This window comes from Terrapene carolina, unplaced genomic scaffold (assembly GCF_002925995.2).
Source record: "Terrapene carolina triunguis isolate 2854851 unplaced genomic scaffold, T_m_triunguis-2.0 Scaffold69, whole genome shotgun sequence".
Lineage (NCBI taxonomy): Eukaryota > Metazoa > Chordata > Testudines > Emydidae > Terrapene > Terrapene triunguis.
The window spans coordinates 43962965-44035053 of NW_020664420.1; the positions used below are offsets into that span (position 1 = coordinate 43962965).

The 72089-nt window shown below is 43.5% G+C and overlaps 1 protein-coding gene across 1 annotated transcript; it reads left to right on the top strand.

Moving 5' to 3' along the window:
- Positions 1 to 4171: 4171 nt before the first annotated feature.
- On the top strand, positions 4172 to 30344 carry ATP6AP1L (ATPase H+ transporting accessory protein 1 like). The gene is made up of 7 exons (XM_024214373.1): positions 4172 to 4300; positions 20278 to 20318; positions 21201 to 21262; positions 23047 to 23279; positions 26491 to 26541; positions 28337 to 28580; positions 29928 to 30344. The coding sequence occupies exons 1-7, from the start codon at positions 4206 to 4208 to the stop codon at positions 30228 to 30230; spliced, it is 1029 nt and encodes a 342-aa protein (XP_024070141.1). The 5' UTR covers positions 4172 to 4205; the 3' UTR covers positions 30231 to 30344.
- The last annotated feature ends 41745 nt before the right edge of the window (positions 30345 to 72089 follow it).

Here is a 72089-nt window from a genome sequence, read left to right on the forward strand (position 1 = left end):
GTGGTTCCAGTGTGAAACATAGGTTGCCTTTGGTTTATTTCTGATTCAGAAATCAGCTCCTTCAATTTCTGCAAGCCTGACAGTCCCCGTCCTGCGGAGGCCTGGTAGGAAGGAACAGGGGCCAGTCTGTGTGGAGAATACTAAGGTTGGGCAGTGGTTATTGTGGGTGTTAGGGTGCTGGCAGAGGGAGGTCCATGGGTGGCTGAGCCGCTCCAAACAGCCCAAATGGCCCTGCCCATGCTCCGCCCTCAGGCCCTCTCCTGATTCCTAATGGCACTCTTCCCCTGTGGCCAGGCTGGGGCTAGCGGTGGCTGGCCTGTGGCCAGGGACTCTGGGTGGCTCCAGGGCTGGCAGTGCTGGGGGCTGCACTGCCTGCCCAGTGCTTGGGGCAGTACCACCTGCCTGCCGGGGTCTAAGTGTGTGGGAAACAGTCTGCTGAGGGAATGAAGCTGATTTGTGGAGCGATGAATTGACACAGAATCCCAGTTTATGGTGAGAGTGAGAGTTAGGCAGCATGTGGGTAGAATGGTTGGTCAAAATGAGCCTTTCCCTAGAATTTGTATTAATTTTTGCTACTGTATGTTGTGACCAGGTTCTTACATGCTCTTATGTAGCATTTCTGGAGCCGGTTCATTATGTGTGGCAAAACCAGACTTCCTTGGCCCAATACTTATTAATGGAATATAAATAAATTAAGAGCATGCACCTTTTACAGTAGTCTGTCGTCAACTTTGGTTGTAGCATCCTGTTTTATAAACTGTTCAGCTTCCAGTGACCTAGTCCCTGGTGTGCCATCTGAGCTGTGTGTCAGGTGATTAATCACTGCTAAAGTCTGCAGCCTCTACAGAGGCTAGACATTTGACAGTAATAGACTGATATGAATAGGGAGAATATGTTAAAGGCTGTTCTAATGAGGAAGGTGATCAATAGTTCTCCATGTCTACTGAAGGCAGGACAAGAAATAATGGGCTTAAATCTGCAGCAAAGGAGATTTAGGTTAGATATTAGGAAAATTTTTCTAACCATAAGGGTAGTTAAGCTCTGGAATACGCTACTCAAGGGGGTAGTGGAATCCCCATCATGAAGGTTTTTAAGAATGGGCTGGACAAACACCTGTCAGGGATGGTTTGTTTCCAGTGGAGTTCATCCCTCTCTGGTATTGTTCATTCAGTCCTTCCGGAAATTACTTATTACTGAAGCTCATAAAAATACTTCTGAGAGCATTTTTTTTCTTTGTGTGGATTGTGCAATTTGCATTGAATGCCAGATATTATCGAAAAATTTCCCAGAGGAGGAGGGAATGCCCAATATTTGTTCTAGAAGGTATTAATCATGACCCATACTTCAGATTAGTACAGCACAGTGTTAAAGGTATGTATCATCATACGTCTTAAGTGTATAGCCAGTGTAAAAGTCAGTACTGTATACTTTTCAGGAACAAAGTGAAGCTTATAATAAGCGAGGTGGAATTGCCTTTCTTCTTGCTTGTGGTTATGCAAAAGCATTTTTATCAAGCAAATGAGTATGTAGCCCTCTCTTTACAATCACATACACCCTTGTAACACAGGGTTCATCATATGCTAAGGCGGCCATTTTCTGTGGGAGTCTGGCTAAAATGTTGGCAGCATATGACTCAGGAAATATAAGGACTAGAAATGTAATTTTGGGGGAAAAAAATCTTTTGGAAACTAAATGGGCTAGAAGAGAAGTTACTGGTTCAGTGAGTACTGACTTAGCCCTGGCTTATCTACAGTTGTGTAGGAATCATTCTTCCACCAATTCCTTCTCCAAAGTCTTGTCTTTATACAAAAGAACAAACTGCTGTAATAGGATGCCCATCTAGTGATTTCTATCATACTGGTTTTCAGTTTAGCATTTTTCTTTCACAGCTCCCCCCTCCCCCAAGCCATATATTGAAGAGCAGTTAGAAAATAGCAGCCCATGTGTGAAATCTCCTCTGAAAGGTACAAGTGTGAAAGTGTCTTATTTTTTGCTTGAAATAGTTTTGTAAAGAAGGCAGGAGGTAGAATTTCATTTCCAGGAGATAGGGATTATGGGTCCTGGAAAGTCTGACGGGTCTGTAACTTTAACGGCTGTTCTTATTCATTTTTGAATACATATGTGGCCCCTCCTTGTTCCCTCGGTACAAGGGCCCTGCATTTCTTTGCTGCAATGTTTCTTTTATATTTGGGGGCCACAAAATCTGTGTGCTTCAAAGAAAACATATTGTTTTCAGCCAGGCCTTGCATAACAATTTATACCTGCTCTTCCTTCTTTTTTTTTTTTCTGTGCTGGGATTCTCACATAAGAAGTATCCAGGGTTCCCCTAATTGGTAGTAACAGTATTGAACACAAGCTGGTGAGAGATTTTAAGATTAGTGTATACCCTTTGTATCACTCTAGGAAAAATTAATTAAAGACAGTAAATCCTTGAGCTTAATGGTTGCAGATGCTAAAGCCCCAGGCATAATCTTATATCTAGAATGCACCAGACTGGAGCCTTTAATCAGTCAAGTAGGGCTTACTTCTGTGATCACATCAGCAGGTATCTGATATTAGCTGCCAAGTAATATGGGATACTATATATATTCAGCAGATTGGGGCCTCATCTGAGGTGGCTTGTGATTGGCCCCCAGTGTGAGTGTGTAAGTGGGGAGGGCCACAAAGTCTCTAACCTTTTGCTCTGTGCCCAGGGATGGATTGCAGTTTCTGTCTGGAACATGACAGATAGAGGAAGGGGGAACCTAACCTCCTCCCAGTGGCATCAGCTCCCTAAGTAGGAGAAGAGAGAGGCATAGGGGATTGAGCAAGGGGGAGCCTGGACTTCCGTCAGTCATCAGCAACAGTGGTAGCCTCTTTGGGATGAAAAGGGAGAAACTCTGAGGAGGGAAAGGAGAAGCCCTGTGAGGAGAAGAGAGTGGAGGCACTTTGCTGAGAGGGATTGGGGGGAGAGGTCAACTCAAAGGGGGGAAAAGGCAAAGATTTCTGGGGGAAAGGAGAGAGTGTCCCAAGGAGGTGGGATGGGGAGAGAAGAACAGAGAAAGGTGGGGGCTTCAGGGTCGGAGATGAAGAAATGGGGGAGTGGAGAGAGAATATTGAATAGAGAAGAGAGCAGAAAAGAAGGGGAGCAAGGAGGAAGAAACAACATTAAATGAGAAAGAGCAACAGGTGTGGAGAATAAGAACTGGAAAAAATATGAAAGTGATAAGGAATTAGGATCAGCCTTATGATTTGAGAGCTGCTAGACAAGAGTGGGACTCATAAATTCCTGGATAAAGAGGTTGAGAGAGGGACTATTGAGTTGCCTCTCTGTCTAGTACTGCAACTGTAAAGGGAGACAGGGTCATCCCATGCTTTACAGAAGTTGCATAGGATGCAGAGTGTGTAAAAGAGTGGCTTGCCAATTGACCACTTGCTTTGCTTGCCCCAGATCATCCCCCACATCATTCCAAAAGATGGCAAGGTTTGAATCCCTGTGGATAAGGCCACAGGTCCTGCTATCAACCCTGGCAAATCCCCAGGGGTCCAAAGGGACCCAGGCATCTCAAGTTGGCAATCGCCAAAATGAGGCACCTAAAAATCAATTGACACCTGAAAATTTTAAAGTTAATTATGATGATAAAACCTAGTAAGATAGAAAGTAAAGCAGCCACAAATTGATGCCATTTCCCCCCAAAAGAGGTCTTTATCCTCTCTGTATCTCACTTTCCACATCTGTAAATTTGAGATATTTAACTGCTTCTCAGGGGTGTTATGAGGCTTAATTAATTAAAATGTGACCTTCTCAGCTGAGTATGATTACAGAAGATAAAGTCACATTATTATTTGAAATCACAGTTTTCACTTTTCAAGGGAGAGGTCAACTACAATAATGAGTAACCTGTGGCGGGCTCCACTGAGCTTTGAGAGGATTTTTTTTTTTTAATTATTTATTTTCTTAAAAGACAGCTCACTTCCTAACTCACTAGGACCCAAGAACTCAGTTCTTTTCTAATCGTTCATTAACATGAATAATAGAGTATGTCAGTGAGAGTGGCTTAGAAAAGACTTTTTATGTTTACATAGTACATGCCAACTGATGCAGTAGCAAATGTTGCTTCCTATTGGCTGGAGGTGCTATCCATCACATGATCTGTGAGACTACAAGCTCTGATCTCTTTGCAAAAACAGATGTGCTTGGTCAGGAGAGGCAGATTCCTTTCTCAATGGAAAAAAACATTGCTTTTAGCTTTTTACTCCTCTTTTTATGTGTAGGATTTTCAGTCTCTGTGGATCAAATGTTTGTAAGAATGGATGGAAGGTCAGTAATTTGATACATTTCAACAAACTACTTTGGTGAAGCTGAATGCATGTTTTAAATGTTGTAGTTTTGTAATTTTACTTTGTGTCTTATTCAAATAGATTTGATCAAAGTCCAGCATGGCAGCAGAGGATTAGAATATTTTTAGTTTTAAAACATCTAGGACTCATGCAGAAATGAACCTTTTCAACTCTAAGATATGAAATGTTACTGTACCTCTTTCAAATTATTTTATACATAAGCCTACAGTGGTCTAAAAAGGCATATGCCCTAGTGATCTCTTTCTCATACTTGATTACATTGTAATGCTTTTCTCACTTTTTCATTCCCAACCAGTTCTTAAAACAGAACTATAAATAAAATAGCAGCAGAGGTGCCAAGAAACAAAGCTAAAATATTCCATTTCTGTAACGTGAATATTATTGAAATCTAGATTCAACATTGCAAGAAATATTAAACTGACAAAATTGTTCCTAATCCTAAGTATTTTTATTTGCCATTGTCTTTGAGTGCATTCTATTTTTTATATAGTATAAATAGAAGGCACAGAAAATGACAAGAAAGAGAGAGTGCTTTCTAAAGCCAAGCATTATAAAAGTGAAAATAGCCAAATTTAATTATTTGTATCATGTCTCACAGTCACTAATAACGTGCAGATCAAATATGCTGATGATCACAGCTGGCAATAAAGTCTGAATATTTTGGGCAACAGGGACATGTGGTGATTTGCTTAAGCTTGTATTAAGAGATCTGTGAGTCAGTTATAAATATTACAATATGTTTTCATTGAAATAGTTTATTTTCTGTTCTCATTTGGCAATTTCCAAATCAGTTAGTGCCTCCTAGCAGTTTCACTTTTCTTTGATCAGTAAGATGTTCTAACAGAATGGAACTAATTGAGTTTTCACACACACTTTATAAGAAAGATTAATGCATTAAGGCCCAATCCTGTTCCCACTGAAGTTAATGTAAGTTTTGTCTTTGACTGAAGCAGAATCATACCCTTCACGTGTTAAGTCACCAAGAGTAATACTGAACTCAGTTTCTTTTTTTAAAAAAACAAAGCTCTACAGTTTTGTTACTTCTTAGGTTCTGGTCTTAGAGACCTTATTCAGGCATAATCCATTAAAGAGTGGGAGTTTCGCCTAAGTTGGAACTGCAGAATCAAGTCCTTTAATTGTGAAATTTCAATTAAAATATAAAATTATTTAAATGTGGGTCTCTGAAAGGTATGTTTCCTCCTGTGAAATTACTATAAAAATAATAGTATAATTTGAAAGGCATGATAGCTTTACAGAGGGAAGCAAACTATCTTTGTAGGGATTTGTTTGTTAATGATAAGAAATAAAAAAAAACCTCTAATAAAATATTTTTCATTGGAGGATTCCATTAAAGAAACCTACATTTTGGGCCTGATTCTGATCTCACTTACACCGATTTCACACCAGTGTAAGTGAATTAACTTCAGTTAAGTTACTTGTGGTTGGTGTAACTAAGGTATGTCTACACTGCAAACAAAGGTGTGATTGTAGCGTGAATAGGCCAAGGACCCTTGGTACATACTTGGGTTGAAGTCCATCTTCACTACTATTTTTACCCATTCTAGCTGGATTAAAGCTGGGAAAGGTATGTCTACCACTCTACAATCACATCTTCTGGTGTATTTGTACCCTAAGGCCTGGTCTACACTACGAGGTTAGGTCGACTTTAGCCGCGTTAAATCGACTTAAGCCTGGACACGTTTACACTACGAAGCCCTTTCTTTTGACTTAAAGGGCCCTTTAAACCGGTTTCTTAACACCACCTCGACGAGGGGATTAGCGATAAAATCGGCCTTAGGGGGTCGGAATTGGGTTAATGTGGACGGAATTCGACATTATTGGCCTCCGGGAGCTACCCCACAGTGCTTCATTGTGACCGCTCTGGACAGCACTCTCATCTCAGATGCACTGGCCAGGTAGACAGGAAAAGCCCCGCGAACGTTTGAATTTCATTTCCTGTTTGCTCAGCGTGGAGAGCACAGGTGACCATGCAGAGCTCATCAGCACAGGTAACCGTGATGGAGTCCCAGTCCCAGGATCGCAGAAGAGCTCCAGCCTGGACCGAACGGGAGGTACGGGATCTGATCGCCATCTGGGGAGATGAATCAGTGCTCGCCGAACTCCGAAGCAGTAAAAGAAATGGCAAAACATTAGAAAAGATCTCCAAGGCCATGAAGGACAGAGGCCATAACAGGGACGCACAGCAGTGCCGCGTGAAAATTAAGGAGCTAAGGCAAGCCTACCACAAAGCCAGAGACGCAAACGGAAGGTCCGGGGCTGAGCCGCAAACATGCCGCTACTACGCAGAGCTGCATGCCATTCTAGGGGGTGCAGCCACCACTAGCCCAAGCGTGTGCTATGAGTCCCTCGCTGGAAACAGGGAAGCGGGTTCGGCGGACGAGGAAGATGAGGATGGAGAGAACATAGATAGCTCACAGCAGCAAGGAAGCGGAGAAACCAGTTACCCCAACAGCCAGGATATGTTTGTCACCCTGGACCTGGAACCAGTAACCCCCGAACTCACCCAAGACCCTGAGGGCACACAGGGGACCTCTGGTGAGTGTACCTTTGTAAATATTACACATGGTTTAAAAACAAGCGTGTTTAATGATTAATTTGCCCTGGCAATCGCGGCCAGTACAGCTACTGGAAAAGTCTGTTAACGTGTATGGGGATGGAGCGGAAATCCTCCAGGGACATCTCCAGAAAGCTCTCCTTCATGTACTCCCAAAGCCTTTGCAAAAGGTTTCTGGGGAGGGCTGCCTTATCCCGTCCGCCATAGTAGGACACTTTACCACGCCAGGCCAGTAGCACGTAGTCTGGAATCATTGCATAACAAAGCATGGCAGCGTATGGTCCCGGTGTTTGCTGGCATGCAGACAACATCCATTCCTTATCGCTCTTTGTTATCCTCAGGAGAGTGATATCATTCACGGTCACCTGGTTGAAATGGTGCAATTTTATTAAGGGGACATTCAGAGGTGCCCCTTCCTGCTCTGCTGAACAGAAATATTCCCCGCTGTTAACCACGCGGTGGGGGGAGGGGTGAAGTGACCATCCCAGAGAATTGGGTGTGTGGGGGAGGGGAGTTAGTTGGGTTTGTGCTGCATGTTAAACTTGAAACCGCAGCCCCTCCTTTTACATTGCAAACCCATTTTAAATGGCCAACCCAACGGGTGCTTGGTATGGTTAATGAGAGCAGTACTGTTTTAAAGCATCCCCACTTGTTAACAAGGTTAAAAAAGCCAAAAGACTGTGTCTTACCATGGCTGCCTGCAAGCTGAAATCTGTGGCCTGGCACTGCGTGAGTGATCTCTCACACCAAACCGGCAGGCCCTCAATATAAGAGGAAAAATGCGACCTTGTAACGAAAGCACATGTGCTGTGTGATGTGAACAGCAAAATCTAACGTGAAAGAGTGTACCCATTGTTCTCTAAAATGTATCTTTTTTAAACAACTCTCCCTTCTCCTCCACCAGCTGCAAATGTTGCACCTTCACAGAGGCTAGTGAATATTCGAAGAAGGAAGCGAAGGACGCGTGACGAAATGTTCACTGAACTACAGACTGCATCCCACGCTGACAGAGCACAGCAGAATGCGTGGAGGCAGTCAATGACTGATTTTAAAAAAGCCCAATATGAGCGAGAGGAGAGGTGGCGTGCTGAATCGTGGGCTGAAGAGGAGAAGTTGCGTGCTCAAGAGGAGAAGTTGCGTGCTGAAACGCGGGCTGAAGATGAGAGGTGGCGTCAACTTGTACTCAGAAAGCAAGAGTCGATGCTCCGGCTGCTGGAGCATCAAAGGGATATGCTCCTGCGTATGGTTGAGCTGCAGGAAAGGCAGCAGGAGCAGAGACCGCCGCTACAGCCCCTCTGTAACCAACAGCCCTCCTCCCCAAGTCCCATTGCCTCCTCACCCAGACGCCCAAGAACACGGTGGGGGGGCCTCTGGCCACCCAATCACTCCAGCCTAGATGATTTCCAGTGCAATAAGTTTTAAAGTTTTAAAGTGCACTGTGTCCTTTTCCTTCCCTCCTCCCCCACCCATCCAGGCCTACCTTTGCAATTATCCCCCTAGTTGTGTGCTGAATTAATAAAGAATGCATGAATGTGAAGTAACAATGACTTTATTGCCTCTGCAAGTGGTGCTCGAAGGGGGGGAGGGTAGTAGGGGAGGGTGGGGTTGTTGGTTTACAGGGAAGTATAGAGTTAACCGGGTGGGGGGGTGTAGGGGCGGAGGGTTCATCAAGGAGAAACAAACAGAAGTTTCACTCCGTAGCCTGGCCAGTCACAAAACTGGTTTTCAAGTTTTGATGCGCACCGCGCCCTGCTGTGCTCCTCTAACCGCCCTGGTGTCTGGCTGCGCGTAATCAGCGGCCAGGCGATTTGCCTCAACCTCCCACCCCGCCATAAATGTCTCCCCCTTACTTTCACAGATATTGTGGAGCGCACAGCAAGCAGCAATAACAATGGGGATATTCTTTTCGCTAAGGTCTGAGCGAGTCAGTAAGCTGCGCCAGCGTGCTTTTAAACGCCCAAATGCACATTCCACCACCATTCGGCACTTGCTCAGCCTGTAGTTGAACAGGTCCTGACTCCTGTCCAGGCTGCCTGTGTACGGCTTCATGAGCCATGGCATTAAGGGGTAGGCTGGGTCCCCAAGGATAACGATAGGCATTTCAACATCCCCAATGGTTATTTTCTGGTCCGGGAAGAAAGTCCCTTCCTCCAGCTTTCGAAACAGAAGAGACTGCCTGAAGACGCGAGCATCATGTACCCTTCCCGGCCAGCCCACGTTGATGTCGGTGAAACGTCCCTTGTGATCCACCAGGGCTTGCAGCAGCATTGAAAAGTACCCCTTGCGGTTTATGTACTCGGTGGCTTGGTGCGCCGGTGCCAAGATAGGGATATGGGTTCCGTCTATCGCCCCACCACAGTTTGGGAATCCCATTGCAGCAAAGCCATCCACTATGTCCTGCACGTTTCCCAGAGTCACTACCCTTGATATCACCAGGTCTCTCATTGCCCTGGCAACTTGGATCACAGCAGCCCCCACAGTAGATTTGCCCACTCCAAATTGATTCCCGACTGACCGGTAGCTGTCTGGCGTTGCAAGCTTCCACAGGGCTATCGCCACTCGCTTCTCAACTGTGAGGGCTGCTCTCATCCTGGTATTCTGGCGCTTCAGGGCAGGGGAAAGCAAGTCACAAAGTTCCATGAAAGTGCCCTTACGCATGCGAAAGTTTCGCAGCCACTGGGCATCGTCCCAGACCTGCAACACGATGCGGTCCCACCAGTCTGTGCTTGTTTCCCGGGCGCAGAATCGGCGGTCCACGGCATGAACCTGCCCCAGTAACACCATGATTTCCACATTGCTGGGGCCTGTGCCTTGTGAGAGGTCTAGGTCCATGTCCATTTCCTCATCACTCTCGTCGCCGCGCTGCAATCGCCTCCTCCTCAGCTGGTCCTGGTTTTGCTTTGGCATGTCCAGGAGGCTCTGCATATACTCCAGGACAATGCGCGTGGTGTTCATAGTGCTCATAATTGCCGCGGTGATCTGAGCGGGATCCATGATCCCAGTGATAGCTATGGCGTCTGGTCTGAAAAAAGGCGCGAAACTAGTATCTAAAGACCAGGGGAAGAAGGGAGGGAGGGAGGGAGGGGCGAGTGACGACATGGCGTACAGGTACAGGGAATTAAAATCAAGAAAGGTGGCTGTGCATCAGGGAGAAATACAAACAACTGTCACACAGAATGCCCCCCCCCAGAGATTGAACTCCTAAGCCTGGGTTTAGCAGGCCGTTGATTTGACGGAGGGAGGGGGGAAGGAAATGAATACAGAACAAATCTATTTTTTACATCTTAAGACGACAGTGCAGCATGACTGATAGCCCTCGGCATTGTCTGGGTGCTTGGTAGCAATGTAACCCTACGTGTGCCAGCCACATGTCTGCCAGCACCCAGATCGCCCTCGGCCTTTTCTGGGTGCTTAGCAGACAATACTTGGCAGAAAATAGTATACTACGACTGGTAGCCATCATCGTCCAACGAGGACGGTTAAAGGCAAGGGGTTGCTGCTGTGTAGCAATATATGCTGTACAGTAGCCAGAAGGATCGGTAAAGGTGCTCAGGCTACAATAATCTATGAGCATTTCAGGCAACATGTAAATTTGTCCGACGAGGACAGTTACCAGTCGTAATAAACCATCTACTGCCAAAAGGCAAGGGGCTGGTGCAATGCAGCCCTACGGCTGCCAGCCCCACAGCTACCAGCATCCCGATCGCCAATGAAGGCTACCAGTCATGCTGCACCGTCTACCGCCAAAAGGCAGTAAGCTGCTGCTGCTGTTTAGCAATGCAGTCCCACGTTTGCCGGCACCCGGAAGACATATGGTGACGGTGAGCTGAGCTGAGCGGGCTCAATGCTTTGCGTGGTATGTTGTCTGCACAGGTAACCCAGGTAAAAAGGCGCGAATCTATTGTCTGCCGTTGCTGTGACGGCGGGGGAGGGGCCTGACGCAATGTACCCAGAACCCCCCGCGGCACTGCTTTGCATCATTCGGGCATTGCGATCTCAACCCATAATTCCAATGGGCGCCGGAGACTCCGGGAACTGTGGGATAGGTACCCATAGTGCAATGCGCCGGAAGTCGACGCTAGCCTCGGTACTGTGGACGCGGTCCGCCGACTTCATGCACTTAGAGCATTTTATGTGGGGACACACACAATCGACTGCATACAACCGGTTTCTATGAAACCGGCTTCTATAAATCCGACTTAATTTTGTAGTGTAGACATAGCCTAAGATTAGAATCAGGTACGTAGCTATATGGTCCACTAGCAAACTGTTTGTTTTTTTCTTTTATGCATTATGTTTGATTTACCTGTGGCTCAAATGTTATTTTCTAGTAAAATATAGTATAAATAATTGAAACTAGTGCACTAGGTGAGCAATAGTCAGACAGTTTGAAGTTGGATAACATTAGTGGGCTGCACTGCTTTTTGATATGTTTTTAAGGAGTAATGAAGATATTACAGGAGTCTATTTTATTTTGAACATTGTGTTATCCGATATAATCTGCACTTCAAAGTGATAGTATTCAGTAATAATACTATAGATTGTATTTTGTGTTATTAATGTAGTTCCCTTTAACTGCCTTATCTGCTGAAATGAAAACTACACCTGGCAAACTCTTCCTCACTTGATCATTCCTAACTCCCCCTGCAATCAATAAGCTTGCATGTGTGAATAAGGGCCACTCACATAAAGGTTTTCAGAAGTAGGCCCTATACTTTTACATGAGCTTTTTCAGATGGAAAAAAGACTTCATTACCTTATAGACTGATAATGTCATCTGATAAGTAGGAATTTGCACTTCTTTATACATATAATCTTATTTAGTTGGGTTTTACATAGTGATTAGTCATTCCAGTGCTTTGTATTAGGGCTAAGCCAATTTCAATTGGGCTCCTGACAAACTTAGAATGGTAATTTCAGCATGCAATACAGACACAGACATATACCATGGACATGGAGCAGTTATTTTCAGATTTGTAATTCTAAAGAAAGGCCAATGCTTTTAACACATTACACTGAAGTTGAAGTTTTTAGTTTAAAATAGGTGGAAAAGTGACCATAAATTCAGGAGTTATTTCATTATATTTTTAAAAATTGCTCCAAATGTGTTGCAGGTCTAGTCACTCTTTGTTGAGTGTGTTATAGTTTAATTTCTAGCTCATGTGATCCTTTTAGCCAATAGTAGACGTCTAGCAGTAATAGTCTCGGCTAGTTTCTCTCGTCATATTCACATTTACAATGTTATTACTCAGAATGTTGTTATGCATAAGTCTAGGGTGAGCCCTGAGAATGATTAAAGGCATTTTCATTTGTGTTTTCACACTGTCTTCCCATGATATTTCTGACCTACAGTTTTGCCAGCAAATTTAAAAAGCAGCAGAAGAGCCATGAAATGTGCTCCAAATGGTCCATCATGGCCAAAATCCTCCACACATTGAGATCTACCCATCAGTATTATGAGGATAGCCTTGCTCCAGCAGATCTCCTTCGAGTTCCCCAACTTGTCCTTTGAATTTGAATGCTGCCGATCTGATGGTGGTAGGGTTTTGGAGAGCCACACATTCCCCGCTCAGAGACAGCATTCAGATAGGGCCCATCCCAAGCTGTGAGCGCCTTACAAAATATTCATTTACAATAACCAGTAGAATTGCTTATATCCCTTTACATTTACAGTCAGAGAAAATCCTACCATAAACTTAATCCTGCTATAAACCAATCAACAACCCCTCCCAACCTGATTCCTCCCTGCTCCCTCCTCAGATGTCTATAAAAAAAGATGAGCTTTGGAAGGTTAACAAACTGGGCTCTCGGAGACCACCGGGAAGCCTACCAGCAGCTCCCTTTCTTTTACATTGAGGTGGCTCGAAATCTGCCTCTTCCATTGATCAGAAGGACAGTAGTGCAGCATGAGGAGAGATCTGAGGTAACTCAAGCCCAAACCATTCAGGACTCAGCAAGGCAAAAACAGCACTTTGAACTCTACCTAGAAGCCACAGGCAGCCGGTGCAGTCCACAAGCGCAGATACATTCTCTCAATGTGAAACTGTGCGGAATAATCTTTTAAAACTAGTTTCTGCTTCTGAATGATCTCTCCAGCCTATGAATGTCAGCCTTGTCCAGATTGAGTCTCACACCAGCTAGCCTACATCCAAGTCCCAATCTGCTGCAGACACGGGGTTGTTCTGTTCTAGTGGATGTGATATAATGGAGATATCCAGCTGGGTATCATCAATGTATTGCAAACACTGTAGACCAGGGGTCTCAAACTCAAATGACCATGAGGGCCACATGAGGGCCACTTTGGCCCGAGGGCCACATCACTGACACCACCCCCCCTCGCTGCCCCTGGCCCCGCCCCCACTCCACCCCTTCCATGAGGCCCCGTCCCTGCCCCATCTCTTCTCCACCTCCTCCTCCAAGCGGTTTTAATAAAATATATACACTCATTAAAGCCCCCCCCCCACTTCACTGGGCTGCACCACCACTCCACCCCTGCTCTGCCTCTTCCAGGGGTGTCAGGTTTGTAGAAATTTTGGTGGTGCCCAGAACCTGCCCCCCCAAACTCCACCCCCACCTGCCTAAGGTTCTGGGAGGGAGTTTGGATGGGGGAGGGGGTCTGGGGTGCAGACTCTGGGAGGGAATTTGGGTGCTGGGTGCAGGCTCCGGGCTGGGGCAGGGGGTGGGGGTGCAGGCTCTGGGATGGAGTTTGGGGATAGGAGGGGGTGCAGGGGTGAGGGCTGTGGGGCTGGGGATGAGGGGTTTGGGGCATTGGAGAGGCTCAGGACTAGGGCAGAAGGGCAGGGGAAGGGCAGTTACCTGGCCTTAGTGGAGAGGGGCACTAGGACCCTGCGGCAGCAGGTGATGCTGGAAGCCGGCAGAGCGGAGGGGAGTCAGCATGAGCTGCAGGCTCCGGGTGGTGAGGGGGCAGCAAGTGAGGCCAGGGGACACTCGGGGGAGGTGTGTGGGGGCGGCAGGTGGGGCCGGGGGAGAGACCCAGCCCCAAACATTGGGGAGCAGCGCCCGGGGAGCTTAGCTGCCACATTGGGGGGGGGTGAGGGGAGTTTGGCGGCGACAGGAAGTAACGGGGGGGCGTGGGGAGCTTGGCGGGCTGCAGGGAAGAGCTTGCGGGCCGCGTGTTTGAGATCCCTGCTGTAGACCATGTCTATTTACTAATTCTCCCAGAAGCCTCATCACGTACACCGAGCAAGAGGACAGACAGAGCAGAATCCTGTGGTGTCCTGTACGAGAGAGTCCGTGGGGTGGAGGAATAATTGCCCATAATTACCTTCTGTATAAGAAGTGGCAATGCCACTTCCAAGTGGTTCCACACCCTCCTGGCAGGGCCCTCACACATGCCAACGACACCTCATGATCAACTGCATTAAAGGCAGCTGACAGATCTAATAAAATCAGCATAAACGTGCTGGGAGGAGATCATCAACCAATGTCCTCAATGCACTTTCTGTCCCATACACAGGCCTAAAACCAGACTGACCAGGGTCAAAGGAAACGGAAGACTGCATAGCTTCTTAACTACTATCTTCTCAAGTATGTTTCTCAGAAAAAGAGAGAAATTTACATAGCACTTTCCCACATGTAAGCAGTAATGAGCAGCAATAGATAATGAAGAAATCTCAGACTCCTAGTTGCTATGGTGACTGGCACTCTATAAATGCCTAAGATGCACACACCTTAATACATACCAAAGGTCACTTCACTGACATGCCTGTCACGTTGTCACCTACCTCCCAAATGGAAACGGTCATGTGGCTGATGGTATTTGTCATAGTATGGTATTCAGCAGTGTCTCACATCACTCTCTCCAATGAATTCCTCACTGGGGTATGACTGTTTCATTGGCTGTGCACATTCATCTATTTTTGAGTGTCTTTCTGCTGAGAGAAGAATCTTGACGTGTCTGCATGAGCAGCTTTGGTACATTTTCGCATGAGACATATGGGTGTTAAATTGTACTTGTCACAAGCTTCCAACATGAAATCATGGGCCTTGAGGAGTTCAATTTCAGACTGTTCTGCTAGGGACATAACATATGCATGGCTCCACATGTGAGTATGCCCCTTATCCTGCCTGTTTTCTGACATGGGGTTGGTGTTGAATATTATGATAGCAGTTTTCAGGTATCTAAAAGGGTGTCATAAGGAGGAGGGAGAAAACTTGTTCACCTTAGCCTCTGAGGATAGAACAAGAAGCAATGGGCTTAAACTGCAGCAAGGGAGGTCTAGGTTGGACATTAGGAAAAAGTTCCTAACTGTCAGGGTGGTTAAACACGGGAATAAATTGCCTAGGGAGGTTGTGGAATCTCCATCTCTGGAGATATTTAAGAGTAGGTTAGATAAATGTCTATCAGGGATGGTCTAGACAGTATTTGGTCCTGCCATGCGGGCAGGGGACTGGACTCGATGACCTCTCGAGGTCCCTTCCAGTCCTAGAATCTATGAATCTATGAATTCCTGCCAGTAAACTCATTGGCTGGAATATTTTTAGAAAGTAAACACAAGAAGGGCATGAGCACAGCCAGTGGGGTTACCATTAGGAATTCTAATGGAGGTTCATGGAGACTTTTTTTTTGCAGTATTCTAGTGCAAAGGCATTTGGGAAAATGCATGGTTAGGGAAAACAATGAATCCAGTTGCCTTTGTTTATGAATTAAAGAGTCTGCTTACTCAGCAAATTCAAGTGCTGGCTTTTCTATAGTGATATTGGCTTCCTGATCTAGAATTCCAACCAGTCAGTGTTGACGGTTGCTATGACGCTAAGGTACACCTGACTACTTCCAGCATATTTTATATTTTCCCTAGCCACTGGCTTAGGGGATGTATTGGGGCAGAAGGGGGCCTGGCTGAAAGAGTCAAAGATGACAGGTCAGATTGAGAGAGAGACAGATTGATATGACAAAGATCAAAGATGAACAGCATTTTGAATGGTTCCATAATGTTGTTTCCTTCAGCGGTGGTATAGGTTTTGCCTGTGATTTGCCCAGAAGGCATCAGTGCAAGATGATTTACAGCCTACCTTGCAAATCCTACCACCTAGATATGTAGTGCATACTCCAGCAAGTAATCCTTTCTCACACAAGGCCTGCTGAATGCAGTGATGCTATTCCCATGCATCAGGGCTGCAAAACCAGGCGTGTGTGTAGTACTTTACGTCACGTTGGGAGGTTGTGGAATCTCCATCTCGGGAGATATTTAAGAGTATGTTAGATAAATGTCTATCAGGGATGGTCTAGACATTATCTGGTCCTGCCATGAGGGCAGGGGACTGGACTCGATGACCTCTCGAGGTCCCTTCCAGTCCTAGAATCTATGAATCTATGAATCTATGAATTGTTAGTCTTCCTCAGAGATGTATTCATTTTTTACTTGACACAGTCTTCATTTTAGCCCTATTTGGGATGGGAGACTTCTGGGGAAGTGGAGGGGCAGATGATATTTTACTAGTCCATTAAAAAAATGCTCCCACTATATGATGGAATGAATTGAATTTTGCAACCTTGCATTAAAGTGTTTAGTCTGAATAGAAACTGAGCCTAGAACTTTTAATTTTATGTTCAGTAAAATAACTATATGTTAAGTCATTTGCCTTTAAGTTTTTGGCATGCCTATTTTTGGGTTTTCTCCCCTCCCCTCATTTTTATATACATTACCATGAAAAATGTCAATAACCCTTGCATTGCTGTTGCTACAAGATACAATGTTCTATGTTAGAATGCTAGAAAATAAAAATATGTCAAATCCTTAAGTCCATGTTCCGACTCCTTTATTGACTTGAGTGGGAGTTTTACCTTAGTAACCACTGACTAAAAAGAGAGGAAACAATCCGGGATTTGGCCCACCCCAGTCTTTTCTCATGACAAACCAACAATGTGTGAGATTTAGGGCTATTTTCTTTCATCAAACCGAACTTTTAGAAAAGTTGGAGCCTGATGGTCTGGCCCTACTGCATTTATCAGTCAGACATATCACCAGCCTGTGTGTAGGCCAATGTAAGAAATTCCCCCTATCCTTATGTAGCTCTGCAAGAGTCTCCCACAATAGCAGTCTCTGCACTCTGGAGAGTACAGTAAAACGCTTGCTCCTGCTCCTCTGTGGACCAAGATGCCAAAAGAGGGGGAAGAGTGAGGTCATGCACAGTGCCCAGTACTTTCAAGGGATCTAACCAACCTTTGGTTAATTATAGGACAAGAATAATTTCACCACCTACTGAAATACGCTCACCTCTGGTGTGAAACATGGACATTAGGTTAATGTTGTTGAGCACTATTAAACAGAGTGTAGAATAGCAAGTGAAGAATAGTGGGCCAAATTGTGCTCTTTCTTGAAAGTGTGCAACCATACTGAAGTCAGTGGGATTGGACGTGTGACTAAGAGCAGAATTTGGCTCATGGTATCTAATTAAAACTACACCTCTACCTCGATATAACGCTGTCCTCAGGAGCCAAAAAATCTTACCGCATTATAGGTGAAACTGTGTTCTATTGAACTTGTTTTGATCCACCGGAGTGTGCAGCCCCGCCCCCTGGGAGCACTGCTTTACCACGTTCTATCCGAATTCATGTTATATCGGGTTGCGTTATATCGAGGTAGCGGTGTATCTAGGGTGAATTTTAAGAAGGAGCATGGTACTTATCTACATTGAACTGGATTGGAATGTAGAACCTTTTAAGGTTCTCCCAGCCCTAATTAGAGTCTCAGTCTTGGAGCAGGAGAAGCTTAACTGGCTTTTCTACTTGGTTTATTACAGTTTCTGAGAAGAATGGCTGCTGTTTTGTTGCTGCCTCCTGTTGCAGCAGAGCGTAGTCTGCACAGTGGTTGGAGCAAAGCTCGTCACCAGTCCTTGTAGTTAGGGACAAAGCTGGAATACAGAATCCACTCTAGTTTGTTCAGTTTTGCTTTCTGGGTTTGAGGATTTTGGAAATGAATACAATGTTTTTATTCCATGTTGCACAGAGTATGCCTGAAAATACACACACTCATTGGGGAGGAACAGGTATAAAGACAAAGCCTCCTTAACAAACATTAAGGATGAAAAATCCTGGCTCCACTGAGGTGCATAGTTAGGCACCCTAGAAGTTTTACCATCGGGAATGTAGCTGGATTTTCTGATCTGCCTGAGCTGGGCTTGGCACAAGAGCAGGAGGGGAGGTGCTGCAAAGGTGGCTTTAAGACACCTTTATGCTCCTCCAAACCTGGAGGTGGCCCTCAGCATAAGTTAGAATATATTGTTTTAGTTCAGGCCTTGCTGCCATTCGCCCCAAGTGATTGTTCTGGCAGCCAGGGAACGCCAGGGCATAGGGATACCCTAGACATGCCTCCTTTTCCTTGGGAACACCCCTGCTCTGGGTGGGGATAAGGGGTGACCTACAGTTGCTATGCCCAGGGAATCCCCCCTTATACAGGAGGAATCCTCAAAGGCTGGATCCACCAGCTGGCCAGCCATTGTGCAGCTAAGACACTGACCTACCATGCTTATTTTAATACCATTCAAGAAACTGGCCTGTAGAAATGTCTTATTCGTAACTGGCTTGCACGGTGGATTTAAATCTAATAAACATGAGGGGAAAAAACCAACCCATGGATGCATGCTCTCAGATGAAGTGGCTAAGGGGCAACTCTTTTGCTCTGCCCCTCCCCTGTCACATGTGGGTGAATTGAGGTGGTTTCACATCACAGGAAACCAGGAGGACAGGCTGTGGAAAGCCGGTGCGAGGGGATCATCACCCCCTGCATGCAGTGGGCCTCAGGCGAAACGGGCACATAGCCAGAGGATCAGCATCTAAGCAGATCGACCAATCAATCCACCACAGGGAGGCACAATTCCTGAGGAGTTCCACAGTCAACTTGTGGAACTCCTTACCTGAGGAGGTTGTGAAGGCTAGGACTATAACAGCGTTTAAAAGAGAACTAGATAAATTCATGGCGGTTAAGTCCATTAATGGCTATTAACCAGGATGGGTAAGGAATGGTGTCCCTAGCCTCTGTTTGTCAGAGGATGGAGATGGATGGCAGGAGAGAGATCACTTGATCATTGCCTGTTAGGTCCACTCCCGCTGGGGCACCTAGCATTGGCCACTGTCGGTAGACAGGATACTGGGCTAGATGGACCTTTGGTCTGACCCGGTACGGCCGTTCTTATGCTCTTATGAGGAGGCTACCAGAGCACTGAGAGTGTAGGAGTGTCTACACTTGTGTCCATGGGATTGAGAGGGATGATTCCACTCCATACACTATGAAGCAAACCTGCACAAAGCCTGTTTGCTTGGGCTTTGGCCATTGTAAAAGATTTGATCCTACAGGCCAAATCATCAGCTGGTATAAATTGACACAGATCCACTGACCACAATAAAGCTGCACCAGTTGAAACCCACTCAGTCAGGAGCAGCGCCAGGGTTTTTGGCGCCCTAGGCGGGGGTCCTTCTGTGCTCCCGGTCGTCGTCAACAATTCTGCGGCGGGGGGTCCTTCCGCGCTCCCGGTCTTTGGGGCACTTCAGCGGCGGGTCCTGGAGCGAGTGAAGGACCCACCGCAGAATTGCCGCCGAAGACCTGGAGTGCGGAAGGACCCCCCGCCACTGAATTGCCGCCCCCCCAAATTCTGGTGCTAGGCGGTCGCCTCCTGCACTCAGTGTCTGGGCCTAAATGTTGTAAGAGGCTAATCACAGGTTGTAAATTTCAGGACACTGACAATAGTTTTAGGCAGGCATTCACTCAATGTTTTCTTGAGCTTTTCTTAACAAGCACCTTGCCTATTGACTTCAGTGGGAATTGAGGATGTTTGGCACCTTGAATGATTGTTCCTTTGAACAGCCGTATATCTGGGGGATTATGTCTGCTCTTTCCTGAAGTAGGAAAAAGTATTTTAGGGATTGTATATTTTCCTAAATGTGCTGATGCCGATCTTTACCTGCAGCTCAGGAGTGCACAGCGCTGGCTTTGTTCCCCCTTGCTCTTGGGCTGGCTGTGAACTGGTCAGTCCCCCACTGTAATTTGGAGGAATCTGAAGATTGGTCTAAATTAAAATAGCTGACAGTATCCCCTATGTGCCGATACAGAAAGCTAGGGTCATTGGGGAGGATGGGGGGGAACCCTAACCTTTCCCTTGGCCACAGCTTCTGTTCTGTCAGTAGGGATGGGATGGCTATTAGGAGCTTGCTCTACATCAAAAGAGCCTCCGATATTGGGATGACTGTCATTCCTGGGTACACTGGCTTTTGGCTGTTTTGCATGTGAATGCACAACTGTTGAACGAAACATTACAAAGTGGAACTCTCCTCAGCAAGCTTGGTTTAAATGTTAAATACACAATTGTACAATACAGATTTTTCTCTGTCTCCTCTGTTTCAGTTCACATGCATTTTCATACCAAGAGCTGCCCCAAAGAAATGGTAAGTCTTTTAAATGAATCTGAATGCACTGATATTGTCTCGGTGAGCCGCAAAGTATGCCCTTGAATCCCACACACAATTTCCATTGAAGTCATTGAGAGCTCTGCCAAGGAATGAGAGTATTATACACCCTCCATAGTGCAATCCTCCTTAAATATTCTAAATTAAACAATTAGCCCTGTTAAAATAAAAACTGTATGGATTTCCCCAGAGCAATGGGTGTAAACTTGATAAAAACAAAGTGAAATAAAATATTACATTTTTGGCATCAATTGAAAACATACAGGGCCAAATATTCAAAGGATGCTGCAATGGGAGTGTACACACAGACTAACATCATTGTGTTTTCCCCACAAAACCTTGCATTTGTGCAAATATATCAAGTAATTGCTTTCTCGCCTACAGTTCATGTGTACCTTTATACAACCGGCATGAAAACCCCCATTTGGGCATGCAGGCTCGGGCAGGTTCCTTCTGTGCACCCTCCTTTGAAAATGTGGTCCAAAGCATGAAGAAAGAAGGAGCCCCTTTTAAGTGGATGGAAGGTGGATGAATTTACAGCACCACGGGTTAAACCCTGAAGTTCTTTTCCACTGGCGTTTTACCTGAATAAGGGCTGCAGGATTTGTCTCTAAAAGGAAGGGAAAAAAAAAGATGTACCACAATGGTAAAATTTGCTAGAAAATTGCTTTGTGATGGGCAAAGATGAGCTCAGTGTATGAGTGTTTTTTGCACCAAACTGAAATATATTTCATAAATCAATAGAGCCCTCATAAAGGTGCATTGGCTGTAGGTCCATCTTTGCAAGAGAACATGCAGCATCATGCATCTTAAAGTATCAGTTGTTTTCCATTTATACTCATAAATCTCTTTCTTCTGTAGACCGACGTTATGAGGGTGGTGTGAAGCCAAAACGTAACTTAAAACAAATAGCAATTACACAGGTATGGAGGTATCAGAAAACTGATTGTAAGTTCTTTCATGGCATAATTAATTGTATTTTAATTATTATTTTCATGAGATAACAATCAACCTTGTCTAATTATTGTGGTACAATACTGATTTCCCACACTCGAGTCAGATATTCCTCGTAATGACTTGATCCTGCTAGTTGCTGATTAGTTCCTGGCAGGTTCTGAGTCGACATCCATTGGAAGTTAATGAGAGTTCAGAGTATTGACACCTATCTAGAGGCACTGAGCAGGGGATGCAGGAATTTGCTTGTATGACTTGGTGCTGAATATCAAACTGAGGGGAAAACTGTTGGTTTATTAAATTCAATGGGCCTTTTGCCTGATTAAGGACATAGGACTTGTCCCAAAGATACACGCCTATGAAAATAAGGTTTACATGTCAGGAATCCTGCAAATGTTGCAATTTAACCTAAGTGAGCTAATGGGTAACTGTTCTGCATTGTAACAGGGAAGATGGACAGGTTTATCTTTTCCTCGAGATAATGTCATAATAATATAGTAATCAATTATATTTGTTGGTGATTGTTTTGTAAGTTTTCTCCTGGTCTTCTGCAAACATCTACTTGTTTTAAATCACAACACTCAAGCGGTCTTGTTGTGCCATGTGTCAGACCAAGTAGCATGGGAGTCTTTTAGGAGCTGCTAGGAGAGTTGGTATGCTAAACTTACTAGTCAAGACAAGACTTTGTTGCTTAACTGTAGCTATCCAGTCTGATAAAATGGTATGTGTGATTGGGACACACAATACTTGTCTCATATGAACAAGACCTAGTGGATAAATTCCATTCTCAGTTACACAGATGCAGCTCCATGGAAATTACAGCTATATTATCAGATATGGCAGGTCTGCACACTGGAAAAAATTCTCATTGTCTGTCTGAAATGTTGAGCAAAAACTAAGAGTTAGAGCTAAATACTGAAATCTTTACTCACTGACATTTTTATTTGTTTATAGGCATTTCCATGGGAGCTTTGCTTGACTGTGAAAGTTGACCATGAGGGTTCAGTATCTTTCTAGTACCTGTAGTCAATGTCCTGACTTCGAGACAAAATGCAACACTCCCTATTTTAAACATATAAACTAATAATTTTACAAAGGAGCCTTAACTCTGACCGTGGTCCTATGTAGAAGTTATCTAAAAATTTGCATTTGTTTAAAAACAATATTGGGCCAAATTCTGCTCCCAGTTACACACATGCGGCCTCATTTGCTTCCCTTGTTAAACTGGCTAATATTTGTACAGTACTTTCAGCATGTAGAGCCTGATCCTTGGCCCAAGCTAAATCCCTTTTGCAATGCTCCAGCAGAACAAAGGGGGCTTAAAACTGCTCTAAAGGTGCAGCTGGGAAGTCTCCTGTTGTAGGGGAATCCCCTTTCGGTGTACAACTGGTTATGCCAACTTTGCTACATGCCTTCATGTAGGGGGTGTTCTGTGCTGGGTTGGAGATGGCTAGGAGGGGCAGGGGTGGGAGTGTACTGTGCCTCAGTGCTCCTGGTCCAGTCCCTAGAAGGCTATTACAGTCAATGTAAGTTACATCAGCTCTCTGGCTATGCTTGTGTGTGCGTGGACCTCTGCCATCCCCAGGATTGGAGGAGATGGAAATGGTGGGTAGAACCATCTTTGTCTCCCCAGCTGAGTAGCACTGAGCATGAGCTCATTGCAGCTGAGGACTGGACCCATTGGGTTCATTCTGTTCGTTATGTGATGTGGAAAGTAGTTCCTGCAATAACAATCTTTTATGTGGTTTATTAGGTGGTCAGTTACAACTTGAGCAGAAAAGGACAATCAGAAAGAGACTCTTGGAGGACATTGCCACACAGCCCTGTGAATGTCACCGTTAATGGAAGTCCCTGCATTCTTTTCTGGGCAAGGAGGATAACGATTAAATTTAAAAATCATACACAGCTGGACTTGACAGAGAAGACATTTGGCGTTCATGCAACCGTGGATGTTGGAGATTCCAACTGCAGTGAAGACAGTGCAATGTAAGACTACATCCTACTCCATGGTGGCGTCAGGCACTGGCGGGGATGCTAGTTAATCATTGGGGCAAAGCCTATTGTAATGTGGGATGGAGCTACAATGCTCCAGTGGCACAATGCCTCCTAAGAATTCCCCCAGTTAACTGGGGGAAAGACTCATATTCTTTAACCCTTTAAGGGGGTGGCTGGCATCCTCTTTCTTGTGTGGCCGGCCAGCTCTGCTTGTGGGGGTTGAGTCCTCACCCCATATACTCTGCCCTCTCCCCATGCCCTTTTTGGAAAGTGGCTGGCCAGGGTGGGGAGCTGCCTTGAGTGCAGGGACTGTGATTCTCAGCAGCCTTTATACTGGCTGTGCAAGGGTGGTAGAGGGTGATTATGTAAGGTCTGGCCATAATTCAACCCTTAATCTGTGACATTTACTCACATGGAGTAGTCCCTTAGTCCACACATAGTCCTATTGAAGTCTATCGGATTGCACCATTGTGTAAAATGCTATTCAGCATAAGGGTAGAAGAATCACGCCTTTAATAAGCAAAGGCAAGTAAAGCTGTATGTGGCTATATGATGCCACACAGCAGTAATATTACTACTTAGCTGCTATATAGCACTTTCCAGTTGTAGAGCTCAAAGCACTTTACAAAAAAGGTAAGAGTAATTGTCCCCATTTTACAAATGGGAACCTGAGGCACAGAGAGGTGACTTGCGGTCACCCAGCAGGCCAATGGCAGAACAAGGAATTGAATCCACCTTTCCTGAGTGCCCTCACCACTGGGCCACGGTAGCTGAAATAATTCAGTTTTCAACAAGTGCCAAATTAATACAGCAAAATCCACGTATGCTATTGAGTAGAGGATGCATAACTGTGCTGAAAGCCAGTTGCTGTTCTAAATAATCAGAATCTGACTCATGAATGAGCTGTATTGTGGAGGGGAAAGGGAAATGAGGAAGAAATAATGTTAGTTTTCATAATAAAAGAAGTGATACATTTCAAAACAATAAGCCTGTCTGCTAGTGCAGAGCTAGAAACCTCCTAATGTACGTGGAACATTTCAGTAAAAACCGTATCCCACTAGAAAACTGCACAAATGTGAAACGGTTTGAAAGGCAATGCACAGTTTTACAGTTGTACATAGTACTTCAAAAAAAATCAGTGATTTAAAATAATTCACGTGTTCAACATTTTCAAATGGAATCAAAATAGCTGGTCTCACTTTACAGTGACTAAGGAGAGAAATACAAAACAAAATCCTGAAACTTTCTATCAGTACTTATATTGTTCCTCTTGCCTTAGTGCCTGGGTGCTTCACAGTTGTTAGTGTATTTATTCTCACAACAAACCTGGATTGTAAGGCCAGTTTAAAGTCATTTGTTGTTATAAAATAAAAATATTTGGGAAAATTTACTGGTCAACAAATAAAATAACAATAGGCTACTAGAATAGAGAGCCTTCTGCCTCAGATCTCATGGAAAAACCTGCTGGAAAGGGCCAGGAGATAAACTTTACAAGATTGTATCCTGTTAGTGTTGGCTATTGTCTAAATCAAGAAAAAAAATCACTTTATTCTAGCCAGTATTAGGAGATGTATGTCAAAGCGTTATGTAACCTTTCTGACCAAATCCTTGGAAACTCTGCTGGAGTCCTGCTATATACTAACAGAAAGCCTTTTTGGTCCATGTGCTTCTGTCAGTCTTTAAGTATTAACCCAATTCCCTGCATGTGGAAATCCATGCTGTGCAGAGAGGAAAATAGATAATCAGACTCCTGAATCAGGATTAGCCTCACAGGAATTGCCAAATAGAAACCTCAGGCCAGATCCTGAGATGCATTGTTTCCACTTGGTGCTGCTGAGGAGAACAGGGGAAAGGGTGGAAGCTCCCTTTCTGCTCCTCTGATTTTGGGCCTAAGGGCTGCTCTAAATTTTGCAGGCTGCAGATAAGGCAGAGTTCTTTGTATTCCACCTCATCCCCTCCCATTCTAGCCAGGCTCTTATATCCCTACTTTGTTAAGAGAATCTTCTGATCTGCCTTTAGATCAGCACAAAGCAGCTGGACCTATAACCGAGGATTTGGCTTCTTATGTGTCTGGACTTACTATATGTGTAACACAAACACAGAGGTAGATTATTGTATGCACAGAGTCCTGTCCCAGGCACTGAATTTAATGTGAGGTTCGGCTGTGTGGTATAACCAGATCGGCACAATTTATGTCTGATTTTGGCATAATTTAAGCAAGTGAGGGTCTGAAATCCTCCTCCTTGCTCACTGGACCCAATTTCGGGATAGTGAGTTAAGTGAGCGTTGAAGAAATTAGTTCTGCACTTGAAACCCATCCAGTCTTGAGCCGGTATTAAATTGTCTGACTAATCATGCTTTTAATTTTCCTCCACCTTAAGTTCTAAAGTGACGTAAGTGTATGCATGATAATTCATTTTGTAACAATATCTAATCTTAGATATGAGAGTCAATTACACAGATGGTTTCTAAGATGCAAAATGGTATCATTAAATAAAAAATCTGTATGCCACAGAGTAATGAAATGATGGATCTGTTAGCTTGTGAGAAAGTAGAAAGATGGTACTTGGAGCAATATTTACATAATCATACTGATTTTAAGGCTCTATTTTAAAATTGACCTAACAATGCTTCTTACTGTGGTAAGCCACAGCTGTCCTCACTGACTGGACAATAAGCTGGATCGAGCTCTGCTACAATCAACATCTTTAAACTGATTCAGTGATGTTGTATAAATGCAACACTTTGAACTCAGCTATCATATGGATTTCTAATGCTCTAGCAGGGTCTATGAGACAAAGAATGGGTTATATTATTGCATTAATTAAATACTTTTATCTGAGATACCAAGGTGATAGATGCCTTATAAATATGTATAGATTTGTGAAGGAGCACATATATCTCATCTGACTATGCTTTAGGTACACTGATGTTGAAGTCAATGGGATTTAACTACACGCTTAAAGTTAAGTGCTTTCCTGGTGTGAAATCCAGACCCCTCTCAAGGCAACAGCAAAATCCTCATTGACTTTATTGGGACCAGGATTTCATCCCTGAAATCTTTTCATTGACTGCAGTGGGATTGGAATAAAGCCTCAAAATACTGTCTTTTGTAATCATGTTTTGCTCTTTTGATGAATGTCAGTTTTTTTTTTTCTTTTGATTTCCATTTCAACTTGACATTGTTTTCTTTTTGATCTAGGCTTTCACTTAAGTTTGGTGACATGGACAACCTCAAGGGGCTTGTTATTAGGTAGGTTTACAAGATAAGGATAAAGACACTTATTAGATTGTCAAACGATAATATCTACTGAATGACTTGCAATGCAAGTTGTCTGGGAAATTAACTGCGAGAAGGATTATGTATCAACAAGGGTTGTGAGTCAGATTTGTTAATTATATAGTGAAGTATAAAGCAGACAATTATATTTAATGGAGTTTGCCTATTTAAATACATTTTCTTTTTGTTTTATTTTTTTCCCCCCTATTTTTTTTTTAGATGAGTGGCCTCACTGCTGCACCTCAGGCTCCCCTCATCTAGGTAGGCCTCCTGATGGTCCACTGCTTCTTGTGACTCAGCCCTCCAGCCAGGTCATCTACAGCCTCAACCCTTCCAGAGTATCAGTGTCCAGGGCTGAAAGTAACTTAAAGGACTTACCAGTACGCTGGAGTCCTGAACAGGGGGCGTGGCCTCAACCGGAAGAGGCATGGCTTTTAAATACCCGGGCCCTTTAAATCAAGATTTAAAGGCCCAGGGGTTCCGGCTGTGGCTGGGAGCCCTGGGGCCTTTAAATCACCCCCGGAGCTACCAGCTGCAGAGGTGACTGGGAGATCCGGGGCGATTTTAAAGGGCCCGGGGCTCCAGCCGCCGCTATCGCAGCAGAGTTCCGGGCCCTTTAAATCACCGATGGAGCCCTGCCGCTGCTACCCCAGGGCTCCAGCAGTGGGGCTTGGGCAGCACTTTAAATGGCCCAGGGCTCCGGCTGCTGTGGGGAGCCCTGGGCCCTTTAAATCACTGCCCGAGCCCTGCTGCCGCTACCCCGGGGCTCTGGCAGTGGGGCTTGGGCGGCGATTTAAAGGGCCCAGGGCTCCGGCCGCTACAGGGAGCCCCGGGCTCTTTAAATCGCCAGCCTGGGGAAGCTGGTCTGATCCGGCATGGCGTACTGGCTCTTGCTGGTACGCCGTACCGGACCGTATCAGCTTACTTTCACCTCAGTCAGTGTCCCCAAAATAGACAGTGTTCAGCAAATTCTACTCATCCATACAATGTCTCCAGCCCCTCCTGGGCTCCTCTTCAATCCTATTCTTCTTTCAGAGTAGCAGGTTTCTCCCCAGTTTACACAGCAGAACTCAAATACCCTCAAACAAAACCAAACACATTAACTTACTGGTGTCCACCTGGGCTTGAGCTTTTCATCCAGCTGGCTTCTCCCCAGCTCCCTGTTCCTCTTCCAAACCACTAATCCATAGTGCTATCTCCCTGAAGCCTGGCCTCTATCTCAGAGCTCACCTACATGTGGTCTGGAAAACTATATTTACATGGGAGCACAAGCTAGTGGCAATATGATGTTTTCTAATTTACCCATTGCTTGGCTGAGTTAAGTTTTTTAACCAGTGGAATTTCTTCCATCTATTTTTACTTTGTTTTCCTCTGCCAGTTTGCCTCTTATCAGTCATCTACCTGGGCAGCATGTGATCTGTAACAGCAGGGAGGGAAGCAGAATGGATGATATTCTTCTAGTGCTGTTCCATAATTAGGCAGTCAGAAGATGCTCAGGATTTTTGTGACTCCCTTGCCCAGCCTGGGACCAGTCCTGTGTGACCAATGATCTTCTTCAGCTGCAGCAAGAAGGAATCAAAAATTATTTTCCAGACTCAGGTCTCCCATATAGCAGCAGAAAGAGCCAGATCCTTCTGTAGTGTAAATTGGCATAGATCTGTCGACTTCAATGAATCCTGTATGGCTGTTCTACATGCTGGATTCAACAGTATATGCCCTCACTTTTGCAACTTTACTAATTCTCTCTTTTTAAAAAAATTATTTTCAGATTTTTATTGACAAACAGTTATTACAAGCTGTCTGTTCAGAACTGGTTTAGTTTATACAGAATACAGCTGCTTTACAACCATTCTGTGCAAGCAACATTTAATGCAACCAGAATATATGCTCCAGCAAGTTATTCCTATCACTGTGAACATGTGAGCAGCTTGCAGAGGTATGATGCACTCCTGATGCCCAGCTCCGCAAACGATGTGTCCAGGCTCTGGGAAGTCACTTTTATCGATTTCCAGGTAATAAGATGAAGTTAAGCCAAGAAAATGTCACAGGTGTGCTGACTGGCACCTCTAGGCCTTGGTGCCAAGAAAACAATGACATACTATAAGCAGTTTATAGGATCTCCAGAGATGGATCAAGGAGTAGAAATTGAACAGAAAAGAAGATTTAAAGTCTTGTACTTAACTTCATGTTAAGGGAGATGAAGGGCTGCACCGGTTTGGTATCTAATTTCTTCTTAGGGATATATGTCAGCACAACACATAGGAGTGTCACCTTCTGCTCTACATCTCTGTATCTTTGTTGACAAATGATTCTTTGTGTATTTGGCAATTGGGCTCTTAAGACCAGCTTCAGTAGAGCCTTCATTGAGCACTGTCAGCAAGAGTCCAGTTGTCCTTGCATAGGGCCTGCAGCTCCAGCTGACCGTCAGTCAGCTGGGAAAGAAAGTTAAGTGTTCCATAGCCCAACATTCTGTGAATAGATCACACCTGGGTCCGTTTCTGAGGTCAGTCAAGGCGGATTTTTTACAACAGTCATTGACCTCATCTCCTTATCTTTAGGGGGGTTAGAGGCCAGAATTAGGGGAGATAGAGGCCAAGGCTAACAGCTCACCCAGGAATGGACCCTTCAGCTAGAGAGGAGCAAAATAAATAGAGGATGGGTAAGAGGAGGAAGATGAGGGTAGCTACAAAAGAGGGGAAAGTCTTTAAAACTCCAGAGCAATCTGAGACAGGCCGCCAATCCCATCCGTCTTCTCTATGCACGACTGCACAGCAGATTTACTTCATCCTAGAGTTAAAGTAACTCTCACTTGTTTGCAGCCATAGGTGAAATTTATAGTCTGTGGGCCAAATTCAGACCAGATGTGAATGCAAAACTGCTTATTTCAGTGGAGTTGCATCCACATACACAAGGGACTGAATCTGGTCCCACCATCTAATTATTAGAGGTAGGCAACTGTCAGTGTTTTCTTGGTCATTTTTTGGATACCTGTGTCCATGTTTGTATAATCAGAAACAGGGAAACTATTGACTCCTTCAAAACAATGTAAACCAGAGTGATCAAGCTTATAGTTAAATTTGACTTGGCTCTCAAAAGTGATCACCGAAGATTTTGTTTAAAATCAAACTGCAAATCCTTTGGGCCCCAAAGCCAAGGGGATTAGAATTATTGACTGTTTCTAAAACATTGACCTGAATAAACTGAGTGAATCAAATCCAACCAGTGCTGCTAGATACATTTTTTTGATATGCAAACATTGGCTTAAAAATTCTTACTTAGCAGGAGGAGCAAAATCATGAACTGTCCCCTAACCAAGAAAGTGAGGATTTTTAATATAAATCCTTTTACTCTCTTAACAGATTCAAGGCTTTAACATTGAAGGAGGACAGTTTGCTTATGCCAAAGATTGTGCATCCTTTTTTTCACCAGCAATTCTGATGGGCTTGATTATGTCACTGATTCTGCTTCTAGTCCTGGCCTATGCTCTCCATATGTTGATCCACCTGAAGTCTCTTGATAGGCATTATGAAAGCAAAGCCTCTCCTGCCTATTTTGCACAAATGAAAGACCGTGACATGGCAGATGAAAAAGAACCACTGAGAAGCAATGGAAATGAGTCCTATGAACTTAGAAGTCAACAGTTTTGTAAAGTCTATATTTAGAAGAGTGTGTCTCATTCAGGCTATTGGTATTTTCTTTCTGCTATTCTATGCTGTTTAGTTGTACAGTAGCTAAAAGTGTTCACCAAATGATTTATTTGATCAAAGAAAAAATAAATATATCAGACTGCTTGTTTAGCCATTCTCTGGCTTATTGCTTGAGACCCAGTTAAAAGATGTCTTGGAAATCAAAACAATAGAAAAATCTTCCATGGGAGTGAGGAAATGAACGTGGTGAGAGTCTGCTCTCATATTACCAAAACAATTTGTTACAGCCACCTTACAAACACTGAACAGAGGAATTGGTAACAGAACCTTAGGGTTAAATAAAGATTAATAATATTAAGATTAATAATATAATATATCTCCTAGCTCATCTCCTCAAAGGGTGAGACTTTTCCTTACACTGTATTTTTTATTGGTCTATTCAGTCTGTATTAAGTGTCCCTGGCAAAACAGCTTCCATCCTTTCCTTAGAAAGTATATGCAACAGCATAAATAGATTCCACCCATTAGAAGTCTTTGCTGATTCTCATCTTAAGTTTTCCTTGTCTTAATTTTATTCAGTTATTCCTAGTTTTATTCCCCTTGTGCCATCATAAAAATCCTTCTCCTCCTTTGTTTATACTCTCCACTTACATAAAGACCATTTTAATATCATCCACCACCCCAGTGAAATGGTGATGGATCTTTGGAACTGTGGCTTCTCAAATGTTTTTCTATGTTTTGGCATGAGACTTAATTTGTTGAGGTGCTGGTGGAGCTGTAGACATCTGGCCATAGGCTTTCCCATACTTCACCTGCTGAGCTTTATGCCAAAAGAGAGAGAATGGGTTTTTACACACTTTAATTCTAGGCTAATTTCTTTACAACTACATCCTGTCAGTCTCCCATACAAGACATCGAAGTCACAGCTACATGGTGGTTCTACACCTGAAAATACATATAAAGTAGGTTGGCTGGAAGCCACCCAGCAGTGCAAGGGGTATTTAGAAACAAGACATAATTTTCACTTCTCCCTCCTGTGGGAGATTAAAGTTTCATCTTGTCAACAATCCTATCAATTGACATTGCCAGGGTTAGAGGACCCAAAATGAGTCTTAATTTTGCTCTTGCTCTCAGCAAGAAGGAAGGTGATAATGAGCTACCCATGTTGCTATTGGGCCAAAGCCAATCCTGAAAGAATATTTTGGCAAATCTTTTGCAAACCCAGATTTAGTAACCAACCCTCTTTTTAATTTTAGAGAAAAGAAGCTAATCAATAGAATATGTTCTTTCCAAACTGTAGTTAAAGATGGAGCTATTTTAGGGTTCCTCGCACTCACGGAGATATGTCCTAAACTCCTGTTGGGAGTGCATTGCAGTTAGATGATTCATCAGGCCCAACAACACACAGACATGCTGGTGAAGTCATTCTGGAGCAAGTGGTTCACTGAGTGAGGCACTTCAAAAAGATCCTTGTTGAACAATAAGCAGGAGTAAGTGACAGACTGTAGGACACACAATAAAGCTGCCCTCTAGGCTGTGACTGCCAAAGCACACTCTCATAGATGAAGATGATCAAGTCCTGTAAGACAAAAACATGGATTTGCACAGTCAGTCTGAGTGTTGCAGTCAGAGCATTTTGTGTGTGTCATATAAACAACATTTTAGAACAATTAGGACATTCTAAAACAAGCAAACTTGATCAAAATTAATTGGTTGCTTAAAAATGGGCTGAACTGGCACAAAATGCCAGTCTGACCGTCCAACATTTGCTTAAGATCAGGTTTTAGTACTATGAAGAAACAACTTATATTTGTTAAAACAAATACATACTAATACTACCATTCTTTGTTTTGTTTCAAACATGATTTGCAGAACATATCAGGTGTATTACTTCGTACAGAGCAGTAAACATAAAAACATGTTACTTTTCTGTAAATTTATGTCATACCTTCAGCAGAAAAAAAGGTCAAATGTAGAAACCGACCCAACTCCCTTTGAAGTCAATGGAAAGGCTTTCATTGTCTTCAGTGGATGTGGGATAAGGCCCACAGTTAGTACATTCAGTTGTCACTATCTGACTCAATGGGTACACTGAATTAAATGGATAAGCAAATTAATATCAGTCATATGTTTTATCTGCTCTAGTTTAACCTTTACATAAACACATCCATAAATCTAGAAGGATTCACTTATGCAGAAGTCTAAGGGAGTTCAGGTGATGTGTAAACTATTGTTATTTGTGGAAAATTAATCACGTATTGTCATTGGAATTTTATATAGATACCTAAAGGAATAATCAAAGAGGAGATAATCAAGGTCAGCGATACATAGATATGGGTCCATTAATTAGCCAGCACCCAAAGGCTGTAGACTGCAAAGTTTTGACCTGAAGCATTCACCTTTTAGATTCCATGCACAATAATTAGATGAGAAGCTTTGCACTCAAGAAAGTACTAAACATCAGTATTTATTGGAATGTATTGGCCCTTCAGATCCGCAACCAACTCTGTTCCATGCCTGATTTTGTAAAGAGTGGTTTTAGTAATAAACCCAACATATTTATTTAGATGTATAGAGAATTATTTCAGAAGCATCTATCTCAAGCACCTTAGCCTAATTAAGCCCCCCCCCCAACAAACTACCACTAGATAAAGCAGTTTCTTCTAACCACAAAACCAGACAATACCAGCCAGAGATGAAACCATACCCAGCCAATGCCCCTGGACTCACAAATGCCAATTCTTATCATGCCTCTCACTACAATAGGATTGGTAAATAGATGGGCCTCACAGCATGCTTTGGAGGTCAATAGATTAGGATTGTTTTGGAACTAAGGTGGGGAGGAAGTTCCAAAATTGAGGACTCCCCAAGGAAAATGCCCTAGCTAGCTATCTCCTTCACTCTTAAAACCACTGGGGCTCCAGCGAGACTACATCAGCCACACCAGGGGAAAGGCAGTCCCTCAAGTGGACAAAACCCCTAAACGGTTTGGGGTTTATGTTAATAATAGTGTTTTGTGGAGCTGTGTTCAAGTGCACATTACAGGGAAGGATCCATTTGGTCTCAGTGCCCTGTTCTGTATTAAAAGAGGGTCACTGGTAAAAAGTTTCCTTATGAGCCACTTTTTATTAACAAAATCAACCTTAGTTCTTCTGTCTTGGGTTCCAGATGACCTTGCTTTGTTTAGATTCAACATCATATGCGGTGTAAGGAGAATAGACTTATTATGGGGAACTGGTCAGCCTTTAAGATGACTGCTCATATCCTCCACCCCAAGCCCTCAAAGGTTCTGGAACCTATTCTGGAACTTGTTAAAAGAAATAATACAGAAGTCAACTTTCCTTCAAAAACCATTAGCACTCCTATTTGGGCAACAGTTATTGGAGGACTATAGAGCAGTTCTATGGACCACCATTAGGTGGGTCACAGTGTTCCTTCTTATATTTACCCTGGGGACTCCTTAGGTTCTGAACCCTAATGTCTGGGAAAGAAACATCTAAAAACACAGATTTCCAATTCCTCTGCCGTACACTGGCAGTGCAGGAGGGTATCATACTTGAAGTGCTGACCGTTGCTTCAGATCCTTTACTTTTATTTCATGAGCCTGATAAGAGCTGTAAGGCATCTCTTGATTTTTGCTATTGTTTTACCTACAGTGTTTCAGGATTTAGGTGACCTACCACAATTGCCTGCACTATCGGATTGCAGTCCCTTAAAGAAATCCTGTTTAAAAAGCAAATTTTCATGGTTGGTTTGGTTTTTAAAGGTACACATTTCAAGTTTCTAGGGTTGCCAATTTTGGTTGGATGTATTCCTGGAGGTTTTATCACATGACATGATCTTTAATTAAAGATTAATCTTTAATTCCTGGAGATACCAGGACAATCTGGGAGAGTTGGCAACCCCAATTTCAACAGTATTAGTGCAGGTTTGGCATACTTTGCTCAAAGCTCTGTCTAATCTCACAAAGCTGTCCTTTTGTCAGAAACAAGAGGCCACATCTTCAGGAGACGTAAAATGGCAAAGCTCCCAACTACCTTTAAAGTGACTCTACTCACTTTGCAAAGGTGCAGATAGCTCCTTAAAAACACGTCACTCTGAATTGCACAGAGCCACTCATCACTTTCTCTGGGTCTTGTGCTTCACTGACTGAGTGTTATCTTGGAGTATCCTACAGGAGAATGGGGTGTGTGGAGTTCTTGTGAAGCACTGATGGAAACTCCATCTTGATTTGGTAATTTGAATTCATCTCTCTTAATTAACACTGTGGTTATTTTACTAGTTTCCCTTTAGACTTTGATTTTTTTTTTCATACACAACAGGGAGTGATTCCGATCTCTCTGTCTGTCCATCTTTGTCAAGATTTTGTACAGCACCCATTGTTGTAATAACTAAGGATAGAGAAGGGGTCACTTCATCCACCAGTAAAATGTAGCCACCTCTGCCTTGCAATGTAGCAGCTGTTCAACACAAAGCAAAGCAATAATCAGTGATGACTATCATTGTCCTTTAGAACAGAAAGGGAATTTCTGGAACAGAATGTAATTTCCAAGTAGGAAATTGGCCACGATGCTCAGGTGAATCCCACTATTCTTGTGAAAAGTACCATTGGATCCCAATATCTGCAACTGGTCAGGACTCTGGTTTTACATCATTTGTAAACCGACACCTCCAGCAGCACTAAACCCATGCTGAGACTTTGATTCAATAGTGACTGAGAGGGGGAAAAAGTTCACCTATCAGCATCATTCTGTGACATCTGAGAATGCCATGGAAGTCTCACTTCTCAATACTGACCCATCCCACAGGCCAATAACAGCTTAAACAGTTGAAGAGATATTACAGCAATTCATCATTGCCAGCAACCAGCTGGTATCAGCATTAGAGAAGTTACTGCCAGGAGAGAGTGCAGGGCAAGGTAGAACCCATCCATTCACAATTACCTGGGATAGAATTTTAGGATGGAAATTCATGGCACAGTTGAGAATTAAGTGTAGAAACAGAACTTGTAGGGGCCTTGTATGCTATCGGCATCTAAACCAACATGACTTCCTCCCAAGTGGTCAGCATTCAAGATTCCCCAAAAGCCTGGCGCACTGGGAATTCAACCCTTCCAGGTGCTGCCGCCTGTGAAGCCCTGATTCCCCTCACACTGCCACTGACTTAGGGTTGCCACTTGGCCGTTTTTTGTTTAGCTTTGCTGGTTGCCGGTAAAAAGATTTACTGTGCCATTTTTTCTGGCACTTGGGATCAGTGTTCACTGTAAGCTGTGCACATATGTGGCTATGCAATGATCTTGTTACTACTGTACACATCACATGGATGAGAGCATGGTCAGCACCTGGGGCCTGTTCTGCAGGCCGGGCCCTCATCCTTCTGCAACCATGAGGCTTCTCTTGGTGCAGAGGACTGGGAAGTGGGACAGACTCCCATTGGCAGGGATAAGGAGCGGGGTGGGAGAGGCAGGGACTCCTGGGAGGGGACAATTGAGGGGGGTCCCCGAGGGGGGAGGCTCCTTGGAGGGTGCCTGGATGTAGAGGCTCCTGGTGGAAAGTTAGCGATAGTTGGCACCAGGAACCTTTTTGTTGGGAGAGAGGGACCAGTTTTTGTGCATCTCAGAGGTGGCAACTCTAATGATGTCAATGGGAAATGAGGGAGACTAGCACCTTGCAGGAGGCATCCAGCCTCTACAATATTGGATACTAGTTTGCCTTCACTGCTTATCTCATGAAGCTCATTGCAATAGCAGTGTTACCAGCTCTTGGGATTTAACCCTGACACTCATATCATCAGGGGTTTTTCTTAGAGCCTCAACTGCTGAAATCAAGAAATTGCTTGAAAATCTCAGCCTTCATTAAAGGAAAAGGTAAGTTTCTAGCCTATGTGGTTGCAGAGGAAAGGTTGAAAATATGACCTGAGAGTACCTTAGAGACTCAGAAACCGGAAGGGAAATAAAGAGAACCCACATTTCATTAAAAAAAAAAATCCTTAAGCCAATCTCATGGTTTTGGGGAATCTGACATGATTTTCCAGTGCTGAGGGTTGGCAACACTGCACAGGCCATTCACAGGGTTTTGTGCTCCTCCTGTTGGATTGTTGCCCTATAAACACTTCCAACAGCCGCCTCATCTCCTTTATACGTTATTGTAAAATATGTGAAGAAAGATACAGACTTTGTGTTCCTATCTCTGTTACTCTCATCCTCTGTCCATTTGTTGCACAGATTGAGAGGTGACTTGATCATAACATAAGTGCTTTCATAGGGAGAAAACACCAGCTACTAATGGGCTCTTCAGTCTAGTGAGAAAAGCATTGGCTGGAAGCTGAAACCAGACAAATTCCAATTAGAAATAAGGCACACACTTTTAGCAGTGATGGTGATTAACCACCGAAACAAACTACCACAGAAAGTGGTCTATGCTTCATCTCTTGAGGTCTTCACGTCAAGACTAGGTCTCTTTGTGGAAGATATGCTTTAGCCAAATACAAGTTGTTGGGCTCAATATAGGAGTAACTGGGTGAAATTCTATGGCATGTGCTACACAGGAGGTCAGGCTAGGTGGCCTTGTGGCCTTGAAAATCTCTGAATTATTTTTAGATTTGAAATGCCGAGCTCTTCGGAGCAAAGATCACCCTTTGCTCTGTGTTTGTGCAGCGCCTAGTACAATGCAGACCAATTCTGACTGGGACCTCGAATAATGAATAATAATTCAAACACCCACCTCAAATTACTTGCAATAAATGATTACCTCCTGTCAGCAGTATTCTTTTATCACATTATTGTTAGTAATACAGTTGCTCCTAGAGGCCCCAACTTATATCGAGGCCTCTTTGTTCTAGGTGCTGTATAAACAGAGTAGGAGACAGTCCCTGCCCCAAAGTGCTTACAATGTAAATAGATCAGATGGAAGGTGGGAGAGAAAATAGAAACAGATGTGAAGCCCAAGAGCCTATACTACATCTCCTGAATCTCAGTCTAATGCCCTATCCATTGATTGAACAGATGAAATATGTATATGTAATTACACAAAAATTAATGCTCTGCAAATGTCTCTTAAGATCCAGATTGATAACTCTGGCCTCAGTATGATCTAGGCTTCCTTCTTAAGTTCTGTATAAATTTTACAGTGACAATTAAATAGATACATATATCTGTAAGTACAATCTTGTCTAAATATTATAGAGATTAATGGGTCACTGTGCATGGGGAAGTCATCGTGTAAAGCTCGTGGAAGGCAGATTTGTCCTGTCATAAAAGGGAACTCGTGTTCTGCTGGAAATCTGCGTAGTGAGTTATATAATATTCCTATAGGAATTTATGTGGAAATAATTGAAGAATCGTATTTGTTTATGTAGTGATTTCATGTTTGTTTGTTCACATGTTTGTCTCTCTCTTGTAAGCCACTAGAAAGATAAACACTGCTTAAAGGTTATGGGAACTGTATACAAAAAAAACCAACAAATACTGAGTTTGTAGGTATCTAACAGTGAAATTATGTCTGTACTGTAACAGTATTATTTTTGTTCATTCAGAACATGACAGCCTCCTGGTGGTCACCCTTGACAGTTACATCTATAAATTAAAAAGGTTTTACATTCAATAATTGTATAGAATGCAGAACTAATTTTCAGCACATATAAAGACTGTCATATATTCCAAGCAACACTTATTATGCATTTTTACTCCTTAGATAATTAGGCCACATTATACAGAAGTCAAGTTATAATGTACTGTTTGTTTTACTTGTTTCTTTATTATCTAGCAAAACATTGACCTGAAGAAAAGCTCTGTTCGCTTGAAAGCTTGTCTCTTTCATCAACAGAAGATGGTCCGGTAAAAGATATTGCCTCACCCGCTTGACTCTCTAATAGAGGAACCACTGTGAGATATGGCGTACATTTTAATTTTGCAGTCCAATTGTGTTCATTCAAAATCTCGTGTACACAAACATGTGCCCGTAATCTGCAGGTACAGTTAACATCTAAGTGTGCTAGGTAGAAAATGTACCACTTCAGGGGATGCTCTGCACAGTAATGAGCTGCTAACCCAGGTCCCAAGCTTTCAAGCTGCTCCATGCAGACAGACCCCAGCGCTGCTGCAGAGCCCCTCTGAAATCAGAAAGTGGCAGGGCCCTGATATTGAAAACACTTAATGCACTTGCTTAATTTCATGTAGGTGACTGTGGCAAGTATCACTGGCTTCAATGATGTCTGACTTCAGTGGGACTATTCATGTGCATAAAATGTGTGCAGGATTGAGGCTTGAGGGTGTGACTAGCCTAGATTTTCTTCCCTAAAATTTCTTTATAAACTAAGTCTCTCAAAATGTGCACCTTGAGAAATAAGTTACTGATCACTCGGAATGCTGGACAGCCTGTTGTCAGTCCCACTCCTCCAGCCTATTGTTTGATTTGCTTTCAAATAGCAAAGCTTGCTGTGCAGGGAAGACATACTGCAGAGAGCGATTGGGAATTTGCAGATGAAACCCGGAGTATTCCTGGGTTTGGTCATGAGAGTGTGCAAACTATATAACAATACAGTCTTGTACATGTCACAGCAACATTCACCTGAGATGTTCACAATGACTTACACAGCAAGTCTCACAATACCATATGGTAGTTATTATCACACCCATTTTATTGGCAGATTAAGTACAGAAGTTTGGTGACCTAGCCAATGTCACATGATTCAGTGGCAGAGAATGGAATCCAGTCTCCTTTTCTAACTGCTAGACGCACTACCTCTTAGGCAGTTCTCATGCTTCCTACTCTTGCCCCTTGGGAGACGAAAGTTTTCCTTTTCCTAACTGTATTCAATGAGTGAGAGATTTAGGGTTAATCTGTACACAGTCTGATTAGTCCTATTTAACCTCCCTAAAATTCTTATGGTTCAACAGTACCCCATTGCTTAAGTTAAACAAAATGGATTTGAAATTCCTTTTTGGATAAAGAATTTTTATTAGTCACCCTAAGCATCCAATAACTAAAATAAAAGCACAAGAGACATCATTGTGCATCTGCCTCTACACCTAGCAGAGGTTTTCTTCTATGATCAACAACAGAGCAATCTGAAATTCATTCTAGCAGGCTAATTTCAAATAAAGGAATGATCTTAATATCCATTCTACTCATCTAATAACTTGGAAAGGTTCCTTCATTTGTTGAAGTAAAAGTCTGCAAATAAAACAAGTTTATTGATTCAAGTTAGTGCTATACCTACATACTGGCCAAACAGCTCCAGTAGTGTACAGGAAGGTGGAGGCATAGGCACTGACTCCATGTGTGCTCTGGGGCTGGAGCACCCATGGGGAAAAATTGGTGGGTGCTCTGCACCCACCGGCAGCCAAGCTCCCCGCCCCACCCCAGCTCGCCTCCGCCTCCTCCCCTGAGCGCGCTGCATCCCCGCTTCTCTTCCCAGTGCTTGCCGCCGCGAAACAACTGTTTGGTGGCGTAACAAGTTGTGGGAGGGAGGGGGGAGGAGCGGGAATGCGGTGCGCTCAGGGGAGGAGGCAGGGAAGAGGCAGGGCCAGGGCGGGGATTTGGGGAAGGAGTCCAACAGGGGCAGGGAGGGGGCAGAGTTGGGGCAGGGACTTTGGGGAAGAGGTTGGAATGGGGGCGGGGCAGGGGCAGGAGGGGTGAGGGAGGGGTGGAGTCGGGGCAGGAGTGGGGGGGGGGGTCGAGCACCCACCAGTGCCAGGAGAAGTTGGCACCTATAGGTGGAGGGCAGAAATCAATCCCATGTTCAAAGCCATTAATATTTGGACTATTACTCCAACACCAATTAATCCACGCCTCCTTCCCAGATTGCATCTGTCATATGGTGGTTAATCCCTCACAACATACATCACCAGCACAATTTCTAATAAACCCCTAATAACTGAGACTAATATAGACTTTTAAGTAATTTCTCAAGTCTTTATACACTCAGGGCCAAATCAACAAAGCTCCACTGAAGTCAACCCTTACCATATACATATACTTTCATAACCCTCTTGACCCATCCAGGACCATCTTTTTGTTTAGTGTGTTTTCACCGTGCCTATTACAACAGGGCCCTGGTCCACCACAGGGGATCCTAGGAGCGACTGAAATAAAAATATAAATTCTAATTAATTTATGTATAATACCTGCCTGGCTCAAGGCTCCCTTCAGCAAATTGAAGGACTCTCCCTTATGGCACCATTTTGGAATCCTCAAAGGGTTCCATAACTGTCTAAAAAGCATACCTAAGTGCTCTTGGTTATCAGTCAGGAACCTACCTGCCTTTTTAGGAAGTGATCCTAATAAATCAGCCAGATCCTCACTGTAACTGATAAGTGGGGAATAAAGAAGAAAAGTCTGATCCTTATGCCCAAGTGATTATAAGCAAACTCTTCAGCTCTTGTCTCAGTCATTCAGTTTTTCAGGAAAGATGAAATTATAACCAGAGGTGAAACAGACAGTAATATATAGCATCATAACTGAGCCTGAGCAATCAGACTCCCTTCCAATGGGAGGCGTCTGTGTGCTTGTATGCACCAAGTCTTCAGTGTTTGCTTGGTTCCCCTTCATGGCCAGTCTCTGGCCCCCAGAACATCAATGTCCCCTTTACATGTTGTTGGCAGCTCAGGCAGCAAGGCCCTGATGTTTTCAGACAGTTCTTGAACCCTTTGAGGATTTCTGTTCCTCCTCATGGTTCCACTTAAATAAACAGAGTTCAGTTTTGTATCACTTGACACAATCCAACCAGCCCTTCTCTAAAATTATGACGCCTCTGAGATTAGAAATGCAGATGAGGATTGCTAAATATTTTCCAAACCGTCAGCATTCCTAAATATTCTGGAACCAGATGATGCCTTAATCTTCCCAACCACGTATCCTGATTGTTTATAAATGGCCATTAACCAAATGAACCTTACATCTAACAAAACACTACTGTTGTCTGGGTCAGCATACATCCCCCTAAGCACCACACACAGATAAAGTATATTTAAAACAAGCAGACTCTTTAATGATTCACTTCCCTATTCTAATGCTAGATAACTTCTCTTCTAGTTTACACTGTCGCTGTCCCAAAGTAAGTAAAAAAATCACACATTCTATCTCTGTACTATAATGAAGGTCTCAAACTTTCACCAATAATAGGTGTTTATTTAACACCCTTTGGCTCTCACTAATGAGTACTAATGCAGATGCCTTCAGGGGAAGGCAGGCACGATGTTCTGCTGACTCATCATGGCAGTTTCCCCTTACAACCAGTATCATCCTTGGCTGGGGTGAGTTCACTTTGAGAAGAGTGGCCCAGTGGTTTGGACATTAGCCTCGAGATTGGGCTACTTCTGGGTTCAAGTCCCTACTCCACTGCCGACTTCCTGTGTGACCTTAAGCAAGTCACTTAACCTCTCTGAGCTTTAGGTCCTCTATCTGTAAAATGAGGAAAATAGTACTGCCCTACCTCTGAACAGAGGTGTGTGAAGGTAAATACACTGATGATTATGAGGTGCTCGGATACTACAGCACATGGAGCTGTATAAAAGAGCTAAGTTTGAGCCACTTCTTCACCCAGGAACTGGTCCCTTATACCCAGTGGAACAACCTTGTGATAGGGTTGACTACTGCGCCTGTGGAAAGTGAAATAGAATCCAACAAACTTTATTTAGCCAGAGCCCTCACAAAGCAGCACCTAACTTCTCTAGATCTGGTGACAAGCCACAATAAACACTTTTCTTTCAATCCTATTTCCCCAGATGCTCTCTCAGATTCAACTGCAACCAAGTTAATGGAGGAAGGGTAGCCTGTTACAATATCTATTTGCATATAATCAATATTTGTACAGTATGTTCAACATGTAAAGAACTTCACAAGTGCCAAGTAGTATTTATTAGTGTATTAGTAATGAGAGATGTACAGTTTGTGTCCATATGTTCAGAGGCTCATATTTGTTACAGAGGAGGAATGGAATCTGGGGGAGGTGAGAGAGGGAGGAAGGCTACCGTATTTTTCCTTGCCAAAATGACTTATAAAGAATAGGATCCCTTATTAGATTGTGGCGGTTGTGTCTCCACCTTTTGTTCAGCTGTTCTCCTTCCATCCTAGCATAATAGAGCTCAAGTCTAAGACTATCTGGTCTTGCTCAAGTACACACAGGAGCTTGTTAGTAAGAAAAGGATCCCAAAGTTTGACTGTAGTAATAAGCCTTTAGTGGTCTCCTTAAGACCAGCAATTTCCCAGGAAAGTCCAGTTTTTTCTTTCTGATAAGGAAATGGATAAATAAATGGTAAGCCACAGTTCTTTATTTTGGTTTATAAGAACACCAATCCAAAGCTGGGATTATTTCTATATTTTTTTATTCCAGCCAGGCCATGACATGTTTTTCTACCTCATAACAATATATACAATAGTCACTTATTAGCAGAAGTCACCAGTGGATCCTGAGCCCAGCTTTCCTGTTGCCCACAACGGACTGCTCTCAAAACAAAGGAAAGAAATTAGTGGAAACCAGGATAGAGTCATTCATTCTGCAGGCATCTGAGCTGATTCAGTCCTCAAGAAGCCAGTATTTTAACTGAATGTATGGGTTATGTATAAAAACAGAAGGGGACTCCTGGAATTTGTGCCTATGTAATTCATTGTTTCTCTGACCCTCCTCAAGACCAGAGTTCTCATGTTCCAGTATAATGAGTTGTCCCGTAAAGAGGTTGACATCTTGTGAAAGCTTTTAGAAATATTCTGCAAAGAAACCAAGCTGTGATTCTCTTCTTTTGTTCTTCATTACTGTGACACCCCATATTCACCACTTTTCTATACGGCTATGATATATTTTGTACCAAGTATGCCTTGTGAGGTATCATTTGAAATCTCAATCTACTGAACCACTGTCCTGTTAAAATGTGTGAATCAACATTGTATATGGAGCTAGGAGATCTTGTTATATGATTGTTACTGAAAATTTGCTGTATTTCTTGTTAATGCCCTCAGGCCATTTTCTCAAAGACAAAAGCACACTCTATGAGACGGTTAGCCATATTAATCTGTATCCACAAAAACAATGAAGAGTCCAGTGGCACCTTAAAGACTAACAGTTTTGTTTGGGCATAAGCTTTTGTGGGTAAAAAACCTACTTCTTCAGATACATGGAGTGAAAATTACAGATGCAGGCATAAATATATATTGGCACATGAAGAGAAGGGAGTTACCTTACAAATGGAGAACCAATGTAGAAGGCCAATTCAGTCAGGGTGGATGTGGTCCACTTCCAATAATTGATGAGGAAGTGTCAATACCAAGAGAGGGAAAATTGCTTTTTGTACTGAGCCAGCCACTATTCAAGTCCCTATTCAAGCCCAAATTGGTGGTGTTAAGTTTGCAAATGAATTGTAGCTCTACAGTTTCTCTTTGAAGTCTGTTTTTGAAGTCTTTTTGTTGAAGAATGGCTACTTTTAAATCTGTTATTGGTGCCCAGGGAGATTGAAGTGTTCTCCTACTGGCTTTTGTATGTTACCATTCCTGATGTCTGATTTGTGTCCATTTATCCTTTTACATAGAGACTGTCCAGTTTGGCCAATATACATGGCAGAGGGGCATTGCTGGCACATGATGGCATACATCACATTTGTAGATGTGCAGGTAAATGAGCATCTGGGGATGGTGTGGCAGGTGTCGCTGGGTCCTATGATGGTGTCGCTAGAGTAGATATGGGGACAGAGAGGGAAACGGGGTTTGTTACAGGATTGGTTCCTGGGTTAGTGTTTCTGTGGTGTGGGTGTGTAGTCGCTGGTGAGTATTTGCTTCAGGTTGGGGGGCTGTCTGTAAGCGAGGATTGGCCTGCCTCCCAAGGCCTGTGAGAGTGGGGGATCGTTTTCCAGGATAGGTTGTAGATCATTGATGATGCACTGGAGAGGTTTTAGCTGGGGGCTGTCCTGATGGCCAGGGGTGTTCTGTTATTTTCCTTGTTGGGCCTGTCCTGTAGTAGGTGACTTCTGGGTACCTGTCTCGCTCTGTCAATCTGTTTCCTCACTTTCCCAGGTGGATATTGTAGTTTTGGGAATGCTTGATAGAGATCTTGTAGGTGTTTGTCTCTGTCTGAGGGACTGAAGCAAATGCAGTTGTATCTTAGGGCTTGGCTGTAGACAATGGATCATGTGACGTGTCCTGGATGGAAGCTGGAGGCATGTAGGTAAGTATAGAGTCCTGTGGCACCTTATAGGCTAACAGACGTACTGGAGCATGAGCTTTCGTGGGTGAATACCCACTTGCATCCGAAGAAGTGGGTATTCACTCACGAAAGCTCATGCTCCAATACATCTGTTAGTCTATAAGGTGCTTGCTGCTTTTACAGATCCAGACTAACACGGCTACCCCTTTGATACTAGGTAAGTATAGTGGTCCGTAGGTTTCCGGCATAGGGTGGTGTTTATGTGGCCATCACTTATTTGCACTGTAGTGTCCAGGAAGTGGCACACTAGCACAGTAGCTAGATGCTAAAAGGACATTACCTGCTTAATTGGAGATTCACCAGCAGGGAAGTGGTAAACAAGAAGTTTACAATTTACCTGAAGGACAGTTGGCAGCTCATGTACACCATGGAACTGCCTGACCCCATGACCATGTGAAGACTTTTCCAGTACAAACGGTCAGAGTATGAGAAGGGGGGAAAATGCCTCTAGATTCCTCTCCTCCCCCATCTTTCCTCATGGCAGCAAGGTTGCTTAAAAGGCAATGGTACAGCATTGAACTGGGGGGAGTGGTCCTGGCTTGGATATTTTTCCAGACAGTACAGATTGTGGAAAGCTTGTGGGTGAAAGAAACCTTTTTGCTTTTAAACTTATTGGTCTTGGTAAAGTTTAGGAATTAGCTTGTGTGTTTATCTTTTTATTTCTTTTGTAAGCAACTCTGACTTTTCTGCCTTATCAGTTGTAAATCACTTAAAATCTATCTTTCTCTAGTTAATAAACTTATTTTACTGTTTTATATAAACCAGTTTATTTGATTACAGTGTGTGGGAAATCTCTACTTAGGTCAACAGGGCTGGTGCATATTCATTACCCTTTGTTGGAATGATTGACTAATTATGAACTTGTACTGCTCAGTAACCCACTAGACGATACAAGATGCACATTTCTGGGGGCAAGGCTGGGACTGAGGGATATGTAGGTGTCACACCGTATCTATTCATGGACGGCTAGACATAGCATTCATGTATTCAGCTGGGTGTGACTTTACATGTTGGTGACTGTGCGTGAACAGAGCCTAGAGGGGTTTGCTGTTCACTAGCAAAACAATGTAAAAGGCATCCCAGGCTAGATGCCAGTAGTTTTATTTCTTCAGCTCTCATCCATTGTGGCTGCTTATTCCATATTTTACATCAGAAACAGAATTTGTGAATGAGGAAATTGTTACTATGTCACTAACACAGAATGATGGAGCAGATCTTACAGTGCTAAAGTTTCCCCATTGTCTTTTATAGGAGCAGGACAAGGAAACATGGGGGCTTGGGGTGACACAAAATTGATAGAACACGGTATACACTATGATAGACTTTTTAAAGTTTTCCAAATGACATCAATTGATCTTGTAGAAAATTTGTCTGATAAAAAAAAGCTAGTTCCTATCTCAGCTCCACCAACCATTTTCCCTCCATAACATAATTTTGTTAGGTAGAAGCTCATGAAGCCACTGCATCAGCACTGGAAATGCAAACACATGGAACTGTGCTACAAACTGCTCTCTAAGGACTTGCATTTCGTTATTTTAAGGAATCATTTCCCTTTTTGTATTTTTACTTTGAATTTAAAAACTAAAGCAAACAAAAAACTCCATGCCCTAGAAATGAAACTGTTGAGTTGAAGTGTTCTCTTTTGATTAGTAAAATCTGAAGCAGGAAGGGGAATTGGTCCTGGACCTGATGTTTGCAAAAACTGAGATTTGGTATTAGTAGTTTGTGTTCCGGTCGTACTTAGTAGCTGCATTGTGCTATGCATTGTATAAACACAAAGGGAAAGATGGCCCATGTTATGCAGGTCAGACTAGATCATAATGGTCTCTTCTGACCTTATAATCTATAAACCTCTGACCCCTGCCTTGAAGAGCTCATATTAAACTAGTTTGTTCTCATCCACAATCAATGATTAGAGGTAGGTAAGAGTCACATTCACTTCCTTTGGTGGTCCAGAACAAAGGTGGCCCAGCAGGAAACTCCACCTAGAATGGGAGCAAAGTGCAACAAGGTGCCTGCAACCCCTTCTCTGCCAAGGAAGGGTTGGAGCCAGCTGATACAGCCACCAAAATGGAAAGTGCTGTTTGGGAGGGGGCATGGCCAGGTCAGCTAAGCGATGTGCTGCTCCAGCACATCATCTGGTTAATCTCTGACAGATTTTAAAGCTCCAACCCTCTGCAGAATCACCTGGAGAGGTTGTAAGCAGTTCTTCCACCCACCCTCCAAACCGGTGAGTTCTCCCTCAAACACAGAGGGGGCAAAGTTTGTCCCTCTGCATATTTGCAGGGGATGTATCTGGTCCGTTGTCAAAATACACGCAAACCCTACCTGTCAAACTCTGCTTGTGTGCTATTAGGGCTTACACAGAGAGGGATAGGGGGAAATTAGTCAGTGTTTGACTATGTGACTAGATGTTGGAATTTTTAATCAACTTATTTCCAGTCCATGCTTTTGAATACAGATTCCTTGAAAAATTTTGCTCAGAAGTTGAAATGGTAGTTGAATAAATGATTGTATCCATAGGCTACATTGCAGCTACTATCTTTTCGTAGATTTATAGATTCCAAGGCCTGAAGGGACCATTGTGATCATCTAGTCTGACCTCCTGTATAACAAGCCATAGAACTTCCTCAAAATAATTCTTAGGGCATACCTTGATTTAAAAACTGTCAATGATGGAGAATCCACCACAACCCCGGTACATCGTTCCAGTGGTTGCTTACTCTCACTGTTAAAAAATTACGCTTTATTTCCAGTCTGAATTTGTTGAATAGCTTCAACTTCCAGCCATTGGATCATGTTATGCCTTTCTCTACTAGATTGAAGAGCCCATTATTAAATAGTTGTTCCCCATGTAGATATTTTTAGGCTAAGTAGCTTGAGCTCTTTGAGTCCATTACTAATGCACATTTTCTAATCCTTTCATCATTCTTGTAGCTCTTCTCTGAACCGTCTCCAATTTATCAACAACCTTCTTGAATTGCAGACACAGGATTCCAGCAGTGGTTGCACCAGTGCCAAATACAAAGGTGAAATAACTTCTCTACTCCTACCCGAGATTCCACTGTTTATGCATTCCAGGATTGCATTTGCTCTTTTGATCAGTATCACACTGGGAGCTCACGTTCTGCTGATTATTCAGTACCATCACATCTTTTTCAGAATCACTGCTTCTCAGGCTAGAGTCCCTCATCATGTAACTATAGCCTACATTCTTTGTTCCTAGGTGCATACATTTACAATTAGCTGTACTAAAACACATAGTGTTTGCTTATGCCCAGTTTACCAAGTGATCCAGGTTACACTGTACCAGTGACCTGTCCTCTTCATTTACCACTCCCCCAATTTTTGTGTCACCTGCAAACTTTAACATTTTTATCAATGACCTGATCACTGATAAATAGCACTTAGAGCTCTCGTTGTTGATTTGTACAGCCAGCAGGATTTAACCTTTCTCATTAGTTTTAACATATCAAGCTCTTCACCCTCTAAGACACACACCAGATGAAATGTTAGCAGATAGATATCTGTGCTAACAGTCATTTATACCTGCCTAAGCAGGCTCTGTAGACCTAAAGGTCTATTTTACTCTGAAAAGGTACATAAAGCGCCTATTGAAATTAATGGGATTTATATAGATGCACTTCCCTTATTAGACAGGAAATTAGACATGTTTAAAATGTGATTTGGTTGGGGGGGGGGATGGTTTGTCCCCCCCCCCACACACATATAGTTATGAGCTGCATACAAAAAGGTGTTCAGGAGGTAATAGTCACTCTAGATAGAACTGATGAGACCATACCTGAAATATTGTGTTCAGTTTCTAGGTCTCTTGCTACCTGAAAAATGCTGACAAATGAGAAGGAATTCAGAGGAAAGCAACAAAAGTGACTGCAAGTCTGAAAACTCATATTCATATATAATCCCTGCTCAGACATTTCCCATTGCCACCCCATTCCTATCCTGCCATAGGCAGACTGTGCACCTTGTCCTGCTGCAATAGGATTGCATGCCTACTCTGCTAGTGCTCTTGTTTTGACAGTCCTTGTTGAGTCTATCAAAAAAAAGAAGAAGATATCTTCTAGGATGGTAGAACACAGATCTATACTACAATATAAAGATCTGACAGCTAAGAAACCAGTGCTCATTTTCATGGTTCTTTACCGGACGTTGTCTAGCACTTGTGCGGTGAGTCAGATAACAAATGAAACAAGTTTTAGATGACAGGCGTATTGGTCTGTCTAACCTATCTAGGCAATATCTTGTAAGCACTCATTTGAAATATAGAGTTTTGATCCAAAACCCAATGAAGTCAATGTGCTTTGGATCAGGCACTAGTAATTCAGGCTGTTGGGTCTGTTATCCTGGCTCCAGCAGTTGTCAGTACCACATGCGTCAGGGATTAGAAGATGTCTACAGTGAACCTAGCTATCTATGTTATCTTGTACATGTTGGGGAAATCCTTCTTGACCTCCCACAGGTGAATAGTCTATGCCCTGCAGCAAGAGCCACTTGTTCAGCATATCATTTATTGAGTTCTTTCTCTCTCATATCCTCTGTTTCCCACTTCAGCTTTACTTCTCACATTTTGATTGACAGACAGGGGGAGACAATTAAGAAGAAGACAGACATTAGTCTGTACAAAGAAAGCTCTGCTATTTCTTTAATTAGCCCCAAGAGCATCCAGCTTCTGATCTTTTCTCTTCCTGCATCATGCCAGTCAGAGCATCTGTGAGAATCTTCCTTCTATTGATTTCTACTTGTGCCCTTGTCATGCAATTCCTTCTTGTCATTTTTTGCCCCTCAGCAGTTCTACTTGAGCTTCCCAAAGGACTAACAGCCTTTGATGGTCCACCTAACAGAACTGTGAAGTAGATGCAGCAGGAAGACAAAACCAAAACCAGCAGCCTTTTCTCATCTTTCCCTGCTCCTTTCTTTCCTTGCTTCTTTTTGTATGAGAGATCTTAGACTTAACAAGCATGAACGCCCTTGGCGTCTGCACTCCTGTAGCTCCTTTCCTTAGGGTTAGCTCTTCCCCTGTTCATTCCTTGTTGTCACATGTGATTTCCCATGATCTCTTTAAGAGACAGAGCAAGGCTGGGGAATGCTCAACAAGCTTCAGGTGCTTTTCTTCTTCAGAAGAGGGTCGGGTCAGGTCAGGGCTGCCTGTGATGAAGCTCACTTGTCCAATGAAGGCATATTGCTTAGTAAGGGGATGCAGATACATACAAAGAACATAGCTCCTTTACAACTGCAACCTGATACCATTAGAGACATGAAAAGTCTTTCCCCTCCTTATATCCTGAAAAGCTTATGACAGATGACTAGCTGTCACCTGAGAAGAGATGAAAGAAAGATACAGTATAAGAAAATCAGTACAGAATAAAGCAATGGAAATTGTTCAATGCCTAGAGAGGGGAATCCACAGGAGGAGAACTTTAAGAAGACTGGAACTATTTAGTATGGAAAGGAAAAGTGGAAATATGATATATTAATGGTCAATCAAAGTCAATCAAGTAACCTTATCTCCTTTTGCTCTTGATCTAAGAACAAAGGATCACAATATTTAAAGGCAACACATTGAAATGAATAGCCTGTGCCAGTAAGTTTCTGATGCAAATAGCTTATTAAGATTACACAAAATGAACAGACATTTAAATAAGAAGAGCAACTGCTGTTATATGAGGTAGGCTAAAATTAGCCGGGTTCTCAATCCTCATATTTCATGGCATAAACAGTTCACTAGCTGGGGTCAGAAAGGATTGTTTCCCTCCCTCATGGCCTAGCAACCCAGGTGTAATATGGTGTTGTTACTTCCTCTGAACTCGGGAGTATAGGGAACACTGGGACTATGAGTTGCTGGTGAATTCCAGGATAGCAACATCAAATGGGCAGATTTGACAGCTTTCTTGAAAGCATGAAGCGGTTGGCTTTTCTAAAGCAGTTTTACAGAAAGCATGCCCCACTATCGGAATAGATGTGGGTCAAAGATCCGAAAGGGAAACAGATTGAACTCACCCTAGGTAGGAACTTGGAGGCCTCTGCTGCCTCTTCCAGTGAAGATCTCTTATTTTGTTTTTAAGTTTAACAATGCAACCACAGTTCTGAAAAGGAATTCTTCTCCCATGTATTTTGGTAGGTCCCTATATTATGATGAATGTCAGTGCCATAGAATGAACATTTCATGTGTCACTTTATCACCCACCTGAATGAAACTAATGATTTCAACAAGCTCCAAGAACTCATCATATTTTGAAAGCATTAAATTAAGACTGGGGGATGCTAGTTTACTTGCGCAGGCTCGAGTCACTATTTAATCTGGCACCGGTGATCTCGCTCTGGTTACCCAGGTTCTTTTCACAGCTGCAGAGGTTTTATGAGGTCTCCTCCACCATGCATTCTAATGATTTGGAAACAAGTAGCCCTGTTGTGTAGAGCCACTGTGGGAAAGGGTTAGGAGTAGTTGGGATGGGATCTTGAGTGGGCAGAGCATTGTCACTCTTTCCCCCAGTGTGCCAGCCAGTGCAGCTTCATTGGTGTGGAAAGGGAAGTAATCTGTGCCAGGCACAGGGCTGATGCAAATTACTTGATCCCTGCAGCAAAACAGGAGCCATGTAACTCTCTTGGTCTGTTCCTGGGCCAGTAAAATATCCCATCACCTTTTACTCAGGCTAGATTGTAAAAAAGACAATCTTGCCCTGAAGGAGCTAAACCATCTATTTCTATGTGCAAGTCCCAAGATGTTTTGAACTGCTTCCCATGCCTGGTTTATTGAGTGAACCTTATCACAGTGTCACCAAACACTGTTTTTCTTGATGAGAGCAGCTGTTCAGAGAGGCTTTAAGAGGGGATGCAGCCAGGTTCAGAGTCAGGAAACAGCCACTCATGATCCTCAAGTAGGCTCTAAGTGCGTTGTTCAAAAGGGGGGATTCATTAATATGGCCTGGGGAAGTACAACCTCCCACTCTGTGCTCTGGGACCCCCTCCCTGAAGGCATCGCACAGCACATCTGAGATGACTTGTGCCTCTCCATACTGGGGGGGCACAATCTGAAGGGGAGGGCATGTGGCTGCCCCACGTCTCCTCTTCCCAGCGACCCCACCCCTGCCCTGCCCCCAGCCAGCAGCCACTGCGCTCTCCCCGCAGAGCCAGAAACATACGGGGGGGAAGAGGGGACTCTGGCTCACTCTGCCCCTGTCCCTGGAAGCCAGGCCCAGGCAGGCAGTGGAGAGGGCAGGCCACTGCCACCTCCCCAGCTAGGTTCTCTCAGGCAGTTGGTGTACTGCACAGAGCAGCGACCACGAGCAGCCAGTGTGAGAAGTGGCTGGTCCTGCCCCTTCTATTCCTCACCAGGGCTAGGCTGCCATGGGACCAACCATGCCAGGGGACAGGAGCAGCAGGAGAAGGACAGAGCCCCTTTCCCTCCCCACCCCAGCAGGCCAAGCAGCAATCCGGGGGGAGAGAGGGACATTTGACCTCACATGCCCCCCCTATGGATTGCCTATGGCAGGGTGGCCTCTGACCTTATCATGTTGCAAGTACTGGTGGCAGGAGGGCAGAAAAGCATGGAGGAAAAAAACACCTGGTGTCTAGCTGGAGCTCTGTGGGATTTCATGTTCTGCAACCATTGGACTCTGCTTATTTTTGAGGCCATGTGCAAATCCCAGCCTCTTCAGGCCAATGGGACTATGGCAAGGTATTCAGCCTCCTGCACCTTTTCATGCAGGAAGGGAACATTGGCTCCTATGTTATCCGTATTTCAAAATAACCATCGGTTTTGTCTATCCACCCTGTTCAGGCCTTCATTACAGACTGCTGAACCAAGCTTGCAGAGGCTTCAGGCCTACACCTTCCCATTAGCATTAATCCCTGTGCATTGGTTCAAATATACATACCACCTAAATGATCAAAGCCATTTTGGGGCCCAATCCTGTGAGGTTCTCAGCTTGAATAGGAGGAGTTGAACATGCTCAACTCCTAGTAGGAAGGTGTCCCAAAAGAGGACTATAGAAGATACTCACTGTTTGTTAACGGGATTTGGCTGCATGGTTCCTACAAACTGCTTTGAAAACGGACCCTTAAGGGTTTCAAGTATGAGCAGTTTTACTGAGAAAGATAAAAAGGAGCATAAACTCTGGCAAGTGCAAAAGTATAATTAGGCAGGCCTAAAAAGAATTTGAAGAGCAACTAGGAAGTATTTTATTTTATTTATTTTTTATTTTTAGTACATCTGAAGCAGGAAGCCTGCCAAACAATCAATGGGGCCACTGAATGATTGAGGATGATGAAGGAGCACTCAAGGAAGACACGGCCATTGTGGAGAAGCTAAATGAATTCTGTGCATCAGTTTTCACTGCAGAGGATGGGAGGGTGTTTCCCATACCCCAGCTATTCTCTTTAGGTGACAACGCTGAGGAACTGTCCCAGATTAAGGTATCAGTAGAGGAGGTTTTGGAACAAATTGGCAAATTTCATAGTAATAAGTCACCAGGATCAGATGGTATTCACCCAAGAGTTCTGAAGGAACTGAAATTGAAGACCTACTAACTGTGGTATGTAACCTATGATTTAAATCAGCTTTTATACCAGTTGCAGGCCTGTAAGCCTAAATACAGTACTAGGCAGATTGGCTGAAACTATAGTAAAGAACAGAATTATGAGACACATAGATGAACACAGTTTGTTGGGGAAGAGTCTCCATGGCTTCAAAAGTTTTTTTTCCTCTTACTTAATTGGCCTCTCAGAGTTGGTAAGACAACTCCCACCTGTTCATGCTCTCTGTATGTGTGTATATATATCTCCTCAATATATGTTTCACTCTATATGCATCCGAAGAAGTGGGTTGTAGCCCACGAAAGCTTATGCTCTAATAAATTTGTTAGTCTCTAAGGTGCCACAAGTACTCCTGTTCTTTTTGCGGATACAGACTAACACGGCTGCTACTCTGAAACATGGCTTCTGTAAAGAGAAATCATGCCTCGGTAATCTATTAGAATTCTTTGAGGGGGTCAAACGTGGATTTAGTGGATGTAGCGTACTTGGACTTTCAGAAAGCCTTTGACAAGGTCCCTCACCAAAGACTCTTAATCAAAGCAAGCAGTCATGGGAGAAGAGGGAAGGTCTTCTCATGGATCAGTAACTGGTTAAAAGACATGAAACAATGGGTAGGAATAAATGGTCAGTTTTTACAGTGGAGAGAGGTAAATAGCAGAGTCACCCAGGGATCTGCACTGGGACCAGTGCTGTTCAACATGTTCATAAATGGTATGGAAAGAGGGGTTAGGTGGCAAAGTTTGCGGATGATAAAAATTTCTCAGGATAGTTAAACCCAAAGCAGACTGTGAAGAGTTACAAAGGGATCTCACAAAACTGGGTGACTGGGCAACAAAATGGCAGATGAAATTCAATGTTGCTAAAAGCAAAGTAATGCACATTGGAAAACATAATCCCAACTATACATACAAAATGATGGGGTCTAAATTAGCTGTTAGCACTCAAGGAATCTCTTGGAGTCATTGTGGATAGTTCTCTGAAAACATCTGGTCAATAAGAACATAAGAACAGCCATACTGGGTCAGACCAATGGTCCATCTTGCCCAGTATCCTGTCTTCCAACAATAGCCAATGCCAGGTGCTTCAGAAGGAATGAACAGAGTAGGTGATCATCAAGTCACCCATGCCCTGTCACCTATTTTCTGGCAAGCAGAGGCTAGGGACACCATTCCTGCCCATCCTGGCTAATAGCCATTGATTGACCTATCCTTCATGAATGTGCAATGGCATTCAAAAAAGATGTTAGATATTAAGACAGTAAATATCATAATGCCACTGTATAAATCCATGGTACACCCACACCTTGAGTACTGCATGCAGTTCTGGTTGCCCCATCTCAAACATGTTAGAATTAGAAGAGGTACAGAGAAGGGCAACACAAATGATTAGGGGCATGAAACAGCTTCCATATCAGGAGAGATTAAAAAGATTGGACTGTTTAGCTCCGAAGAGAGATGACTAAGGGGGTGTATGATAGAGCTCTATAAAATCATAAATGATGTGGAGAAAATGAATGGGGAAGTGTTATTTACCCCTTCTCATAACCCAAGAGTCAGGGGTCACCCAATGAAATTAATAGGCAGCAGATTTAAAAACAAACAAAAGGAAGTACTTCTTCACACAACACACAGTCAGCCTGTGGAACTCTTTGCCAGAGTATAACTGGGTTCAAAAATAAATTAGCTAACTGCATGGAGGATAGGTCCATCAATGACTATTAGCCAAGATGGTCAGGGATATGCTCTGGGTGTCCATAAGCCTCTGACTGCCAGATGCTATGACTGGATGACAGGGGATGGATCACTCAATAATTGCCCTGTTCTGTTCATTCCCTCTGAAACATCTGGCATTGGCCACTGTTGGAAGACAGGATACTGGGCGCTAGATGGACCATTGGTCTAATCCACTATAGCTGTTCTTATAATGTAAAAGGGATCATCTGTAAATTGTATGACTTACAAGTTATGACACCAACTTTTGAGCTCCAAAGCTGTTAAGCAGTTTAAATCTCTTATTCAAGCTGGATTACATTGTATAAAATTGCACAATGCCACAAGATAGGTGGAAAATGCATTTGGCTGTTTTCCACCATTATGGAAAGCAGATGAGCAGACTGAGAAGTGTAAATCAAGCTATTTTTAAAAAAAGGCTAGCAATGCCCCTTGTGGCATTGTCTCATTTTCCATCTCACAACAATCAGAAAATAACTCTGGCTCCTCACTATTGGAATGGTTGCTATGCAGTAACCATATCTTGAACTACATTGTAATTTATTAATATGTCCATAGATTGTAGGCCTGATTTTGCTCTCATTGAAGTCAGTGGGAAATCTGCAACTGATTTTAATAGGAGAAAGATTGGTAGAGTAGTGCTCATTAGCATCATTTTTCTTAAAACTGTGGAGCAACTTCACTCCTGCTGCCACAGGGTGATGCAAATTACACCTCCCAGCCACACCCTTCTCTGCTGCACCTTACAGGAATTTACCACAGGGAAACAGGTCTTCTCTAAGGATTTGTGCTAGGAGAAAAACCAGAGAATGGAGCAAGGTTGCCCTGATTTGCAGCATACCTTTCCCCATTCCTGGCCAGCAGCATCAATCTATGCAGATTCCTTCCCTCCCCTCCTCTCCTAGAACACTTGAGAACTACTGTTGCAGTAATACTTCCAGTCTTCTACATTATAGCCACTTCTATAAAGAAGTGGAAAGAAGACTGAGGTCACCTCCCTCAGCAGAATTGCTGTGCCAGATGCCCAGTATTTATCTACGGACAAGTGTTTTCATTACTGCATCAGGTCTATTTATGTTCAACTAATATTCACCAAATACATTATCAAATTCAAAATCAAATGCTGTGCAAATAATTTGTTTTGTTATTTGACCAGCATTAGTCATTACATTTAGTCCAGATTAGAGCAACCCAAAAATAGTCTTTCCCCACTGTGATGTTCCCCTCTGGTGTTATATGGACCAGTGATCTGCTAGGTCACTCCAATCCTCGACTCTGGGAGTCAGCCTTACCCTGCTCTGCTGTGAGAACCCCAACTCCTGGGCTGTTCACGCACAGGCTCTGGCATGTAAGCTGCTCCTTGGATTGTGCAACCGAATGACATTAGCCAATATCTCCGGTCCCAGACACAATCCTAGGAACCTCTGTCTTGCAGTGTCCAGATGCCCGCTGGACGTTGCAAGCTTATATGAATTCATCAATTTAACAAAAAAATTGATATGTACCAGGCTTGTTATCCCAAGGGGAGTCTCTGACATGCTTCAAACCAAACGCACTGCTTCAGGTAGAATAAACAAACAGATTTATTAACTACAAAGATAAATTTTAAGTGATTATAAGTCAAAGCACAACAAGTCAGATTTGGTCAAATAAAATAAAACAAAACACATTCTAAGCTGATCATAACACTTTCAATGCCTTTACAAACTTAAATGCTTCTCACCACAAGCTGGCTGGTTGCACTTCAGCCAGGCTTTCCCCTTTGATCAGTGCTTCAGTTGCTTGGTGTGGTGTCTGTAGATGTAGGTAGAAGAGAGAGGAATAGTGTGGCAAAGTCTCTCCCTTTTATCATGTTCTTTCTTCCCTCTTGGCTTTGCCCCCCCTTCAGAGTCAGGTGAGCATTACCTCATCGCAGTCCCAAACTGACCAAAGGAAGGGGACTCCAACAGAACCTTTTCTTGCTGCCTAGACCAGTGTCCTTTGTTCCTATGAGGCTGGGCTGGATTTGTCCCACACATGCCCTGATGAGGAGTTTTTGCCTGGGCTTATTTTAAGCCATGAGGACACATTTTCAGCCTCAATTATATACATGAAATTATGACCTATAACATAACATTACTATAACAACAATGCTCAGTGCATCATGAGCCTTCCGAAGACACCCGACATAACAAACTTTGCATTGGATACCACACAATCATTTTACAAGGATGAACATGGGGGTGCTGGGTGTTCCCCTGAGGTACAGAGCATCACACTCACAAGGACAGATCTTCTCCATACTTGGTGTTTCAAAGACCATAACTCTTCAATACAATTTACTCGGTTATTTCATCCCTTGGCTCAATACAGGATTGTCACCCCTTGCATTAGAATTTGACTTTTCCCTCTTCTAGAATATTCGAAGAGATTAAAATTATTGCGACAGTAGATGGAAAAGTGGTTATGATGATATAAGTGTTCCAGTCATCTACAACAATGGTTCTTAATCTTTTTCATACTAGGACACCACTCCTGTCTAACCATGGTCTAGCTGACATCCCTTTCCCATTTAGCAATATTGGAAGGGTAGTTGGTCCCCACCCTCTGCCACTTGTTCATCACCCCCTGGTGGACAGCCCCTAATCTTTGATTTAGCATGTGGTTTTGGGAGTATCAAGAAAAATCCATCATGATAATTTTGTTTATTGAGGATGATTATTTTATCTCTATGGAATGAATTTCCAAGTTCTTGTATAACATATGGTGCACCTCATCTCACTCTCAGAAGTGGTAAGCACTCTGATGACATCATGCTTTATACACATAGCACCAGGCACCCATGTCCTGTGTGACAGAATTGGCCTACTGATGAAGTCTCATCCTTCAGGCAGCACAAAACAAGTGGCTTATTTAAAAAAGCCTTGCTTAAGTGCTTCAAAGGGGCAACAAGAATCCTAATGCTTGTGCTATGTAAACACGGGGGGATAAAATGGAGTGTTACCATTACTGGTGAAACTAGACACCCCCAAGTTTTCTACCCATATGTGGAGGCACAGGAACTAGGAAAAGCAAGCCCAGAAAGAAGCTACTAGAATAGGAAAAATTACTACACTGATGAGGCACCAAGTTCAAAACTTTTGCAATGAAACAATATTCACTGACATCATAATGGCTCCAGTAGCTCAGTGGAAGTGTGTTAAACAGCTCAGCATTGACTGCGTGATCCTAAACATCCCTATGAAAAAGCATGCACAGAAGTGGATTTGAAAAGATTAACATATTCAGTAATTTGCAATGTAAATTCCACCCACATCAATGGGCAATACTGGACAGTTCACTTGGTGCCTACAAAATATTAGGTAAGTCTTAAAACTTAATTAGGTTCAAAGAGAACCTACAAAAAACACAGTATATGAGTTAATTAATTCATTGATCTTTTTATATTGAAAAGTAGGCCATTGTTTTTACACACACCCACACACCCACCCACCAGGGCCGGCTCCAGGCACCAGGCAACCAAGTTGGTGCTTGGGGCGGCACCTGGAGGGGGGCGGCGCGGCGCTCCGGCCGCCGGGGAGAGCGGGGCCACAGCCGGGCTCGCTGCCCTCCCCCCGGTGCTCTGGCCGCCCTCCCCCCCTGCGCCCTCCCCCCGGCCGCCGGGGGGAGAGCGGCGAGCCCCTGCTGGGGCTCGCCGCCCTGCTCTCTGGCCACCGGGGGGAGAGCCGAGCCCCAGCCGGCCCCCCCTGCCCCCGGCGCTCTGGCCGCCGGGGGGGGAGGGGGGAGAGCCGAGCCCACACCGGGGCTCGCCGCCGGGGGGAGAGCCGAGCCCCCGCCGGGGCTCGCCGCCCTCCTCCCAGGGCTCCGGCCGCCCTCCCCCCCGGCGCCCTCCCCCCGGCCGCCAGGGGGAGAGCGGAGCCCCCGCCAGGGCTCGCCGCCCCCCCCCCGTGGCTCCGGCCGCCCCCCCCCCATGGGGGGGGAGTGGGGGCGGCCGGAGGCTTTTTTGCCTGGGGCAGCAAAAAAGCCAGAGCCGGCCCTGCCACCCACACACACCCACACACGCACACACACACACTTACTTTTCTTAGCTGCAAATTTGAATGCCAAGCTCAGGTCAGAGGAAAATTAATTAAGAGAATTATATGAATTCAAGTTTATAATAGAAACATCAGGCCCCTCTTAATTATATCACTGCAATCATCACAATACAAGAAGAAAATGGGAATATTAAAAGTCTTGCCATTGACTTCATTGGGCTTTGGGTCAGGATCTTAAAGAGCAGAAACAGAGGAGGAATGTGCTGCCAATAGTTTAACATGGCACAAAGCGTCCCACAAAAATTTTCCTTCAGCCTGGGAGCCAATGCCATATACCAGGGGTGTATGCGCTTTCAGGGAGGAGGGAAGAGAGACTGGGAAATTATTTATTTGTTTTCTTATTTAAACAAGCACTTCATAGAACCATAGCTTAAGGAAGCTTAACTGCTGTTAAGTGTGTTTCCCTGGGTGTACTTATTCTTTGTTCCTGAAAGATACGTTGGAAAGTATACAGATAAAGGAGCAGTATTGTGCTTGTGTAATTTGAGGTGGAGGGTGTGTCTAGGAAATCTTTGGAGTGGAGTCCGGGGGTATCTTCTTGTGAGATATTTTATTTAAAAAACAAAAACAACCTCCCACCCCCCGAAACCAAACCAAACCAAACCAACAACAACAGTGCTTGACATTTGGTGCAACCCGGCTTGTTCCAAAGGCGGAAAAACCCTCTTCTGAAGTATTTTATGACCCTTTCTCTGGGGGGGGGGCGGGTGATTTAGCAGTATCAAGAAATGGCAGGGCTCCATTTGTAATCACTAAATCACTCTTCTAGTGCAGAACAAGTCAGAACTCCAAGGGGAAATTCCTTTTAATAAGGGGTCCCCTTTAGTCCCTCCTACACATCTCTGAAATAGAGGGTTCCCAACAACCTGGCTATTCCCATTACAGGCAATGTTGTTGTAGCCATGTTGGTCCCAGGACATTAGAGAGACAAAGTGGGTGGGGATAATCTCTTTTATTGGACCAATTTATGTTGGTGAGAGAGAAAATTTCAGAAGAGCTCTGTAAGCTCACAAGCTTGTCCCTTCCACCAACAGAAGTTGGGCCAATAAAAGGTATTACCTCACCCACCTTGTCTCTGTTTCCCTTACAGATAATTTCTTTTAGTCAAAAGATTGTATAATGTGTATTTTCAGCATACATTTACATTAAACATTTTCCCTCAGCTAGATGAACCATCCTTATGTTAAGAGGAGCTCTCTATTCAGTGAAAGCGTTGACATTTTTCATCCAAGTGTGTAAGAAGGAGATTTGGTGCTAACTAGCAGAATTCTGCAGACTGAAATCATGGCTGTCTCCTTTTGAGGTTCTGATGTCAACTCTTGAACTAGTAAGTCAGCAGCACGTTTCAGATGACAGAAGGCATGTTGCTTCTTGGATCTCACTTGTGCTGATGTTTGTTCTTGAGGCATTGGAGGGAAAAGAGGTAATGAGCCCATAAACCTCAAGTTGGCTTTATTGGCTAGAAAGTTTGCCAGAACCACACCTCAGCTCAGTAACAAAGAGGTCTGTCATTCTAGCATTTGCAGTGGATATCCATCATGCCCATTTGTCAAAAGTTTTAAGCGATATGAAAATATGCCAAAAATGCGTAAATAAGAAAAAACATTTAAAAGATTGAGCTACAGAAAGTCTGAACTCCCGACACAGTCCTTGTATGCTTTGCACAGTTAAGGAGCAAGATAGTGCAGGGAAGAAAACACCTCATTCATAATATCATTACATTTCAGTTCCGGTTTCAATACCCCCTTTTCTCAATCTCAGTGTCATGCCAAACACTGTTAATTATAGTCCATCACATAATCTTAGGGAAACAAGATTTAAATAGAACCACTGAGAGTTTAGCCTGCCTGGATTTCTCTGTTTACATCTTGTAGCACAAATAAAGCCACTAGAGAGTTTATTTTATGGCCTCTCCTGCCCTGTGATGTACAGAGCAAAAGCTGCAAATACATTGAAAGGTGTAAAGTTTTTAGCTCCATGTTATGGTTGTGTTTACTTGCATGGGTATAAGTTCTAAAAAGCAGATATTCCTAAAGAGGATTTTTTTGGTCACAGAAATAAAGATCACATGCAAAACAGACTTCTTTGGAGTAGGCCTTGGCTGTACACAGTTTTTATACTAGTGTACCTATTTCAATCAGGGGGCTAATTTTTTTTTTAAAACAAATAGCTAAATCCATACAGCCCCTAGTGTGGTTATGGTTCTATCAGTATCAAAGGTGCCTTATACTGGTATAGTTAATAATAATGCGTAATGTTATATAGGGCTTTTCATCAGTAGATCTGAAAGCGCTTCACAATTTAATGTCTCTCTACTCACAAAACCCCTGTGAGGTGGAGGACTATTATCCCCATTTTACTTATGGGGAACTGAAACATAGAAGCTGAGTGACTTGCAGAAGGTCACCCAGGAAGTCATGGCAGATCAGGGAACTGAATCCAGGTCAACTATGTCCTAAACCAGTGCCCTAATCACTGGACTACTCCTCCTTTCCCTCTAATTTTCCCTCTGGGAGTAATAAGGTTCCTGTCATGGCCATGCCAACTGCTTCTCTTGCTCTCTGCCTCTCTCTCACACAGCCTGCCAAACTTTGCCCCGGTGTTTTTGACCAATCCCGGGGAAACCCTTCTTGTTCTTCCCCGGGTTAGTTCTTGCTCAGACCTTGTCATGTGGATGGGTATTTGGGGCAGTGGTTTCTATTGCTTCCAGTTATCATTATGTAAAAGAACTTAATTGCACCTTCCATTTAGCCTGAATGAAGGGTGCCTAGCACACCCATTGTTTTTAGCCAGGTCTGTGATTGCTTAATGGTTAAAGACCTGCTTGATAACAGCCTTTAGCATCTTCCAGCATAACAATGCTGATAATTGTGTGCAGGCCAGGGGGAACTGGGATGCTTTAATAATATCAGTACAGTTAAAGTAATATAATTACAGACAAGGCTTGTGCAGACAAGGCCTAAAACCAGGTTTTAATTTCAACCTAAATAAGCCACTCTGAAAGAAGAGTCCCCACAAAGGTTTGCACCAGTTTAACCAAAGTGATTGACTGATAAGGCTCTCAAAGGCTAACAGAGCATCACATCAGGTCATCTTTAAATAGAAACATGCATATAATGCAGATTAATATCTACCTGCTTACATATAAAAAGCATTTAGCAGAACGAGATAATGAAGACTGCAAGCTTATTTTCATATCATGTTGGTTGCTAGGAAGCATATGTTCAATTCTGTTTCTTTAATATCCCACACAGTTAGTGAAAAATAGCCTGACCAAACTTTATTACAAAAGCATAGTGATTTAGGGGTTTCTTAGTTAGAAACCTTAGCCACACCACCTCAGTAAATTGAATAACTTGTTAAAAAAAATCTGCCCTATATTGTTTGATTATATTGTTGCTGAGGCCTGGCCTGACATGAGTAGGTAACACATGGAGGGAGGCCTCATTTTTTGGAAGAATTAGGGATATAATCATCAGGTTGAAAACAGAATGTTTGTGCTGAATAAGCTAAATAAATAGGTCAGTAGGCTAAAAAGACAGACTAAGGTAAGTGGGAGAACACCCAGTGAAATATTTACTATGGACTAGATAACAAGGGACAAAATAAGTTAGGAATGTAAAGATGAGGTAAAGAGGAAGTCAAACCATGGACAGTGCATGGATAGTGCAGGCTGCACAGAGATTGGTTCCTGCAAAGTAACCAAGCCAAGCCAAAAAATGTGTGATGCAATATATAGTGAATGCAATGAGATGTGTGTGTGTGTGTATATATATATATATATAAAGGGAGAAGTTTTCTGTGTAATTTTGGAGTTGTGATGTACCCTGCACCCATCCCCCCTGCATTTGAATCTGATCAACTCAGCGTAGCACTGCTGCATGCCAGATAATGACACCTGAGTGAGGAAGGCTGGAGTCGAACTGAGTTCTTGGGAAGACAAGCGGAAAGAGGTCGCTGAGGGAATCCAAACATATGTGTGATTACTTGATTGTCCCTTGCTCCTGCTTTTGTATCTGGGATTCTCTGCCCCTACAGTGCCTGAGGAATCCATTACTCAGTTATCCAAGTCAAACATAACAGGGCTGCTGCTTCTTAGCATATGCGCAACATGCTTCAGGTGGTACATGACCAGGATTAATGACTGAATTTGGTCTGCTGGTTGGATCATTAGCTTCCCCGTCCTGGGCTGGGTACTGACAGGGAGTGTGACATGAACGCTGATTGTTGTTCACAGATTATACTTCCAATTGCTGCAACAGGAAGTGAGTGAGAACCGCACTTGAGAGCACTCAAGTTGCTTTCTTTCCTCTTCCTCACTATTCTCCCATGATGTTCCCTTTTTGGGGCTATGAGGGGAGATTTTCACATGCCAAGCAGTTATCTAAATCAGTGATTCCTAGATTATAGTCTGTGGGCCACTAGTGGTCCTCAAGTCATTTGTTGGAGGCCCACAGAGAGCTGGCTAGTGACATGGTTCTGTCTTTCCTCTTTTAGATAGGTGTCCAGCATCTTTTCTGCAAAAAAGACAACTGAGAGCAGCAAAAGCAGATGGTAACAAGGAAGAGGAACCAGTATTATCTTGTGCTTCCTTATATTTACGAAGGAAGATAAATTGAAAACTGAGATAAAGTTATTTAGTTTCCTAAAGCAGATGGCCACTGTCTGTTCAGGGGAATGGTGGGAGAAGGAGATGATCAGAGAGCAAATAAGCACTTACAAGGGAGAGAAAGAGAAAGAGGAACAGAATGAGGGGGAGAGGGACATAAAATGAAGAGCAAAAGTCGTCAGTGTTCAGTCAACTTTGTTCAGAAAAGGATAAACCAGTTATCACTTTAAAAGAAGCTAAAATATACAAATTCGTTTCCCTTACCAGGTAATACCATGTAAACAACTCTTGCAGTTGCCAGAGGATTATTATGTGACCATGAATGGACAGGGAGGTGATCCAGGAGATACTCTTAATACTCTCTAAGTGCTCTGCACTAAGGAAAACATTGGGAGTCCTCATCTAACCCTCAGAACACTGAGACACACCATGTATCTGTGCACTCATGTCAGGAAAGAGTTGCTTCTTACACAAACTTCTGTGCCTTCTGCCACACTGCTCTTTATGCATGGAACACGACACCCTTTCTGTACTGAGCCACAAGGTCACTGCTCTCACCTTCTTCGGACATCTCTAAAAGTCTCGCCTCCATCATGAAGCCAATAAGAAATCAGACAATTTGTAATGGTTCAACTGAGAGGCAGTTCAGGATAGTTGGCACTTCTAATAATAAGATGAAGTAATAATTATGTCCAAATGCCCCTGCAAAAAGGTCTTCACCAGCTCCAAACTCTGGGCCCAGGGGACCTCACACCCTTCTCTCAGGGCTTACCATCATCCCTGTCCCCTTCTCTGTCCTCAAACCACCTCACCAGAGGCTGTTGGGGAACCTGAGCCCTCCAGGTTCCCACTCAGGGACCCTTTAACCAGCAGCCAAGATCTGTTCCATGCAGCTTCTTGCTGCTGCCTTTCTTAGGCCTTCTCTCCTGCTGCCTCTCTTGGTTCACCTTCTTTTCAGACAGGGCCCTCCCCATGGAATCTCTTAACAAAGAGTCAAACTAAAAGTACAAATGTAAACCCAACTTCTGCCCTCCTTGGGCTTGACCTTTTACCCTCTCTACAGCTCTGTTTCCCCTGCTTTGTCCCTCAACTGAACACCTCGCAGCGTTCTCTTCCTGGAAGTCCAGATGCTGCCCTTTTATCAGGGCTCACCACTACAGCCTGCTCCATATCTCTCCTGGCAATTGCCAGGCTTCCTGGGCCAACTCTCCGCCTGGGCTTTCTCCTCACAACCTGCCTAGTCCCATAGAATGACTACACATCTTGTTCCTCCCTACATCCTCTGTCCATTCTGAACTTCCTCTGTTTAAGGAAGCTCCTCTTCCACCTGGGACTCATCTTTAATTAAGCCTGGCCCATCCTCCAGCTGCAGCCAGGTAGCCTAACTGGCCTCTCAGGCTCATATTAACCCTTTCAGAGCCTGTTGTGGAGTACATACCCCATCATGCCTCCACACTACTCTTTGTGTCACTTGTCTTTTTAGGTTGTAAGCTCTTTGGGGCAGGGACCATGTCTGTGTGTTTGTACAGTGCTTAGCACACTAGGCTCCAATCTTGAATAGGGCCTCTGGGCACTGCTATAATACGTGTGAAAATATGCATTTACTTTAAATAGCTGTGTATGCCACTTCAAGGCAGATTAAAACTCACGACTCTGGATTAAAAAACCCAAGATCTTAAAATAATACATGTCTTTTCCTTCTGTCAAACTCATTCCTCCCCTCCCCATCCCCCCTGAACTGCTGCATTCCACTCTACAGTAGACTTAGGGGTTAGATTAATAACAGACTTGTATCAGTACAAAGCCTGGTAACAATAGACCGCACTCCTATATACCTGCAGGTGCTGAAAGTTCCACTGTACATATGCTCGAGGTCAAGAGGACCCGAGTTCCCTTTGAAATCTGTGAACATAATAGGGGATAAAGGCAGAGCACTAGTTCAGGTAAGGATAATAGTTGACTTAGCTTAAAGCCACCCTACATTCTTGCTAATACAATGCATCTGTGTTCTGTAACTGACATATTACATAATTATTTTGAAGCCGGAGGGATTAACAAAACCTACTTAGGCTATAAGTAACTGAATCCCAAGAAGACTTTTCCTGTATTTGCTGAACACCAGAAGGTGGAAAGGGAATTAGAAAATGGAGAGAAAATCGTATAGGATAAAATCCCGCCCCCCCCCCCCCGTGGATCTGTTATCTCTGTTGAATATTCTACGCTTCATCCACTCACAAAACTCCCATAGAGATTGATAGAAGTTCAATGCATGAATGAGTGCAAAGTATGGAATCATGATCTAGATCAGTGGTCTCCAAACTTTTTTGATCGCGCACCCCATCAGTAAAAAGTTTTGAGCACGCAGCCCCTGCCATGCCGGCTCTACCATTTTTGGCTGAAGCAAAAAAAAAAAAAAAAAAAAGCTGCTCGGACTCCCGCTCCTCCTGCCGCGCGCCCCCAAGGATCCTCTTGCGCACCCCACTTTGGAGACCACTGCTCTAGATAAGAGATCCACTTTGTGGCTTGTACCACATGAACATTAGGAAAGAAGTCAGACTCTCAGGCAAAGGGACTAGAGATAAGGAAATGTTGTTACTATTGCAGTTGGAGAAGAACCATTTTAACCTATTAGAACAGCAAGCTTCAGAGTCAGATCATAATAGTAAAAATTTAAACCCCATCATAGGTAAGGAAGAAAAAAAAGAGATAGAATATCAGTCTATGCTATCTGCTAGCCAGGGGTCAGCAACCTTTCAGAAGTGATGTGCCGAGTCTTCATTTATTCACTCTAATTTAAGGTTTCGCGTGCCGCCTTTGGCACGTGTGCCATAGGTTGCCTACCCCTGTGCTAGGCTATCAGGCTGAAAAAAGCTCTTAAGTCTGGTAGTGCAATGCATTCCCATTGAGGAAGTCTGGGTTTAGACATCATTCAGAGACTGTGTAGCAGAGCTCTCTCCCTCAGTCTCCTTGGGGACAGGAAGCTCCTAGATGTCAACACAGAAACACTTAATGCAGAGAGCAACAGAGAGTCCTGTGGCACCTTTGGCCTGGTCTACACTACGGGATTAATTCGGATTTAGCAGCGTTAATCCGAATTAACCCTTCACCCGTCCACACTACAGAGCCAGTTAATTCGAATTAAAGGGCCCTTTAAATCGATTTCTGTACTCCACCTCGACGAACGGAGTAGAGCCTAAATCGATTTTGTTAATTCGAATTAGGGTTAGTGTGGCCGCACACCACCGAATTACTGTGTTTAAGTTAATGGGGTAGTGTGGCCGCACACCACCGAATTAATGTGGTTAAAAACCGAATTAAGGTGCTTAGTGTGGCCGCGCACAATCGAATTTATACAACCTGTTTCCCAAATTCGAATTATCTAAATTCGGATTAATCCTGTAGTGTAGACATACCCTTTAAGACTAACAGATGTCTTAAAGGTGCCAAAGGACTCTCTGTTGCTTTTTACAGATCCAGACTAACACGGCTACCCCTCTGATACTTAATGCAGAGAAGAACTTAAAAAAAAAAAAGCATGGACAAAGGTGGCCCAAAATGAATTAATGGGCAAAAACTTGACTACTTGAATAACCCATTATCTGAAGAAGATAAGAATCCTTTAGGCCATACACATTTGTATGGGTGAGAGGTGTATAGTCAGAGTCTATGGCTTCCAGTGGTAGAGAAAATTTCAAAGAAAGAAAGAACTTTTTAGTCAGACATGCGGTTGTATCTAGTTTTGTTGTGAGCCACTGACATCTGCAGGCAGACCCCTCCACCACTCACATGACCCTAACCATACCCAAGACAGTAACTTGAGTATCAGACATATTCTCATGGGGCCATATATTTCTCAGCTCTCCTCTTGGCCTTCTTAAACCTCAGTTTAAGAAGCTTCCCTCTCCAGGTGTCAGTGTCATTAGGGTGAGTCTCTTGGGCTACATCTACACTACGGGGGGGAGGGGGGGATCGATTTCAGATACGCAAATTCAGCTACGGGAATAGTGTAGCTGAATTCAACGTATCGGATCCGACTTACCCTGCTGTGAGGATGGCGGCAAATCGACCGCCGCAGCTCCCCCGTCGACGGTGCTTACTCCTACCTGCGCTGGTGGAGTACACGCGTCGATTTGGGGATTGATTATCGCGTCCCAACAAGACGCGATAAATCGATCCCCGAGAGATCGATTTTCTACTGCCGATCCGGGCGGGTAGTGAAGACCAGCCCTTGGTTACATCTCTTCCAGACATTATTAGATTTCAAATGTGATTGATATTTGAACATTTTTGATATCTCCAATGCTGATATGAAATATTTCAACACTGGAATATTCAGACCAGTTATATAATTATTTGCCATTGACTACTGCTGAAATCTGGATAACAAATTTCCAAACTAGTGTTTTGGGGGATTGGTCTAGAAGAGCATTGCTTTAGTCTTCTCTTTTTACCATCCTCCAATGGAGGGATTTTCTTGTCTTTTCCCTCAAAACAACACCAATCCCCCCCCAACCCCCCCCCCAAACCCAAAAACAAAAACCCACAAACAACCAAAAAAATCCACAAACCCCAGTGTTTTTTCTGCTAGTGGGTTCCTTCTTCATGCTGTACAGTATGGGTTGGATTTTCAAAAACGCCCAGTGTAAGTCTGTCTCCGCTTCCACTGATGTGAATGGTAAAGCTCCCATTGATTTCAGTGGTAGCACAGTTAAGCCCATGCAGAGTGTTTCTGAAAATCCCCACACTATGTAAATAAACAGGAAAATATAATTCAGTTTTAGAATAGATAAAATTCCTTTGGTGAACAGCATTGAATCCTTTATTTTATGTCTCTACTATGCAATAAGACTCCAGAGTAGGAGAAACTGCAAACATTACCTTTATTTGCTTTGTAACCTTTGGGATATTCATCACCCACCCAGCTGTCATGATGATATATATAACTTTGACCTCTGGGTTCTGACTGAACCAGTGTAGTCAAGTAGAAAAAGATCTGTCTTTGTATTATGCTGATATTGTAGAGTCTCATACCACTGATGTACAGCTTTAGACATCTTAAAGAGATTATGATAATGGCAGTTACTGGTTCTCCTCTATCTAATCTAAATTAAAGCCATCATTATAGAAATGGGCATTTTTTCCTTTCTTTGATCATGGCTTCCCTTAATTAGGAATTGTTTAGGCTGAAATGGAGTTTCTACAACCTCCCAATACAATTTGAAAATATGGAGCATTTCTCTATTTAAACTTAATGGTTAGGACCAGATTTCCTGTTGTGAGTCTCCTCTGTTGCATCCACAAATTGTTGGTGCATAGTTATACCTGCGATTTTTATTGCATCGTCATTGTTATTTGGATATCCTGATTTGTGGGAGCAGTCAGGAATTTGAAAGTCTAATTGACAAGTCCACAAATAATTGCTGTTGGTCTCATCTCTGCTTTGGGGAGTGTAGGGATTTTCAGGGCTGGCAGTGCAGCTGGATCCAACCCAGATCTGATGTGTCCTTATCCTTGTGGCTCAGGACAACACACATCTTTGGAGAAGGGAAGAGAGGGCAGCAGACCAGCCCAGTCAAAGGTGGGAGTAGGTGATCTCTGCTTTACAACCAGAGTACTATGACAGAGACTGGACTGGCTGCTGGGCCCTTTATCTACTTCCCTCGACTCTGCCCATGAGTGTCCCATTATTTCCCGATTGCATTTACAGATGTTAATTAAAAATAAAAATTTAGTAGTAGCAGCAATGGTGCTCCCTGTGTGGGTGCCTAAGGCCACCACTGCTGTATATTTGATTTTTTTGCTGCTCTCTATCTGCTTTTCAATCCTATTATTTCATTTCAGTATTTTCTCTTTGTGCTTTCTGCTCCTTTCCTGCAGCACTGTCTTTGCTAAGCAGAATGCCGGCCTGGTCATGTCTCAGTTCAAAGCAAGCTTTCAAAGCCACACTGTTTGAGTGGATTAGAAACTAGGCAGGTACTGTACCTCGTCGCCAATTCCCATCCACATAAACAAGGGCTGTTTTCTTCTTGATGTTTTTATTAATAGGGTAAAGAGACAATGTTAATCCACAAAAAACCTATTACAGCCATAAGATGAACTTTCAAAGAGTTGTAGGGTTTCAGTCATGTGATTCATGTTGACTTTAATGGCTCTAGAACTATGGATAACTTTTGAAAGTTTAGTTAGTGTCTGACTTCAAAACACAGTCTATCGTACTTTGCTAGCTCAGGCATTTCTCCGGGGCTCTGGTTGTTGACAAATTAATGGTTAGGGCTTGAAGCTCTAACTTAATTTTTCACACAAATTTTCAAACTCTGAATGCACTATATTAACGAATGGCTAGCAAAAGCTAGGCACAACACGGAAACTTAGGATCACATTTTCAGCTTGAACTCTGAATATCTTGCTTTTAAAAAGATTTTAGGCTCTTTATGTTATTGGAATGTGGTTTTGTGGAAAAGCTTAACAGATCTACAAACCCAACAAGCCTTTTTTTTTTTTTTTTAAAAGGCAGATAATGTAATAATCGTGCTTTCCATCCCGAAGTGCTTTACAACACATGGGCCTAATCCTGGAGTTCTGACCCAGATAAGATCTTTACTGATCTCATTGTGAGTTTTGCCTTTGTCAGGAGAGAAGGCTAAGGCCTGAAATACTGTACTGTTCTGGAGCTGCTTGAAAAATAGGGACTTTTTTTTGCAAAAATTTCACAAAAATTGTCCTTCATTGAAATATTTCAAATTTTGAAATATTTTGACCAGCTGTACACTGCACAGACAGTATTACGAACAAGATACAGCTGGCTAGGAGGGCAGTTCAGACAGACAGACTGGACAGTCAGAGAAATGAGAAATGTCAGTCTAGGACAGTGGGCAAACCTCTTCATGAAACGACAACAAGATTTCAGTTTAAGGTGCCATCTGATTGACATTCACTCCCTAAACAAATGTGGGCTCAGCTTTGTAGACGAGTGGACTCACCCCTGGGGCGCCTCCTGCTGGTCTCTTCTAGGAATTAGCTCATTGACCCAGGAGCACCCTCTGCAGGCCAGTGATCCGCCTGTCCTCTGGCCCCCATGTCCCTCCCTGGACCCTAGTGCCCTTGTACCTGGGGTGCTGCCCCCTAGCAGTAACCCCTCAGTCTTAGGGTCTCCCCTCCCCAGGGAACCCCTACCCACTATTCCCACCTTTCCTCAGTATAAGGCTACTGCCAGTCATCGTCTAGCCCCACACCTTGGGGCAGACTGCAGTATCAGCCTACTCATCACTGGCAAGGTTGGGTTTGGACCTGCTGCCTTGGCCTACCCCTGGGCCGGCCTCTGCAACCCCCAGTACCCCTTAGCCTTCTGCTAGGCTGCAGCCTAGGACTTTCCAGGCTGGAGCTCCCCAGCCTGCTCCAGTCAGGTACTCTGTCTCTAGCTCCCTGCAGCCAGGCCCATCTCCCTCAACAAACAGAGAAAGACTAAGTCCTTGCTCCTGGCTCCCAGCCTTTATAGGGCCAGCTGGGCCCTGATTGGGGCAAGGCCCAGCTGTGGCTGCTTCCCCAATCAGCCCAGCATTCAGAGCTGCAGCCCTCTTTAGGGGCTGATTTCAAGCCCTTCAGGGCAGGAGTGGGTGATCACCCCACTACAAGCTTATTTGCATTTGAAAAATAAAACGCAGCGCAAACTCAGTTAAGATTCAGGCTTTTGGTTCTGATTGCTGAGAACACTAAGAAATCCCTGTTTGTTGGAACTTGTCCTCTTTTGTATATACAGTTTCTACTTGCCACGTAAAGAACATTTTACTTACCACAAAAAAGTTTGACTCAATATCAGCTATATTTTTACTGTAACTGACTTTGCAACCACTGGGCTTCTTATTCATGGAAACATTTCATCTACACTTTTTCCTTTGGGTTAGTTTGAAGAAGAATTTAAACTAATCTGGACTAAGAACATGCATTACACTGTTACATCCAGCGTGTGCAATTACACTCAACCTGTGGAGAGTTATTTACATATTTTGCTCTCCTGCTGATATTTTTCCTACAAAGCAAATGTCCAAGTCATGGTTGTTAAGACGACTCAGCATTCCATTCTGGAACCTTGGAATAAGACTGTAACATGTAAAAATTTAAAAATACCCTTGTTAGGAGCACTGTATTTGCATTGCTAAATAGAATAGATGTTCCTGGCCACAACACTCAAGATATAAGTTTGCTGGTTTTTTTAATACACCAGACATTTTGAAACACAGATTATTTGCTAATAACTATTGCTTAGCTTTACAAATACTCCTTTCACTTGTATTAATACTTCTGTCTATCTAAAATAGTGACATCTGCACCATGTTCATTTAAAAAATATGTTTTTGGGGCAAATCCTGCTCACTTTTCACTAGGAAGTTCTACTGAACATTTTCATGAAGAAATAGGACCTATTCCTATGTGCTGAGGTGAATTTCACCCTATGTGCATATTTTCTCAGCATTCTTCTAGATGTTTTCTGTTTAATACTAATTTATTTGTAACTGAGGGCCTGATATTCAAAATCTGGTGTGTTTGATTACCTATGCAATATTGTACAGTTAATAATTGTGTAAATTAATTGTGACAGCAAATCAGGTAATTGTGTGGGCAAAGAGCATGTTACACAGCTCACTGCCATTTAGTGTGCAATTACCAGAGGTATGTGGGCAATCATAGCAACTACTTACCCGTCTTAGCATGTGTA

Excerpts from the sequence above, each read along its gene's own strand:
- ATP6AP1L (XM_024214373.1), top strand. The coding sequence starts at position 4,206 with ATGGAAAAAAACATTGCTTTTAGCTTTTTACTCCTCTTTTTATGTGTA. Across the intron at positions 20,319-21,200 it reads AGAGCTGCCCCAAAGAAATG|ACCGACGTTATGAGGGTGGT; the intron begins GTAAGTCTTTTA and ends TTTCTTCTGTAG. Across the intron at positions 23,280-26,490 it reads TGCAGTGAAGACAGTGCAAT|GCTTTCACTTAAGTTTGGTG; the intron begins GTAAGACTACAT and ends TTTTTGATCTAG.